This window comes from Lytechinus pictus, chromosome 19 (assembly GCF_037042905.1).
Source record: "Lytechinus pictus isolate F3 Inbred chromosome 19, Lp3.0, whole genome shotgun sequence".
In the NCBI taxonomy this organism is placed as follows: domain Eukaryota; kingdom Metazoa; phylum Echinodermata; class Echinoidea; order Temnopleuroida; family Toxopneustidae; genus Lytechinus; species Lytechinus pictus.
The window spans coordinates 4,511,019-4,583,107 of NC_087263.1; the positions used below are offsets into that span (position 1 = coordinate 4,511,019).

At 37.3% G+C, this 72,089-nt stretch overlaps 4 protein-coding genes across 4 annotated transcripts; all 4 read left to right on the forward strand.

Moving 5' to 3' along the window:
* Positions 1-5,020: 5,020 nt before the first annotated feature.
* LOC129282613 (uncharacterized) lies at positions 5,021-19,317 on the forward strand. The gene is made up of 14 exons (XM_064114008.1): positions 5,021-5,121; positions 6,637-6,824; positions 8,042-8,154; positions 8,398-8,663; positions 8,849-9,010; positions 9,295-9,335; positions 9,949-10,049; positions 10,653-10,911; positions 11,881-12,092; positions 12,903-13,153; positions 13,912-14,085; positions 15,163-15,265; positions 15,652-15,841; positions 16,312-19,317. Exons 1-14 carry the CDS (start codon positions 5,063-5,065, stop codon positions 16,506-16,508), a joined length of 2,316 nt encoding a protein of 771 aa, XP_063970078.1. The 5' UTR covers positions 5,021-5,062; the 3' UTR covers positions 16,509-19,317.
* A 3,534-nt stretch (positions 19,318-22,851) lies between these two features.
* LOC135157642 (uncharacterized) lies at positions 22,852-37,556 on the forward strand. Its single transcript, XM_064114010.1, has 2 exons — positions 22,852-26,527; positions 29,512-37,556. Exons 1-2 carry the CDS (start codon positions 26,271-26,273, stop codon positions 30,245-30,247), a joined length of 993 nt encoding a protein of 330 aa, XP_063970080.1. The 5' UTR covers positions 22,852-26,270; the 3' UTR covers positions 30,248-37,556.
* Positions 37,557-43,441: 5,885 nt separating this feature from the next.
* LOC129280409 (uncharacterized) lies at positions 43,442-51,519 on the forward strand. Its single transcript, XM_064114011.1, has 4 exons — positions 43,442-45,801; positions 46,418-46,577; positions 47,488-47,619; positions 49,708-51,519. Exons 1-4 carry the CDS (start codon positions 45,607-45,609, stop codon positions 49,755-49,757), a joined length of 537 nt encoding a protein of 178 aa, XP_063970081.1. The 5' UTR covers positions 43,442-45,606; the 3' UTR covers positions 49,758-51,519.
* On the forward strand, positions 49,779-55,805 carry LOC129283176 (uncharacterized). Its single transcript, XM_064114046.1, has 6 exons — positions 49,779-49,811; positions 52,277-52,351; positions 52,811-52,927; positions 54,214-54,264; positions 54,722-55,022; positions 55,629-55,805. The coding sequence occupies exons 1-6, from the start codon at positions 49,779-49,781 to the stop codon at positions 55,754-55,756; spliced, it is 705 nt and encodes a 234-aa protein (XP_063970116.1). The 3' UTR covers positions 55,757-55,805.
* Positions 55,806-72,089: the final 16,284 nt, after the last annotated feature.

Sequence of the window (72,089 nt, forward strand, 5' to 3'; positions counted from 1 at the left end):
TCCAATTACTAACTCGTCTACATTTGGTCTATCATCAGTTCTAAATACATGAAAACAAAAGCAAGCGCGAAGCGCGAGCTTAAAATATTTGATATTCCGATCTGAAAAAGGGGATCAATTTCGGCTTCATATTTCAAACACTTTATAGGAAAATTGTAAGGTGGATACAAATTGCACTTGATAAAGATCTGATATTTTTCATTATTACATCCTTAGGACATGTTATCATATGAATATGATGACTATATATATTCCTATTTATCTTGCTAAGCGCGAGATTTAACAAAATGGACAATTTAATTATTGAATTGATATCTTATTCATTATTGCCTAATGAAGGCGCGGAATCTGATGATATTATGGCCTGAACACTGTACATTTGAAGCACTTTTTTATTATAATAGGATGCATCAGTAATCAGTTGATATATTTTTAACCATTAATGCGAGCGCAAATCGCGAGCCGAAATTTTTGATAAACTGTCATGAAAGGGGATTTTAAGTAGTTTGTTATATAATCAATATTGAGACACACATAACCCGCCAATCAAAATGCAAGCATGGCAGCGCTAGCTGATATGTTTTGACAATCAGGCCTGAAAAGGGATATTTTGAAAACTTTATAAAATACATGAAAATAGTAGGTACCTGATAAATAAAAAATTCGCGAGCGCGCAGCGCGAGCGGAAAATGTTAATGTTCAGACCATAAAACTGACATTTTTACAGTGCACTTTTCAAAAATCAATTTGTAAATCACACAAATTAATAAAAGTTCGATTTCCGAGCAGAAATATGTTTTGTATATTGACTTCCAAACTTGATATTTAAGCTCCATGTTGAACAAGATATGTGAATTACTTAACAGACAATGCGAGCGCGAAGCGCGGGCGAAAATTTTATTTAGTGACATGAAATATTTTTTTCCAAGTCTTCCTCTCATCTTATTTTATTCATACGTCTTCCTCCTCTTCCTTTTCTCTTTTCTTTTCCTTCATTTTTTCTTTTTTTCCCTTTTTTTTTTTTTTTTTTTGCTCTGCCAATAAGGGGGGGGGGGGGCGGGCACCTCGGCCCCCCACCTGGATCCGCCTATGCATCATAATCACCACCTTCATCATCACCACCATCATCAGCGCCCCGATCAGCGCATACCATACCACAGCATGTTGCTATGCTGCACGTGTTATACACGGTTGGTGCGGCACGGCGGATCGGAGAGAGGGGAAATAATATTTCGTGGGAACGAAATAATATTGCGTGGCCACGAAATAATATTTCGTGGGAACGAAATAATATTGCGAGCAGAAAAAGGTCATCGGAGACAGCCATGAAGGTGGCTTTCAAATTCACTGACATAGGCATTTGTGAATTGATGATTATTCATGTATTCCTTTCAAAATATTTATCACATCCAAGCTGAAGAGTAATAAATAGAGCCTTCATAATCACTGGTATTTGACAGTAGCCTAAACAATAGTCAAATGTGCCAAAGGCAGACAATAAAACAGATTTCCAAACTTTATCCCTGATGTACTATTCTAGTCACCTGGTCTATACGATGCCTTTTGTTCTTAGAATTTGAATACTCTACCGGTAAAGCTTACGCAACATCTGCATTTGAAAATGATAGTGCTTATCCTAATGAAAAATCACAAAGGTCATTTGAGAAAATTTGATCATGAGCTAAACGTGAACTGGCTTATTAACACTATGAAGGTATTGGAGGATTTCTACTTTGAGCGTACTGGCCAACTGTGAAATACCTGTCGCCTGTGGATGCATTGTTGTTTTTTGTGGAGCTAATGAAAAACACAATTCAAAAGAATATATATGAATAGTCAAGACATCAAAGTCGGTGCTAATCTCATTGAATATTAAACCACCATTTCACTTTTAGTAAATAATATAACCTTCTTCTGATCATGCGCAGAATGGAACTCCGAGGCCGAGCTGACTTACTGTGAAATTAGGCTTTCCAAGGGACTACACTTTTTCAGCGCAATGGTCCCGGTCAAATATTCCCGCGTCAATCCAACCGGGGGTCTCCCCTCCAGATTGAAAATTAGCGGAGTTAGCAGACGGCGTCACGACCACGCGACGTATTAAGTAAATCGCGGATATTTGATAATTCTGAAAATACCTTCAATTACAAAACGTTAATGGTTTCGTTTCATTTTCTTATTAATGTGCCAATTATCAACACGATTTGTATTTTATCATGATAAAAAAAATATTTAAATACATTATCTAAATATATTCAAGCATTAAAATGTATAAATATAACTATAGAAAATGGAAAATGACAGTGAAATTTTAAAAAAAAAATGATTTTGGAATCGATTACAAAATATGGAACCTGGGATCGGAGTTGTGTATTTACAATAGCAGGAAGTTAGGAGTACACTCCCCGCATACACTACTAGTAAATAATCCATTAGTCTCTTGTTCACACACACAAACACCCCACACACACACACGCACAACTCCCCCACACACAAGCAACACAAACATGCATTCTCAATTTCTTCCACGTGTTAACCATGAGTGAGATATTATCATAATTTCTTGGATCCTTTGCCTTTCACAAACTTATAGTTAGACCCATTGATCATGGACCTACTAGAGATAGATTTATGGCATTTATAGAATCTCCAGACATACCTATAACTAATTACTAATATTTCATTTTAAAAAAAAATAGGTGTTCCTATTAAAAAAAGGAAATATATCCGTTATATATAAAATAACCCCTTTGTAATCGATTAAGTATTTCTGTTCAACCGCGACATTTCTTTTCATGTGTTTATACGAAATCGCCATACGTCAATGAACGAACACATTGATAATATACATTTTTACACTATTTTTTAATGATAATTTTAAATTCTTATTTAAAAAAGTGTGTGTAACTGAACCAGAAAGAAAGTGTCATATCCATTATAAACGAAAAGTTTGATAGAAGAGTGTGATTATTGTTGATAATTTATAACATATATATATATATATATCTTAGAGAGATAAATACTTTTATGAAAATTAAAATATATAATATATATATATATATATATATTTATATATAGGTATATATATAATATATATGTATATATATATATATAGATATATATGTATGTGTATATATATATATATATATATATATATTTATATATATATAATCACAAAAGGTTTAGTAAATGCCGTAGAAATAAAATCGTAGATTTTAAAAGGAGCATATATATATATATATATATATATAATAATCACAAAAGGTTTAGTAAATGCCGTAAAAATAAAATCGTAGATTTTAAAAGGAGCATAGCTCTCAAAAATGAAAGGTAAAGTCACACTCTTCGTCAGTGCCCATGATGTGACAAAAAAAAGAGAATTCAAAATCCGTTTCTGAAACAGTCGTGAAAAACACGTCTATTCATGAGCATACGGATTGTGAAACTCACCTTTCAAAGAAATCAATATATATATATATATATATATAAATATTGAGAGTTAGTTTGTAATCGATTATGTATTTTATACCGTGGAGGTGCCGTGGCCGAGTGGTCTAAGGCGCCTGGCTATACATGGAAAGTCCGGGGTTCGATCCCCGGCCGCGGCACCTATGCCCGTGAGCAAGGCATTTAATCTACAATGCTCTTTTATCCTGCTTTCAAATAAATGGAAATGCTATATGCATTATATTTGTCCATATGAAAAAAAAAAAACCGTAAAAGGCCAACATTATTTTGATGTTGATTTGTCTACTTTATGATTATTCGATTAATTTTTCATACAGCGAATTCACTTTCAATTATGTATTTAATGAATAGTAACACTTATTCGCGGTATCTAATAAACATGATTGACTTTTATCACACAACCCAGTAATTTTGTTGTTTGGGTTTTAACGACACTCTTGCCGAAATGAGAATAAGAATATATATGTATGTACAACTCTTCTATCATTCAATTCAATTCAATATCATATCATCGTCCTCGTGGAAATTCCTTTTGCTCACATTATAAACATTTGTAATAACACATTACATATAGCACATGTAGAGATACAATTACACAAAATTTCATTAGAAAGCGACAAATACAAGGGAAATTCTTCATGGTAATTTCAATGCGTTTCCAATAAAGTTTTTTTTTGCAAAAGTAAAGATATAAAAGTATATAAAAGTAAAGACGATGATGAATGAAGATCGTCCGGTAGAATACAGTAGATCAGAAAAGAAAAAATCAGGTGGTGAGATTATTGGTATGTGCGGATGGAGAGGGGAACGAGGGAATTAAGGAAACGTTGAGTGCGACAGCTCAATGACCAAAGTCGTTTACCTGAATGCATGACAACATAATTGGAAAAGGGTGGGTGATTTGCGTTTTTCAGTGTTTATGATAGATTTATCACGTTATTAATCCGAGCACATAACTCAATTCTGCGTTCTCTTCATTGGCTCCCCATACATCACCGTAATATCTCTTTCAAAGTTCTCCTTCTCACCTACAAAATTCTCAAAGGCCAAGCCCCAAAATATCTCACAGATCTCATTTCCTTACGCTCTAGTACCTCCTCAAGAACTCTTCGTTCATCGCTACAATGCAGTTAACTCCTGGACCTCGAACCTCTACAAAGTATGGTGACCGCGCTTTTTCTTCAATTGCCCTCCCCTTTGGAATAAGCTACCATCTTACATTCATAATGCCAAGTCTGTGAATCAGTTCAAAACCCTACTCAAAACCTACCTGTTGAATAGATGATTCACAGTTGTGGGTCGGTCAATTGGAGGTGCACACCAGTTTTGATTTTAGATTATTAGTATAGTTGTATTAGCTGTTTCATTTTCCCCTACCACTTTTTTTTAACCTAACTACAAACCATAAATAGAACACAGTGGTCTTAGAAACACCAGAAGCACCTTATAAATGTTATTATTATTATTATTATTATTATTATTAGAAATAATACTATTCTGCAGGTTCTGCTTTGCGTTATTTTTTTCTCTTCAATTTTGTTGTTTCAGGCATGAGGCTGCGGACTATCCGAGTAGCCTGGACAGGAGCTGGGTTATGGGAGAAAATACCAAGATCATCTCACCTCCAAATGGACGTCTAGACTTCGATCTACTGTGAGTGAGAGGATTTATACGGTTTTGTATCCGTTTTGGATGGATGGATGGATGGGTGGATTAGGTTTATCTCCAATTGGTCTAATGCCAATTCGTCTGATTACCAACTCGTCCACTCACCATTTCGTCTAATGGTCCGATAGCCATTTAGTCCATAAATCATTTAGTCTAATGGGAAAGTGTTAATTAGGCGAAAATGCGAAATGAATGAAAAGAAAATGGATATTAGATCAACTGGTTAATACACGAAATGGTCATAAACAGAATGGCATTAGACTAAATGGAGGTAGATTGTGTGGTGAGTGGACGAATTGGCAATTTACCGTTAGATTAATGGGTGGATGATCACGGAAATATGGATGGATGAATGAATAAATGGTTGGTTGGATGGACTAATGGAAGGATGGTTGGATGACTGAATAAATGGGTGGAAAGATGGATGGAAGGAAGGGTCGCTGGATGGACAGATGGATGGATGGATTGGTGGGTGGATGACTGAATAAATGGGTGCAAAGATGGATGAATAAATGAATGGAAGGATGAATGGAAAGAGGGTGGATGGATGAATGAATAAATGGGTGGAAAGATGGATGAATAAATGGATGGATGGATAGATGGATTGGTGGATGGATGGAAGAGTGGTTGAATGGATGGATGGATGAATAAATGGGTGAAAAGATGGATGAATAAATGGATGGATGGATTGATGAATGGATGGAAAGGTGATTGGTTGGATGGATGCATAAATGGGTGGAAAGATGGCTGAATAAATGGATGGATGGGTGGATAGATGGAATGATGGATGGATAGATGGATGGATGGGTGGGTGGATGGATAGATGGATGGGTGGGTGGATGGGTGGAAAGATGGATGGATTGATGAATGGATGGAAGGGTGGTTGGATGGATGAATAAGGTGGAAAGATGGATGAATAAATGGATGGAGGATGGATGGATTGATGAATGGATGGAAGGGTGATTGGATGGATAGATGAATGGATGGATGGGTTGATGGATGGATGGGTGAGTGGATGGTTGGGTGGATTGATGAATGGATGGATAGATGGGTGGATGGATAGTAGGATGGGTGGATGGATGGATGAATGAATAAATGTGTGGATGCATGAATGGACATAAGAATGAATGGGTGGATGGATAAAATGAATGAAAGGATAGATGGATGGATGAATGGTTGAATGAGAAAATGAATGAATGAATAAATTAATGAATGGATGGATGAATGAATGAATGAATGAAAGGAGGAATGGATGCCTATATTCAATAACGAAATGAATATATAAGTAATAAATTTATTGATATATCAAATCAATGAATGAAAAAGTAATACCCTAAATGAATAAATGAATAAATGAATGGATGAATGAATGAATAAGTAAATGAATAAATAAGTAAGTAAGTAAGTAAGTAAGTAAGTAAGCAAGTAAGTAAGTAGATAGATAGATAGACAGATAGATTGATAAATAAATGAATAAATCATCAATATTTGTTATTTCAGATGGGACTCGTGTTGCTGGGTACATAGTCTGCAGAACTACGCCCCACCAAAGAGCTGGGACTTCGTCATGTCTGTAAACCTCACGGTACGGAACGACACTGGAGCCATAAACCACGCCCCTATCACCACTGGTCTACCTGTACAGAGGATCAATAAGGGGTGCACAAGGGCAGTTCTTAATATACCAAGTAAGTTAAAAACACGAAGCTACTCCTCAGGTGCTTTGTGATAATTTTATTTATATTGAAGACGTATCCTTTCGAACAACAAGGAGTACAAATAAGATAATAGGGTGCCATATGCTCGTTAAACCATCTACCAGAAATCATTTTTGTCACATGCCCATTTCATTGGAATGAATTACCCCAACACCTCCGATTCATAGAAGACATTAAACAGTTTAAACGCGAAATGGCAAAATGGGGAAAAAACATTTGATATGTAATTTGGACTAATGGTGGAATCTATTCTATTCTTTCTCCTCATTTTGTACATACTTTTTCATGTGTATATAATATTTTCGTTTACTTTTAGGTAACATTTGTACAGTATCATATTTTATTCATTTTGTTATTTTCCATAGTTCATTATGATTATTTCATTATTTGATTTTTTAATATTAGTATTTATGCTCTATTCTTTGTTTATATTTGAACATGTCACCATGTTTTATATTTGTGTTTGTTTACGGAGGGCTCCAACGAAAACTAGCTTGTTGCTGATTGGGCTACCCTTCTTTTAAATACATTTGAAATAAATAAATAAATAAAAACAAAATCAAATATATGTTTTGCAAGTAAAATCTAGTTATTTTGCTCCGGTGACAATTGCTCCGATGGAAAATCTGCATGTTCAGCCAAACATAAGACCTAATTTCCAAAACTAAATAAACCCTAATCCTTATCTTTACATTATTCTGAACCCATAACCCGAGCACAACTCAACCCTATGCCCTCTAAGATATTAAGACCAGAGCAAATGTATGTTGTGTCACCATACACTGTTGAAAAAAAACCTGATTTTACAGAAAAAACAAGATTTTGCAGAAAGAAATAACAGAATTATTCTGTAAATTCATAAAACAGGAATTTTCTACAATTTATTTAACAGAACAGGTCTGTTTAAAAATTTGAAAACGCTGTTTTATTTAAGAAATTTTGTAAGGTTCCATACACCAAATACCAATTTCGTGTAAGATTACGCAATCTGGTAAGATCACAGGTGTTCTTGAGACTCTGCTGCAGGAACTTCTTTTATTTTAAGGATAAATTTTCGAACAGTGTATTATGCATGATATAACGTAAAAAAAGTGTTTTGCACTTCTATACAAGATCGATTTTGTATTTAAACTGTAAAGCCTATACATTACTGGATTCCTCCCCTCAATATCCCTTTTACCCGGCAGCTTATGATGCAGATGGTGATGATGTAGAATGTCGCTGGGTCGACGGCACCAGAGACGTGTCCGAGTGCAGGAGTAATTGTGATGCCTGGCCACGTTCACAGTGGGTTCTTCAGGTAGCTAGGCCAATACACTCTAACAACTTTTTTTTTAAAACAAGTTGATTCAATCTTATATCATTACAATCATAAGTCCAATTTCCACATTACAGGACTTTTTAAATCATAAAAATTTTGTTCGTTGTTCGGCCCATCTTCCAATTTCTATATTCCTTTTTCGAACAGCATTGATTCGGGTTCATTTCCCCATTTCAATCCATTATTCTTATATGCTCCCAATTTCCACGTCGTCCTTTTCAGAATCGGCCACAAGGATGTCGCCTCATCCTCCCACGACTTCGCACCATGGATGCAGGATGGTATGCAGTGGCCATCATGATCGAGGACTCCTCGAACGGCGTCGTCCACAGCAAGGTCCCTTTCCAGTTCATGCTGGAGGTCACCGGTGATATGACCTGTTCGAAGCCCATCATCATCGGGCCGTTGGCGGATTCCTGCTGGATCCTTAGGGTGGGACAGACGTTTCGATTCAACGTAACCGCACAGACCCCGACGAACGAAACGAGGTAATGATGGATTAGTTTTTGATCTCACAACACAAGAACATCACAAGGGATGTCGTGATTAACGTGATCCACAAGTCGCTAAACATTCCCTTGCTTAAAATTGTCCTTTAGTGAAGCACGATTTTGCAGAACTGTTTACCAAGTTGTAAGTTCGAAATATGTTTCATTGTCTTACCTTGTCACAGCATCCGACAGATTGCCACGACCAGTGTGCGAGGAATGCAGAAGAGCCCTCTACGACGGATTCCAACAAACCCTCTAATGGCTTATGTAACAATGTCTTGGACACCCACTGATGAAGACAGAGGCGTGGCTCTATTCTGCTTCCAACCAGAGGATAATAATGGGTAATACTGTCTTAGTCACACAGACGAAATGAAATTACCCAATCAAGACCATTGTTGCATGCCCATTTTGTTCAAACGTCTGACAATAACCTATCAGAACTGACCTTTCAAATAATTTACAATCGACCATTATTGTTCGTGTAAAAAAAGCAGTGACACTTTGAGCTGGAGTAGGTTTTCGTTTGTGTAACTCACTGTAGAATAGTGAATTACAGACAATATGTCGTAGCTACGTTGAAGAAAACTATGCCTTATGATTTGTTTTTCCTTTCGTCCTTTTGTAGATTGCAAGGAAATCAAAGGTGTATTGACATTTCTGTAGGAGGTAAGAACTAGCGAATTCAACAACGGAATAAAACCATTACAGTGCTTTTGATAACCAGATGCTCATGATACGTTGATAAATGGGGCTGCAAGCTCCTGAAGTTTTCCATTAGACATTTAATAAATTTGTTCAGAACTTTATGATAACTTATTTTAAAAAGAATTAAAGGCTCCTTAGCTATTCATACGTAAAATAACTGCAAACGACTATACTTATCTGAAAAATAAAGGGGAGATGATGAACCCTTGACTGCCTCGAGATGGAGGTGGTTTCTTGTTCATGTCGAAAATGTTGCATAATATTTTTCAGTACAAGAAATTGACTTTGGAAACCAATCTATCATTGTTAAGCGATGACAACATATGACGTCGATCTGATTTCTACTGATAATTAAGCTAAAGAATTGACTTGGTATGCAGCACTTTAATTTTACTTCAATACGCCTTACTCGAATTTTAGTGCTATTCTTTATTATAGGCCTATTTGCATTAATTGTGAAAATCACAGATTAAAAAAAGGTACAAAATACTGGGGAAAGATGGAATACTCGGAAACTTTGGTCATGCTGGTTGTTCTTAGGCCTATTCAAATTCACGTTGATTTTTCCTCTCAGATGAGCGTGCTCCGGTGCCTAGTCCTTTGTTCTCCTTCCCTGCCGCCGGTTTTCCTGTTCGTCCAGAAGGGACAGCTTTTGAGATAGTCTTTGACGATCTGGTAAGACCCTGTCAAAGATAGAGGTTACTTTACATCAGAAAAAAAAATCCGTATATGCCTTTAGTGGGAGCTTCTTCATTCGAGTTCTTTCTCGAAGAGTTATTCTGTGCCGAAGATCAGAGGGTGTCGGGCTCAAGGTCAAGGATGAGCTCAAGCTCAATGATAAATATGCCAGGATGAAATACGTACTCGACACGCAAGAACTAATCCACCAAAATGACACAACAGTACCATGGGTACATACATTTTTGTTTTGCACGACTCTGCTCCAAGATAAGTCAATGAATAATGTTTCTAACATGACTAGAATGACGAACACGAACATTTTGACTTCTTTAGCAATGTACCTATTTCTATCGCAACCGAAACTTTACCTTTCAGGAAACGATGGATTGAGATATTTCATAAAATATATCTTTGACCAATCAGTGAATAAAATGTCACCACTTAGTCATTTTTAGTGTTAATCCGTTAATGGTGTTGTGGATATATGCTAACTCTAGGAACGCAATATATCATAATTAAGTATGTGCTGATATATTTTTGATCTACATAACTTCTTGAGACAACAATAAATTCATGATCTTATTTCCTTGACTGCAGATAACCCGCCCTCAACATACAACCGAGATTCAAATCCTTCGAGCCGACGACAAATCCTTGGTCCATGAGGTCAAGGTCGAACCCCAACCGGGCGACAATCTCATCTATGACTACGACGCCATCTTGTTTAGCATTCCTTATGGTCTTCTGGTCGAAGGCACCAACTACACTCTTAGCCTGCCGGAAGGTCTGGCGAGGGGGTACAGCAGCTGCGAGCCCTGGTCCAAGGCGGCCTCGTGGGATTTCTACGTAGGATCAGGTAGATTTAAAGATGGCTACCGTGAGTGTTACCGGGGATCAAACGAGAAGAAAAGTAATTCATAGACGATCGATCGGACAAGATCACTTGATTTGCTTCTTAGTTATAGTCTGGCAGATGACAAAGACCAGCATATAGAATAGCAAAATATGCTTTTAATTGTAGGTACCGTTCTGCTTGGGCAGCAAAGATGGCTCGATCCTAGATGATTGGTTCTTCGCTTTCTAGCTTTAGTCTGACAAGGAAGTATAGATCATACAGAGTAGCAGAAGGCGCTTTCAATGTAGATAGTTGTTTTGCTGTGGTGGCTGAGGGTAATTGTACAGGAAGGTCATGGTGATGTGAGGGTGACTTTTAGTAGCTTTCTCGATGAGGGAAGCGAGGGTATTCTAGCTTTCACACAACTAAATAGCCAATTCTCGTCAATACTATTTTCTCTGTTCTTCCCCATCATTTCAAGTTTCATAAATAGAAAAAAGATAGTGTGAATTGTAGACAGATATACATGTAGATAATTATATAGATAGTGATATTCAGAGAAATAGAGAGAGAAAGAGAGAGGTGATGGAGTGGGAAGAAATCGGTTGATCTATATAGATATAAAATTTATATCTAGGTAGATATTTTTGTATACAAAATAATTGATTGGCGAGTAAAGACTTTAATAATGTATCGTATATGCATTAATGTACGGACATGGCCACCATGGAAAAATGTCCTTTCAACTTTTATTTCCGGAATTCAGGGGTGAGCAAGCACAAGATTGCTTTAACAAAAAAATATTTGAAAGGGATATTGGGGAAAGGGGGGGGGGGAGCTATAGTTGTGGGTGGCATTCCCAAATCCACGCATCTATCTTTTTTTTTTTTTTTTTTGGGGGGGGGAATCTTCGATTACAGGCAACTATTGTATATTTCTTGATCATGAATAAAGTCAAGCAAGCAAACAATTTTTGTAATTTCTTTGTAGATTTGAGAGGAACTACCCGACCTCCAAGCGAGCGTTTCCTTCCACGTCCGCAGTGCTTTGGGACCTTCATGCAAATATTCATCCCGAAGACAATCGTTCCGTTTGAGGACCCGAACAACATGCACTTCAACGAGCCAACGTGTGTTGGGCGGGATCATAACGGCACGCATTTCGTAATGGGGACACACTACCAATATTGCGGAACGCACATCGTAAGACGTCCTGCATTATCTTGACAATCCTTGGGATGGCACCAGTAGCGTACCGTGAACCGCAGGAGACAAAGCACTGGGGGGGCACTGCATTGTCTGTGAACAATGCTTTGCCCCCCCCCCCCCCCAATGCTTTGTCTCCTCCGAGTCACGGTACGCTACTGGATGGCACTGGTTTAGCAAACAATACACCCCCCCAAAAAAAAAAAGACGAGTGGACCAAAATTGGGTCCACTCGTCTTTCTTTTTTTTTGGAGGGGGGGGGGGCGTATGGTTTATATTTCCATGCTAAACCAGTGCCATCTTCAGCTTTTTATCAAGGGGGGGGGGTGATTAAGAAAAAAAAGACCAAACTTACCAACGCCAATGTCAGGCTGTGGTGCAGATATGTACTACATGATCATCTATAGTAGATATGAATATAGCAACATTGATACTATGAACATGTTACCCTTTCCAATGCCACCCCGGCGACGCCCCTGTAAACAATAACTCTGCACTACTGACGTACAGACTTATTATGTGTATGTGTGTGTGGGGAGGGGGGTCAAACTTGAAGTTACGCCTAAATACGACGTGTATATTTCTTTTTCCTGATAAGACTTCTTTATCCGTATTGAATCAATGTCTTTCTATGTCAATATTAGGCCCAAGTATATATAGGTCGTGGAATGATGCTTTTTATTCAAGTTAACCCAAACGCATATACTTTCCCCCTGATATATACCAATTTCGTGAAAACTGCACCAAAAACAAATCCTTGTAAATTACATTTTGCAATTGATATAATTATTTCTTCTTTCTCAATAGGATTCAGGACGTGGCAAGTCAATAATATCAAACACCATTCGGATACCCACTATGACAATACCCGGACACCCGGCGGTTACCCGACATAACGCCACGGCGATCAACGTCATCTGCGAAATGGAGAAGGATAAGGTTACGTTTGTCGAGTTCGATGCGGATCTACCCGCAGTGGTTTATAACCGAACCGGTCATGGCGCGTTCAATTTCTCATTGAAGATGTATGAGGATGCATCTTATGACAGAAAATACGGGTTAGTGTTGGAATGTAATGTCGCGGGCATACCAACGAAACCGACTCCAAACCGATCAAAGTTATAACGTTATTTCGAATCGGATATCATCGGTCGGTTTCGTTGGTGTAACTGTAGCAATGCATATATATATAAACTAGTTTTCCTATCAAAAATCTAATGTCACGAATAATATTGAATGGCTTCATGGATATTGGGGAACGAATGCATTTTTAAGTGTGAGTGGATGTCCGTTTTAAATTACTGAAGGTGTTCCTTTTTTTAATCAATAATTATTGACTATATTTATGAATAAATTATTCAACGTCTTTAGACTCTACTTTAAAGAATTCTAATGCTTAGAATGTCTTTCGGAATAAAAGCTAGAATATTGGGATGATTTTTCTTTTTTTTGTGTGAGTGAACTATGTACAATGAACAAAGTAATGGATTTTTTTTTGTTGGTTAATTGAATTATTATCATTATGTATTCCGCAAGATGGCCCAAAGCAGTTACAAGAAAATAATTACACCAATATTGGATGCTGGATACCTAAATGAATGATTGTTTGTCTTCAAGAATTAAAAGTTGTAGATGAACGTTATATGTTTCAATGGATGATTTTTCTTTATGTTTTCATATTGTTTCTCATTAATTTAATCATAATTAATTTTCATACATCTATTTTCGGTTCTATTTCCATGACTAGCGTAATTACTAATTCCTTAATATGTTTACACGTTGAATGATAAGTATAATTTCTGTCATTCCTATTCAGATATTCCGACTATCCTCTTGAAGTCGATCTTGATGATCGGCTATTCTTCGAGGCAAAGGTCCTCCTACCGGATGACAATACGTTACCAGGGCAACGCATTTTCTTGAGGTCTTGTGAAGCCACGCCCACTCCTAATCCGGCTGACCGGTTGTATTACCGCTTTATAGAAAACGAGTAAGAAAATAACGTCGCTATGTTTGTAATTTTAAAGTCTATTCGAAAATTACAGAATTATGATCAGCCCAAAACTTCATCTGGCATTATTACATTAATGAAATGATGCCTATGGTATTACAGATCGAAGAAATTTCCAAACAATTATGTAATGCATGGAATAAAACTTAATGGCCCATATTCTGAAGTCTGGTTTAACTTAAACTCGAGATTAAAGTTGAGGTTTAAGTATGGATAGCCAAGTGTTACATAAAAATCACTAACAGTAGAGATATCATATTTAAGCTCACTTGACTTTCAAATCATTTATAATTTTCTAGGAAGTATAAATAGATAATTGTCTTCACCATCGATGAATCAGGAAAGAGCACAGTAAACATACGAAACATTCAACTTAATAAACATTTTGACACTCATGGCTTCCCATAATATTAGCAGAGTTAGACCATGGTCTAAATTAACCTGACTTCAGAATATGGACCTACAAGACAAAATTATTTAAGTGTCATAATGAGAGGAAGCCTGTGCGCGTGGGTGTCTATGTGTGAGGGAGAGAGAAAGAGAGGGATGCGTACATTTGTGGAGTATGCATTCATATATAGACCAAATGTTTTATAGTCATTGGATGGATGTAATAATTCTTCTTTTACACTCCCTTTTACAGTAAGTCAATATAGAATGGAGAAACTTTTGCATGAAAAAAAAAATTCTCTTACTCTCCAAGGGCATTGGCCGGGGGGGGGGGGGGGGGGGTGCACATGCACACTCCCACTAAGGCAGAGGAGTTCCAACACTGGCAAGCAAAACGAAATTTGTACCCTTTCTTCTGCTTTCAACAGCTGATTTTCAAAATTTTAGTTCCACCTCCCCAAGATGTGCACCCCTATACCACTTTAATTCCACCTCCCCTGATGGGCACCTCCCCTTGCTTAAACTAACGCCCTTGCTCTTTTTCTAGATCACTGAATAATAGTTGTAAATGGTTTAGATGCATTGTTTTTTCTTTGCATTCAAGGATTTTGGCATGTAAATTATGAGTGCAAATAATGTTATTTCTTGTTTTTATTTTGTTTAAAGTTGTGCTCTGGACCATACAATCCAATTCGGACTACAAGGACGCCTGAAGACACGGTTCTCCATTCAATCTATAGCCTTCATGGGACACTTCATGAGCGAGTCGGTACGTAACGCCAATGAAATGTATTACACTACACCGCAGGTGGCATCTGGACAAATTGACAAGAGAAAAATATGCAAAGTATAGGGAACATGGTTGCTGCATTGTAATCTGTAAGAAAGTAACTTAAAGGGGAATGAAACCTTTGGAACAAGTTAGCTTGTGTGGAAAGAGAAAAATCAAAGAATAAAATAAATGAAAGTTTGAGTTATCATAGAACTTATTAAGGTATATCAGTGCAGTACCCGTTTGCTATATTATCAAACGCTTCTCATTAGTTCTTTGATTATCCTTGATTTAAATTAATCTCAACTGAAGAAATTCATAACTGTAATTTCATGCTTTAACTAGTCTTTTGAAACGATGTTTTCACTTTGCTTTCTTGGTAGATCTTTGTACATTGTGAAATACAACTTCAGGACAACGCGAGCGAACGTTACTGTCCACTTTACAGTATGCCGACCAATAGAAAGCGTCGTTTTGCGGATACATACAGCCTATCGCACGCTCTCTTTGGTACAGATGGACCAATCAGAGTAGTTGCTGAGAAGGGGCGTGGCAAGTCTTTCTCTGATCCAGGTAGGTTGTGTGTAGAAAACTTTCTGGAAGAGTTAGTGCAGCACACAACAGGGATGGTACTGCACTACGAGCGTGACACGGGGAAGGGGCTGGGTCTGCTTATAATTTTTGTGCAATTCACTTTTGTGGGAGGGGGGGGGGGTGGGTAATAAAATATGGGGGAAAGGGATAGTTTAACACCATAATTGTGATAAAATATAAAAATGAATTCAGATGAAAATGTAATGCACTTTTAAGAAGAATTTTCATTTAAAATTCAATTAAATATTTTAGCTTTGCTCAGATTTCAATGGAAAAAAGGAAATCTGCATTCATTTCATTGGCATTTATGTATGACTTTTATTATCCGTCTCCTCTCTGTATACGTCCCTTCGTCTCTCACTTTCTCCCTCTTTTTCTGTTACCCTCTTTCCATCTCCACCCCCTGCCTCTGTCCAATTCTCTCTTCCTTTCTCCTCTTTGTTTTACAGACAACAAGAAGCCTCTCTCCCAGAGCCCTCTTGGTTCTGTTTACTTGTCAGTGAGCGCCCTCATCGTTTGCCTCATCCTCGTAGCCATTCTCGTTTCCATGGTGACAGTGATGCGGAGGCTCCAGATTCAGAACCGGAGGTTGGGGAAGTTCGTGGGCCGCCCCGGGATCCCGCTGGACTCCATCACCGATCGTTAGGAATACTGAAGGAAAATAATGAACTCAGAGGTCGTTCAATATTGATGTGGCTGTTTTTCAGTTTTTTTTAGTTTTTGATTTTATATAATTTCATATTCATAAAATAAGGGGGCCGTATCATAAAGCTGTTCGTAAGTTAAGAGCAACTTTAAGAACGACTGGTGATTCCTTCTTACGCGCTTAACTATCGCCAATGAATATATCATTTACCACAAGAAAGGATCACCAGTCGTTCTTAAAGTCGCTCTTAACTTACGAACAGCTTTATGAAACACCCACCAGAGCTTGTGGCAGTGGATGCTTTATATAGATGGTGACACAACATTTGTGACCTACCACCCCAAAACCACCAATAAGTCGCCAGGTAAGGTTCTCTGTAAATTGCCAAATGAGTACTTTAGTCTCCAAAATCCAAAAATTAGAAAAATAGCTTATCTGAAAGAGCAATTTTTCTTCGTCATACTGTAAAATTTTGAGGTCGTGAAATTGAATAACAAAGAAAAGATACAAAAGTTTCTTGGACACTACTTTTTCAGGCTGCTTGGAAGTTTCACTGAGATTACACAGTATGCACATCTCATGCTTGATTGAACGTCAAACTTCAAACCTTGTTTTCTCCTTATTTTTTAAGCTCTTGCAGAATTTCCTCTGCATTCAATCAAGTACTTGTAATGATTATTGTTGGTCAATTTTAACATATCATATATCATTTTAAAGCTTAGGAAATGAATTTTCAAGCCCAATAAAATTCGCAATATGCATTTGGGTCGACTTATTGTTGGTTTTGGGGTGACACAACATTTGCTCCTGTGACCTGTGAGAGCAAAAGGTCAGAGTAAGGACTCTGGTGGAGTTTTTGGTTCAGAATAATGTAAAGATAAAGATTTGGGTTATCTAGATTTGGCAGTTACATTTTTATGTTTGCTTAAATGTACAGATTTTCCATCGGAGCAATTGTTGCTGGAGAAAATGTCAAGGTTTTTATGTGCCCCATCCATGCCTTAACCCTAAGAAGACTGAATCAGCCCCCCCTCAACATTTTTCGCGATAAATCCGCCGCTCGAATTTTTTTGACCGCGTCGCTAGCTGACTTTTTAATTTCAAGTCTCGCGCAACTTTTGAGACCAAAATTGTGACCCACGGGTACGCGGTTCCGAAATTACACAACATTTCGTAAGTGCATGCAGACCCAAAATTACTAAAAAACGTGAATTTGTGTACAAATCTAATGCAAATAGTGTTTTTAGCCAAAATTCATAAAATGTATCATTATTTTTCCTTTTACTGCTTAAAATCAATTAATTTTATCGTGTTTATGGTCAAAATAAAGTCCCTAACAATTTCCATTGAAAAAAATAAAAAACAAAAAGTCGAAAAACAAAGAAATACATAAGAAATTTAGAAAACAATAGAATACATAAGAAAATGAATGTGATATTCAAATTTTTGAAAAATAAATTTGATCAGATGCCTATATTGAGTATGTGAAACAAAAATTAGCATTTTAGGGGCATTATTTTATTAATTAGAGCAAACTTAAGATTTTATGCATAAATTAGCATTTTAATGAGCAATGAGATTTTTCGCAGAATTTGATATTATAGTTTTGTAGTTAATGCCATGGGTAACGCGCGTGCCAATTTTCATCGCGATCGCGCGATCAACAGCCGAGATCATAAGGGGGGGGGGGCTGAATCAGCCCCCCAGTCTTCTTAGGCGTCGAAATAGCCCAGTCTATTTAGGGTTAATATATATGGATATATGCCCTGGAGAATGTTAATGAAAATGGTCTTGCCCTGAAAATAATCAAAAATAGAAATAGCCAACACTAAAGTAATTCTGCTCATAACTTGAATAATGAAACGATGTTCTTTCTATTCATCTTGATAGTATTTATTGGTAGCAAACAAATGACAAACAAGTGTTACATAATATTGATTGACAATGAATTAAACAAAAACATGAATAATCATTACACCTCTTGTGTTATACACAACAAAACAGTACTGTTTCAGGGTACCCCAGCCCAGCCGACAAGGCGATTAATAAAATGAAATGAATGTATATTAAAGTGGAAAGAAGAAAAGAGGGGCTGACTAAAAAGATTTATTGAAATTGGGCAAATTCATTCAAGATAGTGATTTCATGTACACTGCAAAAACACCAGTGTTAATTTAACACCAGCCTGGTATCTATATAAGTCCACACCAGAGAAGCGTTGAATCAACACAGGTTTGGCATTAGGCTAACACCAATTAGGCATTTAAGCAACACCGATTAGTGTTTAACCAATATCTGTTTGATTCTTAACTGGTGTTGTTTCAACGCTTCTCTGGTGTAGACCACTATAGATACCAGGCTGGTGTTAAATTAACATCGTCGTTTTAGCAGTGTTTTAAAAATTTCTTCAGAAATTAAAACCTTGAATAATCTACACTGAATCTGGGTTTCCATAACATTCAAATCACACATAACTTTTTTTACATCATAATTAGCCCCTCTCCCCCATACCTCCAGATTTTTAGAGGAAACGTTTTGAAGTATTTTGGCAATTCGATGATCAGTGGTAAAAAAGGTCGAACTGTTTTCAATCCAATTTCACTGCATAGTTTGTATACCATAAGGAGGCAATGAGTTTGATTGGAGGATTGGTGGAGGGGGGGGGGGGTGACATGACTTTTAATAAGCGATTGTCTGTTGATTAAATATCCTTTTTTTATCTTAACATATTTTGCTATCATTTCATGTTTTAATAAATTAAGTATAATTTGGTTGTAATTTTCTAATTGAAGTTGTGTAATCTGGGCACACAAGGGCATATTATTGGGGGGGGGGGGCAAGATGAACTAAAGGTCACAAAATATATACATATCTATCTATCTATCTATCTATATATATATATATATATATATATCTATATATATATATATATATATATATATATATATATATATATATATATATATAATATTTTTTTTTTTTGGGGGGGGGGGCGAGGGGATTGTATAATTCTTCTATCATATGTGCATTTAACATAAACAGATCTCTGAACAAAACAAATCCAACACCCATATTTTGTACAGTGTGACAAACATTCTCTGTAAGGAATTAACAATGTTAACAATATAATAAAACATGAGAAATTCTTATATAATCAAATACGACAATAAATGTAAATGTTTACTTTATAAAGGATTTGAGTTGACGGTCGTTGCTTATTCTTTCAGTTTCAGTCACAGAAGGAGAAAGAGATGGGGGGGGGGGAGTAGAAAAAAAATGTAAGAAAGTGGGAACAGATCATGAAAGAAGAAAATAGGACAGAAATAAATTGAGAATCGGAGAGGGCAAGGGAAAGGAGCGAACAAGACTGATAAAATGAGACCAAGAGTAACTCACCTAAGAATGAGAGAGGAATGCACACTGCCAAAACTCCGGGTGTTGATTTAACACCAGCCCGGAATCTATGTATATGTCCACACCAGAGAAGTGTTAAACAACACCAGTTTCATTTTGGTCTAACACCAGAAAGGCGTTTATAGTTTATACAACACCAATTAGTATTAAAACAACATCGGTTTGATTCCAAACTGATGTTGTTTCTCTGGTGTGGAGATAATATATAGATTCCAGGCTGGTGTTAAAGCAACACCAGAGTTTTTGCAGTGCAATTATTAATACTAATAGTCAACAAATTAAATGCAATATAATTCATATACATATCACACACAACATTTTCTTGTCCTACAAATAACATTTCAATTCAGCATTAACCAATTGACCACTCATCATTATTGTTGAAATCCCTACAATGAAAAAGTAAATAAATACAAGCAATTTTTGCTAGGACAGTACACAAACATGACAAATACAATATACTAATAATGAAAAACAACAAAGTATCCCATGCATTGTCATCGGTTTCACAAAGTACACCTTTTGACCAAATTTAATTTCGAGTTTTATCCGGTTGATTAAATCTTCATTTTGATCAGTTTGAATTCATTCTCAGAATGACTATTTCAGCATGAGTTCATCCACAGAGATAAAAAAAAAAGAGCAACATTTGAAAGCAAATAAAAAAATTAAAAAAATCCCAAATGTGCGGAGCAAAATTCAAATAAGACACAAAAATGCAGCTTTGGGGCGAGCTTAATAGAGGGAAAGGCTGTTAATACGCAGGATTATTTCAGCAAGAATTCACCTACAGAGATTAAAAAAAATATCTTTAAAGAGTAACATTTGCATTTCATATCATCATTGTTCTCCATTTTTGCAGATGCCTACAGAAGCAAAAAGGGATATCCCAATTGAGGGGGGGGGGGGGTAAATCCAAATTGAAGCTGTGGGGCTAGCTTGAAGGGATGGGATAGGGAGGGAGGGAATAGGTATAAAACATGGAAGGCCATGCATGAGTGTTATAGGGTCATAGACACGGTTCTCACTCCCTTCCTAACTAGTTTACTGGAAACTAGTTTAACGTGTAGTGAGAACGGTCGAAGCGATCTTCCAAACCGGTTCAGAAAACCACCACGCGATGTAGTTTTATAGATCGCTTCGCCTCGGTAAACTGGTTTTAGTGCACATGAGGACACAACCATTCTCCGGGAAGCGATCTTCGAACCTTTTGAGCGCGGTACTTCACACGACAGGTGTAGAATATGGAAAGCTATGGAAAGCCATCGCTGCCACAATTCGTATTGCTATACGTATAGTCAATTTCTTATACGTACAGGCATTTTTACTGTACGTACAGAAATTGTCCAATCAGAAGGCCCCTTTTTAGTATACGTACAGCGAGTTAACGCTGTACGTATACTAGTAAACTCTATACGTATACAAGTTAACTCTTGTACGTATACGAGTGAACTCTTGTACGTATACGAGTTAACTCTGTACGTATACGAGTTAACGCTGTACGTATACGAGTTTACTCTGTACGTATACTAGTGAACTCTTGTACGTACAGAGAATTGGCCAATCAGCTGCCGTCTTGCATAGTGATCATGCATGGAGCTCGGAAAATAGCTCGGAGAACAATAACACGTGTTTCAATTGGAGTTGTGATTGTAATTGTGAGCATACTGAATCTGCTGCGCCGCTAACTTGATTCTAGCGCGCGCGTGATATGTAGTCGTAAATCCCTGTAAAGTCGTAGCGGAGGTGGGACTTAACTGTTAAAAACTTGATATTTGTAGTTGTACGACCAGGAGAAATGGCTGAGCGATATCTTCGGCGATGTCGGTCGGTAATTCGTGACTGCTGTAGGCTGATGGCGACAGACAATATCAACAATGACACCGTCCAGTTTGTCAGGAACAAGTAACTATACCCTAACGGTAGCATACTTACGGTACTTATTACCACTCATTCAAACCTAACTCGGTCAGAGAGCTCCCGCCCGCAAAGCGGGCGGGAGCCTAGTCTTGAGGACGCAATGATGATGATTTTTAAAATAATTATGATGAAGAAGTATATTTCATTATTTTAAAAATCATCATCATTGCGTCCTCAAGACTAGCGGGAGCCCAGGACTAGGTCTAGGAGCTCACCGTGTATTCACCCATACTCACGGGATTAGGGTAGTCTTGAGGACGCAATGATGATGTTTTTTTTATATACTGTCATATAGCCTTATAGGCCTACTTCTTCAATGATGAAGAAGTATATGACAGTATATAAAAAAAAACATCATCATTGCGTCCTCAAGACTAGGATTAGGGTAGATTATGGTAAAAATATCTATAATCTAGCAAAATAAATTGTGAGAACAGAAATTATGCACTTACCACGATTATATTCATATACCGAGGTTTTTTACCTGACTGCTAAATAAGCACGAATGCCTGTGAACAAGCAACCAGGGGACCAACGGCTTAAGGTCCTCTCCGAGGGACCTGGTAATGAGGATAAATGCCTTACCAAAGGGCACTAGCGCACCACTTGGGAATCGAACCCGGGTCACCGGAATCCGAAACCCCCGCTCTACCGACTGAGCTATTCATGGATGAAGGTCTATCGTGGGGCAGTATCCTGACATCGAGGCACAGACTGGAGTGGAACCTAAAAACCCCCGAAAAGTTCTTTCGTGATACCTCTCCTAACTTAGTCCTAATTCTTTCAAAATTCATAACAAAATGGCCGATCGAGACTGCTAGATATTTTGACCATAATCTACTCTAGTCCCGTGAGTTTCCCTTTGAATTTGTCATTAACAAATTTTTTGTGAATATTTTGAACGAGCCAAGGTTTGATCTAGTTTCTCACTCTCACCTGACGGTGGACTGTAGTCGGTACTGTCTACTCATAAGAAGCAGCAGCTTCAGTTATTTTTTTTTTTGTAATTAATGTTTTATTTATCATTTTCATCAAAATATACATAACAAAACATTCATGATATAATGGATCACAGAAGTTCAGATGACGTTGTCATTTTGCATTTAGAATAACATGTCTAACATGCAAAATAGTATAAGAAAACAAATGTTTGTTTACAACAAAAGAATTCAGGTACTTGGCCTATAAAAAATAAACATAACAAAAACAGCCTTCTGCTTCATCACCTCTTTAAAGTATTCAGAATGATAGCCCACTTGCATTTCTTTTGTGGTATGGTATGTTCAACAGTTTCATATCATAAAAGAAAGTTACAAAAATGGGGGAGAGTAGGTTTAATTTGTCACATCGACATCTAACAATATATTGTTTACCTGACAGGAGCAGAAAGTTTAATACAAATATATTTCTGGCCTTTTGGGAATTCGGGGCTTATAGATAACAAAAAGAATATAGCTTCAGTTAGTATATCATGCCTCGGGATTTAGTCATACTGGCTGTAGGCCTACTTTGGTACTTATACCTACCCTTACCTGAACATTACCCTAATTGATTATGGTTGCCATGACAATAGGAAGTGTACCCTACATAGAAATCAGTTTTGAAATTAGAGGAATCAAAGCTAGTACTCTAGTGGGGGATTGCAAGAAACTTGCAATCAATTGCAAGTCTATTTTTGTTCCTAAATTAAACATATGCCTTGCAATTAATTGCTGCTCTGCTCCATGAAACAAGGAGAGTATATGAAGTGCTTAAGTTAAAAGTGATCAAACGACTGTAAAATTGCATCAGAATATTTGCGATTGATTGCAAATATTTTCTTGCAACACCCCCTAGGTAACATTAATTGCAATTCATATTTTACTTTACAAATCTGTTGAAAATATTGTCAGGGCATGATTGAAAATCAGATATATCAAGGAAAAGCTGTCAGCCATGTATCTGCTTCTGCAATTTACTTTTTCCTTTTTTTTTTCCTTTTTTTTTAAATTTCAGACTTGAAGCTGTGAAGAGAGCTGTCCAGCGTTCTGCAGGAAATCTCCTAAATGCCGAAATAGTAGCAGACCTTGTCAACGGTTTAGACCTTACGCTGGGGGAACTACAAGCTCCAGTGGATGGGGATGATGCAAGTCAGTTTATTTTTTTTATTATTATTATGAGGTTTGTGATCAATATGAAATGGAGTGTGATTTTTTTCTATTTCTATTTTTATGTGAATACTCATTAAACACCTGTTTATCATTTTAAACTATGGGTACTTTAGTACTCCCTGGGTATTTTCAAATCTTTCACTCACCAGGGGGGGGGGGTGCCCCCTGCAATTTACTTAACTACTTATTATGATATCTGCTTGTTTTAAAAGTTTGTTTCTGAACTCTTGAACAATATGCTAATCTCTGTCTGTGAATACTTGTATTTAGATATATTGGTAAATGTAACCTGAAATAGTTTTCAAATAGGTGAAGAAGTTCAATTTTTTTAGACAAATGTGTTTGTTATAGATCAATTTTATAATAGATTTTTTTTTATCCAATAAAATTTTGCTCTTCTTTTTTAAGCTAGGACAGAGAAAAATATAACATAATTTATATCTGCTGCTGTGAATTTAGGGGGAACATCGTACACTGCCCCTCTTGTCCAAGGGAATCGTGGTGCACCTAAATTTTGCATTTCTAGAGAGCAACTTCGGTTTTTAGTCGAGTGCCATTTCACCACCCCACAGATGGCGGAGATTTTTGGTGTTTCTGCAAAAACCGTTCACCGTCGATTGAAGTACGTACTACAGTAGCTAAGTTTTGAGGCTTAATTTTTTTTTATCCTGATAAATAGCATAAATTTTGATAATTGATGAATTCAATATTCATATCCCAATTTTCGCTGCTTTTTTAGGCAATCAAATACATCAAATTGAAAATCTTTGTGTACAGGAAAAGGTCATTGACTTTTCTTTTTTTTAAATTGCTATTGTAAAAGAGAAAATATCTTTCTACGATCTTTCTATGCTTATCAAGCTTCTGTGTACTTGTTTTTGCTGGATCAGTTATTTTCACACCCATATGACAGTAGCATATTTTTTTAGCACCAAAACATGCATTTAAAGTATAAAAAATTAATTATTTATATCTTTCTAAATTGTTTAACTTTGCCATTTGAAACATTTATTTTACTAAAATCATTATTCAGACAGATTTAGGGGTAAATGATAAGGGAGGACAAAATGACCGCTGTAAGAACAAATGTGGAACTGGGACCTGTCCCCCCCCCCTCCCACCTTTCATGTTTTTCAACAGCAACAGCTACAAAACAAATCAAACAATTAATTATTTTGGAATATACATTGTAATATATAACACACATAATATGCATATTCATAAGTAGTAAAGGTAGAATAATAAGAAACCATATTTACCTTTGTTTTTGTAATCTATGGGTCTCGTTTGCTCTGTTGCAACTTATATTATATGTCCCGAGTGACCCGTTTCTGTAACTTTCTCCGAGCTCAGCTCTATTTTTTCCTAAACTATTTTTAGCTATCGATGATTACACATTAATTATTTGTTAAGGGCCTATCCACAACAAGCATTTGCTTTACTTTAGGTCCATCCACTTTGAATCTGCATTTATATTGTAATCAATGCTTACTATTTAGGAATGAGTTATATGTTTTTTGTATTTTGATTGATTTGTGGAAAATATAATTAAATGAAAATGAAAAATGAAATATTCAAGCCATTGTCAATATTATACAAGAACATTTGATATTTTCTTACAATTTACAAGAAAAAAAATGCATATTGCATAATAAAATATTCAGCAAATTGAAAAGTGCATTTCAGTTTGTTCTACATAAGTTATTCTGATAAAGTACAGTTTCATGCACTTAGATTATGGCATATTTTTCGAATCAAAACTTTTTTATTGCGTACTCTCTGAATGATTAAGTTTCAGAATATGAACCTCTGATATAGCCAGGCACGTATGCAGGATTGAATTTGAATGGGAGGCCTAAGTTTGGTTTAAAAATTCTAAAGTTCCAGAATATTGCTTGACAAGCCAAAAAGAGAGAGAGAGAGAAAGTCTTTCCTTTCCCTACAGTGGCTTGACAATCTTACAAGCAAGCAAGCCAAAAACAAAACAAAAAAAGTCCTCACTATTTATTATCATGTTCTTATTTCATATCCACTTTTGGTGAAATTTTCAGCATTAGGCTTGTTTGAGTTTTCTATGTTTATTTGAATAAACTTTTTGTTGGGGTGGACTTACCCTTTAAATCTTGACAATATGTAGGCCTATAGTGCCCATCATCAATGAATTTCATCAAACAGGACTGAGTGGCTCATTAATATTGGTTATATATAAAAGGCTTTTCCATATCTTTTTCATTTCTGCAGGGAATTTGACATAGGAAGGGTGAGATCTTACTCGGCCATGTCTGACAATGAGTTGGATGAGGTCATCATCGAAATTTTGCGTGGAAACACCCGACTTGGGCCCAACGCAGTCATGGCACGTCTGCGTGGAAGAGGAATTATGGTTCAACGACAGCGTGTGAGGGACAGCATGTTGAGGACTGACCCTGAGGGAGCTGCTGAGAGGGCGATGAGGCCACAACTGTATCGAAGGAGGTATCGAGTTGCAGGTCCTAACTCCCTGTGGCACTTGGATGGCAACCACAAATTAATCAGGTATTGTTGAAGGATTGAAATGTCCATCAGAAAAAATACATTTTGAAGCTTTACAAAATCATACTAGTGGCATATCTTAATGGGGGAGCACTTGGGACTGGCATCTCTTAAAGGGAAAAATTGGTCATAACATGTTCGTGTAAATATGTAGAACTAGCTGGAAAACTTCCCCCCTCCCTTTCCTTCTCTGTGATAGGAATTCTGGGATCAATTGATCCCTTAAGAGTTTTTTTTTCCCATTTCTTTGTCAGAGAACTTTTGTTGAATGAATTGGTCCCCCCAAAAGCGGGATAACTGCCTCTGCCCATCAAAGGTGGGTGCCGAATGCATTATATATATATATGTTTTTCATCCGACCTTTCCACTTCTCATTACCGCAATATCTGAAGAATCATTTGAAGGAGGAACTTCAAACTAGGAGTTGGGATGTATCCCAATAGAAAGATGAAGTGATCGAATTCGGGGGTGATAAGTCAAGAGGTCAGATGTCAAAGGTCAATTTACATGGACTATAGGTTTTTGACTTTGTTGTCATGATATCTCAAGAACTTCGTAAACTGAGTATTTAAAAGTCATTACTAGTAGATTTATTTTTCACCATAGAAATATGCATTGAGATTTTATGAAAATAGAGAGGTATTTAGGGATGGTAGGTAAGATAAAATGGTATTTATTATAACAAAACGTCTCAATGGCAGGCAAAAGACTAAATTGTAGAGATGTACAATTATAAAGTGAAATGCAAGTAAAGATAATATAAACATACTAAACATACTAGGTTAAGCAGACTAATAATATTGAAAAAAAATATTCATCAGGTTCCACTTCCCGTAGTAAAAGCCAAATTCAACACGAGGACACTTACATTTACAACTTCAATAAACTCATGTATGCAGCCAGGAGTTATAACCACTCATGCATTTCAAAGCATCCCCCTAACATAGCTGAGCATGCAGAACAACACACAAACATCCTCACTCATGCTAACACTAACAAAACCTGACACGTCCCCCACCCCAATAAAGCAGACACCCACTGAACAGTCTTACAGCCACAGAAAACCATTACATACACACAACCACTGGCACTCTCTACCAATCCCCCCCCCCCAAAAAAAATAATAAAGCAGGGGCCCTGCATAGCCCCCCCCCCCCCCCATTCATGGGTCTAGTTCATAAAACCTGGACATAAGAGTAATCCAGTATCACTGAACATCCTGTGCATATTTCAGGTCACATGACCAAGGTCAAAGGTCATTTAGATCAATGAACTTGGCCATGTTGGAGGTACTTGTTGAATTACTATCATATCTCTATAAGTGTATTGGTCTAGTTCATTAAACATGGACATAAGAGTAACCAAGTAGCCCTGAACAACTTGTGCGAGTTTCAGGTCACATGACCAAGGTCAAAGGTCGATGAATGTGTTGTTTATGTAACTCTGTAAGTGCATTGGTCTAGTCCATAAAACTTTAACATAAGAGTCATCAATTGTCACTGAACATCTAATGCGAGTTTCAGGTCACATGACCAAAAGTCATTTGTAGTCATTGAACTTTGGCCATTTTAGAGGTAATTATTAGATTTTGTTCATAACTTTCAAAGTTTATAGATATAGTGGATATGCCAAAGTGGACATTTTCCAAAAATTTATATTGGCTCTATTTCATATCTGGATCAAATTTTTCTATCAAAACTCATATGGAATTTCATAAATACAAAAGGGGAACATGATTAGCTACAATTTTTTTTTCTTATGCATCCCCTTATAGGAGAATCTAAACCATACAATAACTTCTATACATTGGACTAGATGTATTGTCTTTCACTTAATTCAATTTAACAGAAAACTATTGCTTGTTTTTTAAAATTTTCTTTTGGATAATCTAAAGTTAATCATTTTACTTCATATCAAACAAAAATTTTTAAATATAAGTTCATTTTACGTTGCCCGTTAGTGGATATTTTTGATATCACTCCGTAACCGTCACTCCGTAACCAGGTATGGGTTTACATTTTAATTAATTATCAATGAAATGATACACCAATTTTTTAATGTAATGCAGTACATTAAAGCTAGAACATAGAATCCAATTGATAAATCAAGATTATGATAGCAATTCAAAATTCACAGAGTTTGAGCAATATGTTTTTCCTCAAATATGCTTGTCCATGTCCGTAATATCCGTAACCATGTTTATGAATATAATGTGTCTCATCAGTTCAGTGGATCACAATAACAAATGTTATTATTCTGAAAAGTGGGTTTCAGCAACTACTGTCAGGTACCATTTCTTTGCAAGTAACAATTCAAATATGGCCGATATCTTTGACTGAATGCAAAAAAGTTCCGTAACCGTGGAACTGCCCATATAGGGGTAATCAAGTATCACTAAGAAGTTTTAGGTCACATGATCAAGGTCAAATGTAAATGAAATTAGTATTATATCATTATATGAATGGTGTTTTTGTGAATAATTATTTTATAGTAGTTTTCAAAGTCATTACTGCTGCTATATTGAATCGTGTGATGCAGGTGAGACCGCCAGAGGCGTTCCACTTATTTGTGGTAGAGAGGGGTGGATTCGGGATGGTTATTTGAATTGTATTTCAGACTTTTGGTTTCTGGGTTTTTGGAATTAATATTTCTTTGCATTCTGCATTGCTTATGTTAAGTGGCTATGTTGATAAAACATTTCAGGACATTTTGTTTATGAAAAGTTTCACTTGGACTTCGGAATTGCATGTTTTTTTTTCAGGGGGGGGGGGTTAAATTAATCGTTGTAAATAAATCAAGGATTTGCTTTTAACGGAAAGAAATTGTTTTAAGTATATTGATATACTTATATATCTAATTAAATATGCTGGTAAGCAAGTCTTTTTTTCTTTTAATAATTTGCATTTTCATGATTCAACTTGAGATTAAAAAATATGTAAAAGAAAACTTTGTAAAGTAGTGTTTACTTCATTTATTGTACCCTTCAGGTGGAGAGTAGTTATTCATGGAGCTATCGATGGCTTCAGCCGACTTCTCATCTTTCTTGCTGCATCAGACAATAACAGGGCTGAGACTGTTTTGAATGCATATGTAGAAGCTGTGTCAACATATGGGCTCCCTTCAAGAGTTCGTTGTGACTTTGGAGGGGAAAACAACGATGTGTGCTCCTTGATGGAAGTTATCCGTGGAGGAGGTCGGGGGAGTGCACTAAGGGGTACAAGTACCCACAATCAGCGAATTGAGAGATCCTGGGTTGACATGTGGTGTGGAGTCACAAATCTGTACTATGACTTATTTTCCTTTCTGGAAGCAGAAGGACTGTTGAATGTAGATGATGCTGTACAGATTTGGGCATTACATTATATTTACCTACCCAGGATCAACCAAGACCTGAAACTATTCATAGGCCAGTGGAACAATCACGGTTTGCGTACCGAAGGGAGCAAAACACCACTGCAATTGTTTGTAGGCCATGTTCTGCGGTTGCAAGGCAGCAACCATACTGCGATCCAGGATATGTTTGGTGTTCCATTAGAGCATGCTGAACGGCCTCCACCTGAAGGGATGGACTTTGCAGATCTTGTTGAGGTGCCTGCAACGGCCCTTCCTCTTAGTATAGAGCGCCACGAACAACTGATGCAGCTGGTTGATCCCCTGGACACTAGTGACCCATTTGGTATATCCTTGTACACAAGGACTTTAGCTTTTGTACAAAATCTATAAGTAGAGGTAGGCTATAGAGGGGTGAAAAAGCATCGATGTTTAGGAATCAGATTTTATCTCATTTGTAGTAGACTTTTGCCTAATTGATATGATGCCATTTTACGTAATTAGGTGCAAATTGAGACAATACGGGCCAAAAAAAATTGAGGGGGACATGGCCTAAAAAGTGGTGAGTCATTCCCTGTTTAAAACAGAAAAAGTTCAACTTGTACTTGCATGCTATAAAAATTGATAACTTTAGATTTGCATGACAGTCAAATTAAATAAACTATAAAGTTGTTTAATGATGATCTCATAGATAAATTAAAGTCCTTCCAAATTGAATTATTACGTGTTTGAAACGGATGAAATTTCTACCAAATTGGTTGGGAAAACATATACTTTATTTAGAGAAATACATTCACTAGCTTTTTTATTAATGATATGTTGCATATTTCAATAAAGGCAGAATAAGAGCTATGAAAAAAGGAAGGGTTGTCCTTTTATGTGTAAACTATTTAAAGTCATTTAAAACTATTCGAAATGGCTCTTAGTTTATGTAAAATTATTAATAAACAGACCATTGTAACTGCATTATGCATCTCCATTGAAACATACAATTTTGTATATTTATCTCTCCTATGACTTTGGGCCAATGACATTTTTACCAAGTTTCTAATTGAATTGTCTTTAAATGACATATCAACTATCACAAATTTTGAAACTCTATTTCTCGAGTGTTTCTTGAAATACTAGTATTGCAATCGCATGAGTTCCTCCTGAATCCTACTCCTGATATTCTAGAAATTGAAATCTGTGATCTTGACCAGGGATGCCAATCTCCCAGAATATGTACGAAGACAGAAATCAGAATGTGAATAAGCAAACAACTGTCCCAAATGTTATTTGCATGATAGAATGCGTGTTGATAACAAATATATACGCTTGGCCATTCATTGTGGACATGAGCATTGAATTTACAAAAAAATACACATCTATATTTCAGGTTGTAGGCATTTTGTTACCCAGATCATCAAAGCATGCTCATGTCCAGTGGATTAATTGTATTTTTCACGCTGTGCCTTTAGTATTCCAGAATTTGATTGTTTTTGCGAATTCATGCATTTAAAAAAACATTTGCAGGATTTTTACAGAAACATTACATATTTCTGGATCAGCATTCTATAAGATGTAGTATGTACATATCTTTTTGATTGTGATAATAAAAATAGTAATTCTTATAAAGTGCTTTTACAGATATCTGATCAGATGGTTGTTGCATTTCTGTAATAAGTGAATGATTTGAGACATGTCCACCAACCTTGTGCTACTTTTGTTAAGGAAACGGCTAATCTAATTTTATCTAGTTTTGACTGAGGTACAAGTATGTTTAAGCACAGAAAAGTGGTGAAGTTACAGAGATTCAAGCTACAACCACCCAAGGCCAGATTTTGAACAGATCCATAAGGAATAAAAACTATCAACATTTATCATTCCATATTAATTCATTATTAGCCTGGTTTGACCCTTACAATTTTGATGTTGGTTAATGCGGGTCTCAATGGGTCAAACAGCAACAACTCAACAATTGCTTTGGAATGACAGAGTGAGTAGATACTAGGGATGTATTTGAGGCCGGCAGTTCCGAGTCACAAGGCTGCTAGATAAAAAAAATATTTCCCGTAGCCTTTGCACACGGGACTTGGACCATGGCCGAGACCAGTAAATTTTGGCCTCGAGGCCGCCCTCGAATGCATCTCTGGGAGATACCATGATAAGAAGCTTTTTTGTTTGACTTAACATGCTTGAATGGTCTTCTTTGAAGTGAGGTATCAACCATAGCAATAGAGCAAAATGTTAAATTAGTCTGTTATAATTGAGCAAGGTGCCACTTGGAGAAGGAGAAATTTTCATATAGTGCCTCTAGACCAGTTTTCTACGCTGAATATGAATATATGAGGTAAACAGGCTGTATCCTAAAAATTAACCTGTGAGGGCGCTTTTTTGAAAGTAGCCGCCGAATTTTCATAAAATTTGAATATTCGTACATAGATTTTGACACAAGCATCCAATTGCCATGAAATTAGTGTCATATGAAAGCCAATTAAATTTCCTACAATTTGATACTATTTTGGGGGGGATAGGTAGGTCATTTGGCTGAGATTTCAAGTAGAAAACTGCATTTTTTGTAATTTTTCCCCAAAATTGAAAATTTTGCAAATACATGAATTTACATATTTAAAGTATTACTCTCTACTCAGGGACATGAGATATTTCAATTTTACTGAACACCCTGAAACTGCATGTCCTTTTGCATAATGTCAGTTATCGACACATTTTTGCTTGCTGATGCGTAAAAAAATGTGGTAACATGTGGAAAAGTTAGTATCAGAGTATACAGCAAGGTTCACTTCATGAACTCTATCAAAAACAAAGTCCCATCATTTGTTGTTTTAGAGATACACACAATGAAAGGTGTGAAAATATTGTGCTGTGTAATGTCAGTTACCGCGAAAATGCCCATTTGTAAGCTCACACATAAATGGTATCATTGTGCTCTCCATCAGAATGGAAAGCCCATAAACTGCTCTTTGTAGGTTTTATATGGAAAATATGGCACAAAAAGTGTTTACGTATTTTTCTTTCTGAGTGTATTGCTTCCCCTCCCCCCCCCAAAAAAAAAAAAACCTATTTTTATTATAACTTTGTATGAAGTTTTGTATGAAACTTGTAATGGGCAATCCACTGTTATTTTTCACAATATTGGCTACTATTTTTTTTTTTTTTTTTTTTTTTGGTGTTTATAACTAATGCATACTTTTGGCAAATGTTCAAAATATGCTATTTTCAATAATATTTTAAGAATAATGCTATTTTTTATTCTGCGGTGATGTATATACACCTTTTCAGTGAAACCTGCCATAAATCTAATAACATGTCATATGGTGAACATATTTACCTATGTAAATTGTTAATAACTGCAATTTATTGCTCTATTGATATACATGTATCTTATCAGACAAAAGTGAAATTATGCATTTCTCCACTGATTTGTATGTCCACATAAGGTACATGTAGTTGAAAATGGAGCTACAACAGTACAATATATCAAAATAAACAGTGCATTTTAGGTCACCAGAGGAAGAGCAAGTTATTTAATTATTATTTTGTTCTTGTCATCATTTATCCTTGTGCAAGGTGGGCCTCAATATATGAGGATGGGAAGTCCATGTGAATTGAAGTGTTAAATGTTATACTGGAAAGAAAGACATTACAATTTTGTACACATGGTCACTGTGTAAGATGATGTTTAAGTCAATTAAAATCTCATATATATGATCTCTGCAAACATGAGGCTAAAAATAAAAATAAAAAACAATGTGTAAAAAGTAACACAGAATTTACGTTATTTTTATGATTGATGAAAGATTGAATGTCAAAGTAGTATTGTATGATTAAAAAAAAAAATAATGTTTGCTTTTGTGGGAGTTTGTGAGTTGGCTCATGTGATTGGTGAAAAGAATGACTGATGATATGTGGAATGGTTGCTTTTTAATAATTATAGCTATTCAATATACAGTGGTGCTCAAAAGTTCATGAACCCTACCAGAAAATGTATTTCAAGTCATCAATTTATTTTCAATTTTTGTAATTTTTTATTTAATAGTAAATACAGGTAATAAGCATAAAACTTGTGTACTCAACACACATTACCAATACATGCATCTTTTGTTAGGGTTTATTAACTTTCAAGCACAACTGTTTCATAGATACAATTAGATATTGCCCTTTGTCAGGAGGGGAGTGGGAAAAATCTGCTTTTGGGTATCAACAGCCAAAATTTATTTTTGTACGGCTAGAGAGTATGAAATCAACTTGAAACAACTGTATGCGGGATTAGTGGTCAATAGTTACAATGTCATTGGGGGGGATGTCAAGGGGTTCAACCACCCCCCCCCCCAATCTGAGGCCAGAAAAAAGATGGACAGACAAGTAATTTCTCACCTCGTTGTGGCTGCATGGGGGTTATTACAAATCTCTCGCCTAGCCTAACAGGGCTGGGGGGTGCTCGAGCCCCCTCCCCCATAATTTTATCAAATAGAATGAAAAAAAAAGATAGACAGGAAAAGAGAAGAAAAAAGGGTAAAGTATTAAGCTACTTTTTAGACTTTGAGCGCTGGGAACCTATTCCCTTTTCAAAATTCTTTTATTAAGCAAAAATTTTCTAGCTCGCATATCTTAAAGAGAATGGTGTCTCATTTGCGTAATTTTCTGCCCACTATTTTTTTTCTTCTTTCTATGCAACAAAGGGTACGTCCATTCATCCTTAATCACACATCATTTAACTCATCTATAATATTCTACATAAAATAATATAGGCCTAATTCAGGCAGATTATTATTGATAAAATTTAAACGATATATTTCAGGAATGATAATTGAGCTCTGTAGAAAAGAGTCGGTGGATACTATTCACCGATTTGTCACCCCTAACGATCAGGGGAGGAGAAAAGGAAATCAGGGTCATCCCGATAGCTAGAAGGCCCGATAGGCCGCGGTTCCAATACAGCGAAGGCCAATATAGACTGCAGGTTCGATAGACCGAATCATGGACGTAAATCACTGGGGGGACAGGGGGACGTGTCCCCCCTACCAAAAATAGTAGGGGGACACTATATCAAATATCCCCCTACTTTTTCGGTCTTTTATGATGGAGAAAAATGCATCATTTACATTCGAAATACATGTATTTTGGACTAAATGACCTTACATTTTGGGTGAAAACCTTTTTTTTTTTTTTGCTTGTCAAATTTTTCAGAGTGAATAAAATCAGATGAGGGGAAGACTTGGAAAATAAAAAGATTCTTTCATGTCACTATATAAAATTTTCGCTTGCGCTTCGCGCTCACATTGCCTGTTAGGTCATTTTTCAATATGGTGCTTGAATATCAAGTTTGGAAGTCAATACAATTATACATTTCACCTCGGAAATCGAACTTTCATTATTTTGTGTGATTTACAAACTGATTTTTAAAAGCGTTCTGTAAAAGAGACAGCTTTATGGTCTGAATATTGACATTTAGTCGCACTGAGCGCTCGCAAAATTAGATTTATTCAGTACCTATTATTTTTGTGTATTTCATTTAGTTTGAGAAATATCCCTTTTCAAGTCTGATTGTCAAAACGTAGCGAATAGCGCTACTTGCATTTTGATTGGCGATTTATGTATTTCTCAATATTGATTTTCATGACAGTTTATCAAAGAATTTGGCTCGCGATTTGCGCTCGCATTAATGGTTAAAAATATTTTAACTGATGCATCATATTCATAATTCCAAAAATGCTTGAAATGTCCAGTTTTCAAGCCATAATATCATCCAATTTCTCGCCCTCATTATGCATTGATAAATAAGATATTAATCTAATGATTAAATTGTCCATTTTGTTTCATCTCGCGCTTAGCAAGAGAAATAGGAAGATAGTCATCATTTTCATATATGACTTGTCCTAAGGATGTCCAAAAACTCAAATAATAGTAAAAAAAATTTCCTACAAAGTGCTTGAAATACATAGCTGAAATAGATAGATCGGAATTTCAAATAGTTTAAGCTCGCGCTTCGCGCTCGCTGATAGATTTCAATTCTGAATCTGAAACACGCGCATGTTTATTCAGATATTTAACTTGTTCTCTATTTAAACCATTATCCAGTTTCATATCACAATATCAAAAGTTTTCTGCTCGCGCTTTGTGCTCGCATTATTAATGTAGAAATATCCCCTCATCCTTTTCATGATTTACAAAAACATGAGTAGAGTGTCCCGTATTTAGGTCTAAATCTCGATTTTTTTTTTCTGCTCATGCTTCCCTTGCATAAATTGTTTAGTACCAGGGGGGGGGGGCGGTGGGGGCAGTCGCCCCCCCCCCAAAAAAAAAAACGTCCCCAAAAAGAAGGGAAAAAGAGAGGAGAAAAGGAAAAGCGAAGGGAGGAAAGGGAAGAAAGGTAGCTTTGTGTGTTTTTCTTTTTATTCTTCCTTTTTTTCTCAAAAACGAAACTCCTTCATTCTTGCTCTAAATTTAGTTGTATGAATTTTGCTTCCGCGCTGTGCGCGGTTAAATGACAATATTGCAGTTCTCCTTTGTTTCCCTCACCCTTTCTCTAACCCTGTTTTTCCACCTCGGCTATATGTGTTTCTTGCCAGTTAAAGTTCAAATGTATACATTAGGGCATGGAATTTAATAGAGAAAGGTTAGGCCGAAGTATATCTTTTTGAAGTTGTCTTTTTTTTTATAAATTGATCGCGCAACTTCTGGTCGGGTCGGCTCCGGGAGGGTAAAATCTTTATATCAATATCTGCCGTCACCTCCATATAGGCAATACTTTTCAGCTCATTACTAAACAACCATAATTTGGGGGGAAACAGGTTCCTAATTTAAAAAGGGGAAGGTATAAAATTCGTCGTAATAAATAAAATAAAAAATTACAATATTTGTTATCAAATTCTATTAAACTTCATGTCATTTCCCTGCACATTTATTTCCTGTCCTGTTTTGCGCCCTCAGTTTGAAATTGTGAATGACACTTAAGTTTCTTTATCATTTCAAATGGAGCGCATCAGGATAAGTCAAAGAAATTATACATCATCCTGTTTTATATAATTTCATTAAATCAAAGAAGTTTCAACTTCGTTGAAAGCTACTCGGGGGGGGGGGGGGGGGGGGGGGCTGAGTTGAGTCGGGGGTACATACCCCATCCTCCTGGCTTTTAAGCAGGGCGGCCTTGATGGTATATATCTATAGCACCCCATCCCACCCACCCCCCCCCCCTCCTCCTCCACCAACACATATGTGAGTTATAATGAGGAAGAGAGGCGATACGAGCCAAAGAAATTCTATACACCTTTTGTTTGTGAAAAACAATTTTTGTTGATTTACTTTGTTTAGTTTTATGCGAATACAAGGGTAATAAATCACTTCAAACAAAATTAAACATGCTAAGAACTTAGTTGTAACTCCACACAATTCATATTTTAGCCCATTGTTGGACATCAAACAAGTATAACTTGTAGCTGCATTACCATAGCATAATAGGAAGTGCACAAAATATGTGAATTATGGACCATGACTTTGTGTGAATTGAACGCTGTAATTTTACATTAAAATGAGGGGCGTCTTATGAGACGTTTTCTTTTTTTAAACGTGTTTAGTTATATTAGATATTGAATGCAAGGTATCAATCTATTCCGGAGAACCCACTTTTTCTTTTGAGCCCAAAATATTCAACTTTTCTTTATTTATTTGACCCTTACTATAGGGCACATACGGTTAATTCATCCGCGCGCAAAGCATGCCGGACAGGCGTAAGTAAAGATCACATGACAAAAATAATTCATTTAAGATAGAAAAAAATGTTTGTATATCAAATATAAATGATAGAAACAATGTCATGTTCATACTCATTCATAATTAAGGCCTGTGGAGAGGCTAGACTGCATTTTTTTATTTCATTCTAATTATTATCACCTACAATACAATAATAATAAATATCCAAGTTCTTTGGAAGCGCATAGAGACATTATTCATAATGTGATATGCGCTATATATTATTATTATTATTATTATTATTATTATTATTATCATTATTACAATGTAGTTCTGGTTTTCTGGCGATGAACTGCCAGAAATTATGGTTAGTCTTATATCAGGCCATTTAACTTTTAAATTGAGCTGGGCAAGTATTTAACATATCAAGTCTTAACGTACTGTTAATTGTTACTAATGTCAGTGAATTAAAGCAAAATCTATCGTGGGATTGATTTTTGATGAGCTATGATTTAATACGTGAGTCAATGTGGGTCTGTAATACTCAGGTGAGCCCCAGAGTACTGCGAACAGAGTTATTTATTTACTACTCTGACTGCGAAGTGTTGCTGCCCTCTACGTCCCTTCTTGGCGTATACCATTCTTTTCGTGAATGCATGGTAGGGCACATGAGAGTAATTCATCTGTACTGCACGCAAATTGTGCAACGAGTCTGTTTTTGCAGACTGTATTCGCTTCATTTACAGGAGAAGAATGTAATTGCGAGCCAAAAGCTGGATTTTCCAATTCCCTTTAAAATCATAAACAATGGATTATTATTCTTCAGAGCAAGAACGTATAATAGTGAGATAGACTGCTTAACTTTAAGGACGATCACATACTCTAAGGGAGTCTAAGAAGTGAGGATTTTAAAGAAAATCCATGGTAATTTCTTCAATTTTTCATACATTTTGGTCTCGGTCCGGGGAAATCATGTAATACATAAAAAACCCTGTTTGAAAAATAATAATTGAGTCAAATAACCGGCCATTTGATTTTTCCAGAAAATCATGACAGAGATCGACCAAAAGTTTGGGTATGTTTTTATTAGTTAGCATGAACAAACTCTAAAAACCTTCCATTTTTATAGAGAAATCGTTTTTACCCCCTATTAAAGTTATGACGATTTTTAAATGGTGCAATTGGCACTTTACACGATCAAGCACTTGGTCGGAAATGGTCGGGGTAAAATTGGTGTTTCGGCTTGGTCAGGCTTGATCGAGTTGCTCAGATCGCCATGGGAACCTAGCATTAGTGATATCGGGCCCTTGGTAAAGGGATTACAGAAGTCTTGGTCCCCTTCCTCATCGAAGACCTTTCCTACTTTCCCATCCTTTCAGATGGAAATCCCATTTCAGATGCTCTAGATTAATTTTTTCCATAGGATGATTTATGTCGAGTTTGAATTTAAATTTCATTCACTGAACTTCATTGATACAAGTATAAATATTTGGTTGGAGAAAAAAATACTGTTATACATACCACTTTTTCAAAGTCGATATTACGAAAAAATGACAATTTAAACATAAACAAATAAATTATTAATGTAGTATGCATAGAGTAAATGTCAAACTATATACTTTTATCTAAAAATTATGATTTTTAAGCTATGGAAAGCCATCGCTGCCACAATTCGTATTGCTATACGTATACTCAATTTCCTATACGTAGAGGCATTTTTACTATACGTACAGAAATTGTCCAATCAGAAGGCCCCTTTTTAGTATACGTACACTCTGTACGTATACTAGCTAACGCTGTACGTAAACGAGTTAACGCTGTACGTATACGAGTTAACGCTGTACGTATACTACACACAAAAAACTGAGGTGCTAAATGTTCGGTGCTGAGTGAGATTCTACACTTGAAGTGCCAAAATCAGCACTTGAAGGGTTAACTTTGACAAGGAAACCGAAACGTGCTGAATATTCGAGTGCTGAAAACGAGTGCTAGACGAGAAAAAATAAAAATGTAGCACTTCACATTGAGCGCTGACTGCAAAACGTGATCTGATTGGTTGCTTCGCAAAGCTGGGATCCGGATTTGCATACTCATGTCCTGACTTGTTCGCTCGCCGCTCGCTAGTGAGTTTGCTACACACGTTTCTTCGGGACCACCGTATACCCCTGGGGCAGGTCCGGCCGCGCCTGGCCTGGGCCTGGCCTGATGAGGCATGGAATGCCCGCACCGTCTACGATCTATAGTGTGCACAAGACGTTGGTTCCGTCACGGTGTAGTCAGAGGCAAAGCAAGGTAAGCATGCACTAAATATTTAAGTTCAGGTTTAAGTTAGAAGTATAATACAGACTACTTTCATAGTTTAGACTCTAGTCTAGAGTCTTGTCAAACTTAGAAAATGGGGTATCTTTGCTATAAATGTCATTTGATTATTCCAGGGCCTGTTGCAAAGTTGATCAGCCATCTACACATGGCTCATGCGTTATTTGACATGCCCCATCTTCATTTGGTTTGTGGTCAAGGTGCATGTCCTTCATCATTTACCACTTTCAACTCGTACAGGAAACATTTATTAAACCAACATCCACAAGATGAACCTGAACCTGAAGTTGTACAAGGTATGGATGGTCTAGTTGATGCTGATTTGGGTGTTGGTGTTGGTGAAATGCATAATCCTGCAGCAGATGCATTTGATGATGATGTTGATGATGATATTGATGATAGAATAGGGGTGCGTTTATCCGCCACTTTTTCACCCTAGAATCATGATCTGAATCATGATTCAAATCATGATTCTGCAGAATCACGATTGCGTTTAGTCGAAATTGAATATAATCATGATTAGAATCACAAACATGAAACACGAAAAAAGGGGCGTTTGGAAAGACGTTTCTGCAGAATCACGTACGAAAATGTTCGAATAAACGATATCGTGATTTGAATCATGATTATATGACCTCACTGTTGTGTCGGGCTACTTTCGGTTTGACTCTTGCCAAGCTCAAGGCGCTCTATATGCTCATTGTATGTACATGATTATGTACTATGAATTCATTTCTTGTCATGTTCAAGTTCTGTGTTGGTCATCGCATCGTCCACTACTTTTCATTTTTTGGTCATGTCTTCAACTTCAAGTTCTAGTAAATTAATTTAGCTGGACAGACAATGATCTCAGTTGTTGTTGAGTATAGAGTGTCAATATTAAATTGGATCTACGCTGAAATTCACTTCCGAACACCATTTTGGATAAACTAACAAGATGAATAGAAGCATATGGACCCTATATGATAGAATTAAACAAAATTAGGTAGAGACTGAATTCTGGAAGCAAAAGATTTTTCGACAGCCGAAACACGTGCGAAAAACTTCCTCTGTCAAACTGCGCACTAGTGATGCGCACTGGATTGGCCCGAATCTGAGGAGAAACAGCATTGGAATGAAGGTCGTCTAAACGCTGATTCTGTGATATCGTGATTCATGTTTGTGTTTTGAATCATGATTCAAATCATGATTCTGGATTGAGGTCGCATAAACGCAGCCTAGGCCTACAAGAACAAGGTGGAGCAATACCAGATAATGACAGTACAAGACCAGCTGCATTTTTCATTGGTTCTCTTTTATCAAACACCAACATGACTCATGTTATGACAAACAGAGTGTTATCTGCTGCAGCAACTTTGAATACTGGTGTTGTTGAAAGTCTAAGGAGCAAAGTTATTCAGACTTTTGAGGTCTTGGGAATTGACCTGGAGAATGGAGAATGTAAGAATCTCTTAGCTGAATTTGATTTAAAAAAATCTATCTTTCATGGGCTAGAAACAAGATACAAACAAGAGCAATTTTTTGAGAACATTCTAGGGCTAGTGAAACCCCAAACAATATTTTTAGGCTTTCGGAATGATTCTCGAACTGATGGTGAAAGTGGTAAATCCAAAACAGTAACGGTACCAGAAACGTTCCAGTACATTTCAATATTATCAACTCTAGGATTGATACTTGGGAGATGAACATGTAAGACATGAAACAGAGATGGGGCATTCAAGTACTACTAAATGCACGACATATGTGATGGCCGACAGTACAAAAATCATCCTCTTTTTTCAACCAATCGTCAGGCTATTCAAATTTGCCTTTATTTTGATGAGTTCGAAGTTGTAAACCCGCTAGGATCAAAAAGAGGCATTCACAAGGTAGGAGCCTTCTACATCACTTTCAAGAATCTTCCCCCAAAATGGAACTCTTCACTTGACAACATCCATTTACTTGCTCTCTGCAATTGTTTGGATATCAAAAAGTATGGATTTGATTTTATATTGGCACCATTTGTAGCAGATCTCAGAAAATTAGAGAGTGAAGAGGGTGCAGAAATTGTTCTTCCTGACAATTCAGTGAGAGTGGTTCGTGGCACATTGTCTCAAATTTGTGGAGACAACCTTGGACTCAATGGCCTTTTAGGTTTTGTTGAAAGTTTTGCAGCAAACATGCCATGTAGGATTTGTGTCGAAGAAGAGATGAATTTCAGACCAAATTCACAGGCGAAGAGTTTGATCTAAGAGACAGACATACACACAGTTTGCATGTAAGAAGAGGTTAGATGCAGGATGAGTTAAAAAAGAAGTATCCTGACATCAAAAGAGTTGCAACAGGCATGGATATGACATTAAGTGCTCGGAGAAACACTATTGTAAAAGAGAATGCAACAATTCAAGACATAAAGGATACTTATCCATGGCTATTCCAAGAATCGCAGATGGGCACAAGTTTATGCTATTGTTTGAAGTGAGGGCTGATTTCTTTTTGGTGCAGAATATCTCAATCAAAATACCAAGGGCCAAAATTAGCATAGACAATTTTACATAATGACCCAAAAATGGATTGTTCTATTTTTTTGTTTCATTACTGCATTAAAATTTTTTAAGCAGCTATATGGATGGTTCCTTGGTTACTGCAAGTTCTCATTTATACGGTAGAGAACCATCAGGCCTCACCAGAGTGCTTTCACATAGGCCTATATCAAAGACATACTAATATCCCATCAGGGTTCAAGTGTTTTCAAACATTTATCCACAGATCAGCAGGCTACTAAGTGAGATGCCAATTAATACATCCAAGATTCCAAAGAATACTGAAGTCATGTAATATTGCTGAACAAACACAATTGTCCACTTACAGAATGTATGAATATCTATGTGGCATGATATGTCTATTTTTGGTAAATGCCAAATTGATGCATTAATATCCATCACTCAGTACACAACATCAGTGATTCTTGTGCATTAAATCCTTGAATACTAAATAGGTTCATTATTGCGGATTGAAATAATCCGCACGGCGTATTTGCATATACCCCCGGCTTATTTGCATATACGGATTACCGGCCGCACCGCATACCGACGCAACGGATCAATGCCCACCTATTGTTCTCGCGTTCGTGCGTACGGTCCTGGAGATTAGTATAAATAGAGTACGTTTTCAGATAATTTTCGTCACTTGATAAAGAGTTGCAGCGGCACTCGAAAGCTCGTGAACTTGTAAGCTAGTGAACACTTTTTGCGAGAGTGATCACGAATTTCCTAGAAAGCCAGTGAACACTTTTTGCGAGAGTGATCACGAATTTCCTTGTTGACCATAGTAGATTGCGAGACAAATGAATACCCTCTAGCGATTAAATCCTTGAATGTTCAAAGATGTGGCAGGTAAAATATACAAATTGAGTTTTATTCTGGAGTCTTCTACAGTAACTTCTCAAAAATATGTGGACCCTGTAGTGTGCCGATTTATGATCTTGCACAACACAGGCGATAACATTAGATATTCCACAGAAAATTAAACAGCCATAAATGAGTGAAGTTTTCTTTTTTTTAATTGATTGTTTTCTTATATGTTTTTCTTAGCTGATGGCTGAAATGGACCGGCTGATTGGCAGCTTGGAGGACGAGGGGTTCAAGGGCAAAATGACCCTTGGGTTAAAAAAATTCGGGATGGCCATTGTTAAGTACTGGAAACGATTGAAAGCAAAATCCACGCCACAGTGTTTCAAGATACTAGCTGAGAGGATTCCTATTACTAGGAATGACAAGGAATGTCGAGGTATGTAAATAATAATGTAACTCATTCATTAGAGTGTTTTCGCTGTAGGTTCTTAATGATGTGTACGTGTGGAAGTTGTGTTGACACCATCAGTCGTTGCATTCTTTTGTCAGCCTCCATTGTTACACATTTGCTACTTGTAGACCCAATTCCAGACGTTCTCTTTATCTTTCTTTATTGCATTATCAATCATCTGTCAAGTCGGGTGCTGTACAAATTTGACCTATGGCCTAATGTGATGCGGCTATCTATTGTTTAGTTTAAATTGATCTACATCCTGCATTGTTTTTGTTTGATTCAGCCTACGACGCCATGTGATGTAGCACCCGACTTTACAAATGATTGATAATTTTTGTCATGCATGCCAACCAGTGTGAATTTCACATATTTTGTAAATGCTCTTGTAAGTATCTGTTCAATTTTGTGACATTGTCATGTTTAATGCAGAAATTGATAAAATTCAACTATGATATTCAAAGTATCTTTGTACAATGGATATAAAGTGGAAAATGGGAAAATGTATACTATGTATAATGGATAAATTGGAGTGCTTTGCCATAAACATGAAGTTTCCCTTCTTTTGCAGATGCTGTAACAAGAGCGGCCATACTGTAATCATGATACCAACAATGTTCAGGGAGAAGATTGGCAACATCTTCAAGGAGCCTAATAGTCCAGGATAGAAAAGGCATAACCTTGTTTTTTTATATATACAATATTTTTTTATGATTTCTTGTCAATTCGAGGGTGCTGATTACGAATCTGAATGATGCCACTCGTGGAATCTTTCCGCAAATTGGCAAAATCCAATATGGCTGCCAAAATATGCAAATTACCCATGAAAATTCTAAAATTGTCTGCACATTGGATATGAAATGCATAAAATCATGTGGCAGGAGTGAAATACTCTCTGAAAATATTATTTTTGACAAAATATTTATTTTCCTGATATTCAAAATGGCCACCACCCAGATAACAATATCTCTTTTCATTGACAAATATTTTTGTTTGTGTGCATCTCACTGAATGTACTGAAAACTTTATTTATATTTATTTATTCATTTAATGGCGTAGAGTTCTGTTCACAGATGAGAGCAGATTTTCCCTTGACCACAATGATGGACGTTCGAGAGTCTGGAGGCGACCAGGAGAGAGATTTGCAGACCCCTGTATTGCAGAACATGACCGTTATGGGGGAGGCAGCGTCATGGTGTGGGGAGGCATCACCTACGCCAACCGTACTCGTCTCTACGTGGTCCCAGGGGGAGCAATGACAGGAGTGAGGTACAGGGATGAGGTCCTTGAACCTATAGTGGTGCCATTTGCAGAAAATGTGGGACAAAACATCATTTTCATGGATGACAATGCCCGTGCCCACCGAGCTAGGGTGGTGACCGAGTTCCTTGAGGGCCAGGGGATTGAGCGTATGGAGTGGCCAGCGAGGTCCCCGGACTTAAACCCAATTTTCAGGATGTGCAGTGATGCGAGAGACATTGTGCAACAACTGAAACCACCCATGCGTGAAATTGATTACAGCGTGTTTAAGGACATTTAGGACAGTTGTACTGAGGTATTTCCAGAAATAAAACACCTTGTATAAAATCTTTATGTACGTTTTAAAAAGTGGTCCTTAACTTTTTTTGAGTAGTGTATATAAATACATGTTAATTACCAAACTTTTACAAGTTCACAGAGACTTTGCTGTCTCACATACATGTAGAAATTCATATTTGAGGAGTCAGATACAAGAATACTTTTTTTTAGTATTATTGCACAAAGATCTCATTTTTGGATTGCGTACATGTTCAATGGAATGTATAAAACCTTAGGTGAAATATGTACTGTAGCTACACAAAGTTTTGCTGTTCCCAATTCTTTGATACATTTTTTATTTTGTTTTTGTCTTTATTTTGTCACTGCGTTGACCTCATATACTTTTATTTGTTTTCCAATTTTATATTCCAGATCAAACTATGTATGCCAATATTCTTAAGTTCCTTGTTGAAATAAAACAACAAGTTCAGCAGATTAAACTCTTGCTACAGAGGGTTGGTAATTCAGGTGTGAGCTCTGAGGTGGAGGAGGAGGATTTCTCTCTTCCTCTCACCTCACAGGAGCTCCTGGACCTAGAAGAAAAATTAAGGGATCAGACACAGAGAAGGAAGTTGGTAAGTTGAATTTTATTTACTTGATACTTTTTTAATGAAAACCAAAATATCCAATAATATATAAGAATGAAAGCCTGTCTACCCAGTGAGTAGTAATGTAATCATTAAAATAGTACTCAGTCTTAATTAGTGAAAATTTGCTTACCAAAAATCTTTGTTGGAGTTGGCTTCTCAGATATATGCTTTCCAAGGTCAAATATGTACCCTCAAGTGTTTCTATTCTTACCTATACCCATTTTTTTGTTGTGGTAATTATGCAGGCAATGTATATAGAGCCTTCTCTCAAGTGATATTACTTTGGATTAAGACAAAGTTTCCACCCTAAAAAAGAACAATTTTGTTTCAGTATTGGGTGAAGAAACATCAGAAATGCATGTGAGACTTTCATGGTCACAGGTCGAATTTTATTGTCAGAGGAACTGTTATATATTTGGAGTCTCAATAATTTTGTATATTAAATTTTTTGAAACAAGCATTTTAGAGGCTAAATTTTCTAGTGCTTTTAATTTATCATCAGGGGCATTGAATATATTAAAATTATAAATGTTAAGCCTATTTCATGAATTTCTCAATACTTTACAATGCCTTTATAAATGAAATGTTATTTCATCTACAGACAGTGTTCCTTGGTACCTTGGTCGGGGCGACCCACAGAGATATGGTCATGAGGATCTTAAAGACCACCTTTACCGATCAGTTTGCTGCCCAGCTCAATTGGAAAGGGAAAGGGAACAAACTTGGTATTGGATCCCTTATGCTTGCCAAGGTCATAAGTAGTAAGTTTATTATTTTTTTTATGCCTCCGCCACATTGTGATGCCAGAGACATGTTTTTAGGTTGTCCGTACATCCATCCATAAGTTTTTTCTTTAGCGTGATAGCTTGAGAACCGATTGGGATTTCTTAATGGAACTTGGTATGTGAATATATTTCACCATGTAAAGATTACCTGATCATATTTTAGGGTAAAAGATTCAAGGTCACAGGTCAATTTAAATTACCAAGACATCTTGCTACCATGATAACTTAAAAAATAATCAAGGTATTTCATTTAAAGGTACTATGTCCCATTTGCAGACCAAAAAAATGAAAACGTTGAATTCCAACAGCATTTGAAAGACAATACTAATTTAGAACTTCCCTCAAAACGAAAGGGCTTAAAAATGGCTTTTTGTGGGAAAATGACGGCCATTAGTTGTTGAATCGACTTAAAGGCTAAGTCCACTCCAAAAATAATTTGCTTTTAATAGATGCAGAAAAACAAGAGAAACAGGGCCAAAAAAAATTGAGTAAAATCGGATAACTAATAAGGAAGTTATGAATTTCCTTGCATAATTTGAATACTAGGACACTGCTAATGTTTAAATTTCAGATAGGACATACATGACATATTCATAATTCCTGTAAAGTTCTACAGAATTTGATGTTGGCTGTAAAAGGGACAGTGTATCTTTAAAGCTTGCATGTATGATTACCTGATAGAAGACTTCATTGCAATTGGTTTGACTTCTTTTATCACAAATTAATGGATGTGAATAATTCTTAGATTTTATAAAAGAATGGGTATGTGTAAATGTATGTCTTCAATATCTGAAATTGTAGGAAAACTACATATTGGTTAAATATCTGCTATTTCAGAACACAATATCAAGATTTCTACATCATATATGTCATCTAAATATTTCAGAAGCGGCAAGGAGATGCTGGAGAGAATCAACAGATTCCTGTACCGAAGCCATAATTAAGAACTGGCTGAAATATGCAGGCGACCGCTCTGGGGGGAGGAAGAAAAGAGCTCAAGAAGCTGCTCGCAGAAATGGTATAAAACTGTCCGATTTTATGTCCATGTCCAGATTGTATTGTTTATTCTATGTAATATATCAGATTGTCTTATATAATGTTTTTTTAAATTGAATGAAATAAAAATTGAAATAAAATTAGTGAAAACAAGCATTTAAAATGCACCATTCTTGCAGGTATTTTGATAGGTGGATCATAAGATTGGTAATTTTACACGTACATTACATATTATTTGAACAAAAATGAAATACAGAATTATAGAACCACTCATTTTTTTTAACTGAAAGCCCCTCCAAAGTGTTAAAATTTCTCTTAAATTGTATAATATGAAAGAGGATATCATTTAACACACACTTCTGCAACGATTTTCAAAACAAGTGTGTTTGAAGACAAATATTTTCTGTGCACAACACAAAATCTAACTTTTGCATCACTTCATCAATATTCGTCTTCAAACACGAGTTGTTTTGAAAATCCTTGCAGAAGTGTGTGTTAAATGACATTCTCTTTCAATCTGTTAAAGGAGAATGAAACCCTTGAAACCAGCTGAATCCATATCAAAGAGAAAAATCAAAGAAACATATTGTTGAAAGTTTGAGGAAGATTGAATGAATAATAAGAAAGTTATGAGCATTTGAATATTGAGATCACTAATGCCATGTAGATCCTCCAATTGGCAATGCGACCAAGATCTGTGATGTCACACACGTACAACTCCTTCATTACTTTAGTACTTATTTCACTTATATTCTCACTTTTATAGAGTCTATCACAAGATAAGGTGTTCTATTTATGAGAGGACAAGTACAGAGGTTTCACAACATTATATCATTGATGAATCGTTTGTCATATGATTAGAATGAGCAAAAAGAGATGTTTTGGGGTATATTTTCAGTGTCCAAAAGGGGAGAGTTGTTCATCTGTGACATCATAGATCTGGGTCGCATTGCCAATGTGAGGATCTCCATAGCATTAGTGATCACGACATTCAAATGCTCATAACTCTTCTATTGCTAGTCCTATTTTACTCAAACTTTTGTTGATCTTATTCTTTGATTTTTCTGCTTTCACAAAAGCTAACTTGCTCCAAGAGTTTCATTCTCCTTTAATCATTATACAATTTAAGTGAAATTGTGCCATCATTTTTTTGGCAAATTTGTGGATCCCAACACTTTAAAGGGGCTTTAAACTGTTATCAGTCGAGCATCTCAACACTGAGCATATATATACTTTATATCGACTCTTTCCATTTAAGAATATCCCTGCCATTTTACCAAAAGTGTTTATTTTCTTTGTTATTAAGAGTGTTTGATGCCATATTCGGATTAAATAAAACAAAAATAAAAGAAATCCATTCACTTCTCATTTTCATACAACTGGTTCATTTGCTCTCAAATTTGAACTAGGTTATTTTCATAACAAAGAGTTTCTACTCATGGAATTGCATCAAACTTTGGGAGGATGTACAAATCAGGGCTACTTTCTTTAACCCTCTTAATGAATCGCACAGTAGCATCACCAAATGTCTTGCACATTTTTTGGTACCAAATTTGTGAAAATCACACTTACTGTTAACCCATTGCGCAAAATTTTCGCGCTAAAATGAGATTTTTCCAATAAGCTGTGTATTAATAACCGTGTGTAATTTGAAATGTCACATTTTTATGCCGGATGCATTATTCCTCATAACTCAAAAAGTGAATAAGATATTTAAAAGATATTTGGCAGGCTTATTCCTCTTGGTCTGCCACATTTTTTTATACCAAGTTTAGTCTTATTGGACCTTCCATTGCAGTTTTATATCTAAATTTCTGAATTTGCTATTATCCCATTCCTTTTGCGCTAAACGATGCATCACATTTGGCGCCATAAATCAAAATGCGATAATTCAATCAAATTGAAACTTCATGAGGGTATTCATAGATAGTAACCCTCTATGTGTACCAAATTTTGGTGATGATTTACTCATCCACGGCTGAGATCTGAAGTGGGACCCCCCCCCCCCCCTGGCTGTGAGTACAATTTTATTATATCTATAGTAGGGAATGTTTCCATGATCTGGTTTTTCAATCTTGATTGGTTTCTGTCTATTTATTTTTTGCCACAGATGCCGAAATTGTACCACCACCAGCTGTCCAAGATTCAGATTCCGACTAACCCATTCTTTAACTAAAATACATGCATTCCAATATAGCCAGCATAAGAGAACAGGTAACATTGTTGCAGGTTGATGACAAAAAACTGATTGATTTTTCATGTGAAATGTTAATTATATTCCTATTATTGTACAAACCCTCTAGAAAGCTTTAAAAAAATATCTTAGACCACAACTAAAGTTGTGGTTTTCTTTGAAGGTGTTATGTGCAACCCCATCTAACTGTAAATTCTCCCACCCAGTTTTTGAATTCTCCCAACCATTCTTCCTTAAATCCTTCTTCCCAAAATTCAACAAATATTTGTTGGCAAAATACCACTTTTATTATATAATGATGAGAAACAGCATATCATTTAACACACACTTCTGCAAGGATTTTCAGAACAGATGTGTTTGAAGAAGAATATTGATGAAAAAAATATAAAATTTGGGTTTTGTGGTGTATGCAGAAAACCAAAATTTTGTATTCTTTTGTTAGTATTTGCCTTCATACACATTTGTTCTGAAAATCCTTGCAGGAGGTTGTGTTAAATAACATCCTCTTTCAAATCATCATGCAAATTAAGTGAAGGTTTGCCTTAAAATTTTGGGGCTCCCACACTTAAGAAGACCTTTAACCCATCTTCTTTTTAAAATCCAATTTTGGGAAAAGGTTGGCTGCTTTCTACAAACCTATGAAATTTTATCATAATGCAGATGGGAGAATTTGAAAACCAATCAGTTTTTCCCAATTTGTATATTATGCTGTTTTTACTCAACCTTTCATATTTATCTTTTTAACAAGGTCATTGGCCCCACAAAATTGTGCTCGTAGTAATGATTTTTTGTTATAAACAGTTATTTTGTTGTGCTTCCTCTTTGTTTGCATTCCTCAAATATTGCTCGTTAAATTGGCAGTCTGTTATAGCCTTTTGCTTTTAATAGGGTTTGCCTGTAGTACATTCATGAATGGTCATCCCTTAAAGGGGAAGTTCACCCTGGCATTAAGATAGTTTTGATAAAAGCAGCAAAATAAGAGAAGCATATCGGTGAAAGTCTGACGAAAATCCATCAAAGGATATTAAAGTTATGAATTTTTAAAAATTTTATATCGTGACGTCACTTGCGAGCTGCTCTCCCATATGTTGTGTGGTGTAAATTCCATAAATTGCCATTTTTCGCGGTTCTTGATGAAGGAAAAGATCTTTTTCATAGAGGCGTGTGTAAAAGCATTTGTCTAATGATATTTTAAAGAAAATGGAGATTTATGGAATTTACAGTACACAGCATATGGGAGAGCAGCTCGCAAGTGACATCACAAAATTAAAACTTTAAAAATTCATAACTTTAATATCCTTTAATGGATTTTCGTCAGACCTTCATCGATACGTTTCTCTCATTTTTCTGCTTTTATCAAAACCATCTTAATGTCAGGGTAGACTTCCCCTTTAACAAGATTATGTGACGCAAATGTTCTACACATTCTTATTTACGAGTTTGTATGTTAATTAATTGCATTCATGTAGTTTTCCAAGGTACCTTGACATAAGAATATTTTAATGCATTTTCCGTGCATTTCAGTGATAGCACTCGTCTCCAAATTTGACAAAAAGAGAGCCATTCCATGAGCCATAGAAGGTCGTTATTGATTTGTATGCTTGTAACAATAATTCAACTATCTGAGTGACTGAATGTTTTCACATAACCTTTTGCCTAATTTTAAAGAAATACGTGTAGTGAAAGTGGTATATTCAGTAAAGAAACTTGTCTTTTTTCCCTTTTCAAGATCTTGAAGATCTTGAAAAGGGAAAAAAGAGTAAAGAAACTTGTCTTTTTTCCCTTTTCAAGATCTTGAAGATCTTGAAAAGGGAAAAAAGACAAGTTTCTTTACTGAATCTTCTCTTTCTAATAGAGAGAATGCGTATTAGTGCGTAAACTTGCATCGCATAATCAGTTTGATATACAAGACGATCTTGCCTAAAGTATAATTCGACTAAGAACCAATTTTATATTTTGGAACTTCCATTGCTATTTTTTTTGTCTCCCCCAAGGACTCCTCTCCTCTCATCCTCCGTACCTTCACCCCTGAACATACAAGCACATGTTTGAGGGTGGAGGTGGTGAGGATAAGATAAGGCGAGGACAGCCTTACAAGTGGGCTTTATGATGTCATTAATACATCCATGACACAATTCTCTGCACTGCTAACAAATGAGAAAGAGCAGGTGGCCAGAACAACTACTTACATTTCTTATGATATTCTTCATTCATGGGTCATCAGAAATGCATTATTGTAAGAGAACCTTGCTTTAAACAAGTCTGTTGTAAAATGATTAGTTTCCGAATCAAAAGCCCATGAATTGAATTGTTAGCCCATCTCAAAAATTAATGTAGTGTGTGTGCAAGGCTACTAGAAAGAAATGTTCATAGAAGGTTGTTTGGAAGCAAAGTGCCTTTGATTCGGTCACTATTTCTCATTGACTGATGCATCTTGCTTGCCATTTTGCTCATTGTTGGAAATACATGTGTTTTTCTTTCCTAGACAAGTCTACCAACACAGACCACAGAGCCTCCCAAGAGAGTACTCTTTAAAAAGAGTGTTGCCCCATCACGTGATGTAAGTCTTTTTTTAATGCTTCTGTCATTTTGTCTGAATGAATTTTCTTATTTATGCACTGAAGAACTGAAGAAGCAAATAACAGAATTTCATAAAACTTGTTACAGAGGTACATGACATGGGAAATACCTTGTTTAGGACTGCATGGGGTCAATTAAAAAATTGTGTATTATACCAAAATCAAATTGTCTTCCTGGAATAAGTTTTTGCCCAGCTATGATTAAGGTAAAATGACAATGAACTCAGCAGGCTGGCAGAAGCATATTTCTCCTGTTTTCAGTCAAATTGCTTACTTTTTCTTTTTATTAAAATTCTAATTGATCATTTCCTGATATTACAATGTACAAGCAACCTGATGTAAAAAAACAAAACGTTTGAGTCCTGCCCAGCCTCAGAATGGTTGTTCCTTGTACATCCTCACACTGATTCATTGTGGGTAATTTCCCCCTTTTTTCATAGGCTGTGACTCCTCATGAGACCCCTCAGCAGGCCCCGCGGCACACCCCTCAGCAGGCCCCTCTGCAGGCCCTTCGGGAGACCCCTCCAGATATTCAAGGGGTGGTGCCAATGGATGCTGTAAGTCATTAATTTGTCATAATTTCTAGTGGGTAAATATCATTCTATTAATTGACTTGAGGTCACTAGGTTTGCAGGCATATTTTCAAGTGTGTACAGTCAAAGTGCTCTAGTTTCTGTCAAAATTTTGATTGACTTTTTGAAGTTATTAAAGTTTGATGTTTTCTGATGCAAATTTGTCTTTTAATATTTCAGCTTGTTCTGTTTAGGTTGCTATCTAGAGAGTAACTTCAGATTGAAGATGACTCACTCAATTTCAATGATTTTTTCCCCTGGCCTTTATATTAAACAACTGTTGTCCAGTGGGTAAGAAAACTTGAATTATGATCTCCTTAAAATATATTTCTTAGGTAATATAAGTTGGTTGTAATGTTCTTGCTGAAATGTGAGTAAATGAGAGTGGCTTTGTCTCTATCACCAATTCATATATATATATATATATATATATATATTTTATCTTTGCTAGATTGATACACCAAAGGCGCCCCCGAAGCAGCTCTTTTTTTCAAGCTCAGCTGTAAGATATTTCTGTATTCTTAATTTCACTATTTTATTTAATGTTTTTTGTCAACTACTGTATATAATTTGTTTCAGAGTGGTTTTATTTATGGTAATGTCACTGACTCATTCCTGTCTGTAAAAAGCACAGCTTGCAAGCACTTGATTACAGTAATAAGGAAGCTTGAAAACTTAGCCAAGAAGATGAGATAATTAAATAGGTTCATGCAAGAAGAGATCTTGAATCTTGTTAAGATTACACAAAAACATACAAGATATCGAATGTCATGAAGTTGACTAGATTGGGATGGGATTGGAAGAGGAGGTACTGTATCTTAAGCAGTCAACTTGATTCCACGAGATGTAGTATCTCTATCATTGCAACTATTCATTGAAATCTAGTTAAGATATGAAGTACAATATCTTGTCTTCTGGTCAAAATGAAGTCAACTTGATGAGAGTAATGATTTTGCCTTCTCACGTTGCATTATTAAATTAAATATCCATACAAAATTTTTAAATATTTAAGTCACGGATTGGTTTGGGCAATTCGTTAAAGTTACTGATACAATTTTGAGGTGTGCATGAGCACTTTGTTTTGGTTATTGAAACATAATGCACGTCAAGTAACAAACACACATTGCCCTGTTGATAAAGTTGTAGTCAGAAGTAAAATCAAGTTTTAACTTCAATTCCACAATGCACACAAAAATTAGCATTTTCTGTTTTAGATGGTCAATTGCAGTGCCACATTGATACAAACTTGAATCTACTTATCACATGTACAGAGTCCATCTGTAGAGCAAGCAGCAGCCTTCCAGATGTCACCCCCGAGCATGGTCAGTGTACTTTGTTAATTTGTGTATTCTTTGTTGAGATTATCTAGAAATGTTTGAAAACCGTCGTACTGGCATTTTTAAAAAACAAAGGAAAACAAAGGAGATTTATCAATCTTTTTACATAAAAATAAATCTCAAAACCTTCACATTTCCAACATGTATTTTGGGGTAATTTACAAAAAAATTGGTGCCTCAATTCAGCACAAAATGCAACATTTTTGTTCTTGCCAACACTGCTCCCATATGCCTTTAAAACTGCCGGAATATTATATTTGCTCACTTGGTTGACTTTTATTTTTATGATTAAAAAAATAAAAAGAACATTTTTTTTCTTCAGTTGAACCCCCTACCCCAAGAACATGTATTAACTACCACATTTTAAGTATGGCTTTTTTTTTTTTTATCAACGAATTGCAGTGGATTTACATCTCTTTCTGTTCTCACTTAGTGAATGAAGCTTCTTGAATTTGTTATCAAAATTTTACACACTACTCTAAATACATGTATCCTTCCTAACTGCTCTTCTCAGGAACTGGTGCCATTATTTTCAGGAGGTATTCCACTCCTGACTGAAATGGCCAAGAGGACTGCCTTCAGTAAAGGAGGAACAAAGGAGGCCCTTCTGTGCTCCCTTCTAGAGGCAGTCTTTGGGGAAAGTCTGGCCCACGGGAATGCCTGTGGATCAAGGCCAGCTGTGAACAAAGGGGAAGGGGAGGAGAGCAAGCCCCTTGACAAGGGCAAGCTGGACCAAATTAAAGGTAGGTATTCTTTGTCTTATCCACCTCAGAACATACCAGAGGCAACCGTAGTTTTAAACGCTAGCAAGATTATGACATTAACTTTTCAATTCCCCTATTTTGGCCATTTTAGATTGGGTATTGAATGTTTTGCTCAGATTGCAACAATGATGCGTATCCACTCAAGTTTTTAATTTAATAAAAACATATTGTCATTCTGTTTGATGATAAAATGTGATGTTATGGCTATATATTCACAGTCGGGTAGTGTTCATTTGCTTTTTGTAATGTGTGCATTTGTGTATATATCATGTTTTTATTTCTATACATTACTAGAGTTAGACGGCAGAATAATCAGGAACTTGACCTTTGCTCCTAGTGAAGTGGAAAGCATCTATTGGATTACAACGTATGCCAGACATTTACTTATGATAAACAGTTGCCCAATAATGGAAGAAAAATGGATGATTGCTTCCACTCTTTCCCTGGGCAAGTGGGCTTTTGACTAGAAACTGTTGAAGTATTTAAATTTTAATTGTAAAAAAAAAAAAATTACTACTTTGCCTCTGTGTATTTATGTTAATGTGTTTAATGCAAATTTTCAACTTTTCTCATTTTCTGTTTCAGAGTGTGTCTTACGCCGTTTCAGAACTCCTGGGGGCCATAGCTGCTTCAGCGCTCAGGAGTTCAACAAGAAGATAAATCAAAAATGTGCAACGGTGCGAAGGGCATTAAAAAATAAGAAGAAGCTCTAAACAGAAACAGAAACAGACTTGTCCTTGGAAATTTGATATATATGTACATCTTTTATCGGAGAGATTTCTAAGAGCTGACTTTCGCTCTAACTTGCCAAATTTTACAGGAAGCAAATTTCATCTTGACCTCTTTTTAAGTGAGGCATGGTTCATAAGTTAAATTGTATTTACCACAGGTGCTAAAATGCTTCTGCTTCTACCTTCTGGATATTTTCTTCTTGTCAGCAGACAAGTGGGTGCAACTTATATACTGCCATGTGTACTGCCACTATCTGATTTCTTGTTACTACCTCGTAAGAAAGTTATAGTTTTACTGTCATATTTAAGAGTGTGATGTAGTTTCAGTGTACATTACCATTGTGGACCAAAGCATGTTCTAATTATTTTTTTAGTGGCCAGAGGCATTATGATTTCAAGTTGTCTTTCAGGACTTGTCCATGGAAATATATGTACATCTTTTATCAGAGAGATTTCTAAGAGCTGACTTATGCTCTAACTTGCCAAAGTTTTCAGTAAGCAAATTTCATCTTGACCTCTTTTAACTGAGGCATGCAAGTTAAATTGTATTAACCACGGGTGCTAAAATGCTTGTGCTTCTACCTTATGGATATTTTCTTGCCAGCAGACAAGTGGGTGCAACTTATATACTGCCACATATACTGGCACTATGTGATTTCTTGTTACAACCTTGTAATAAAGTTTTAGTTTTACCGTTATATTTAAGAGGAATTGTGTTTATTTATACTTGATTGTCAAAATTCATATATTAGCCATAATTATGTGAAGTATGTTTAGTAACATCACAGATTCTATATTCTATTGTTAAAATTCCATGCATGGACATTTATTAATGTCATTTTGATAATTGCATATTTCTTTTTATATGGTTCATTTTATGGTTCAAATAAGAGGATTACAAACGTACTACAAGCTCATGCACTAGCTTGCAGCAAGATTGCAGGTTACAAGCTCATTCACTAGCTTGCAGCAAGATTGCAGGTTACAAGCTCATTAGCTTGCAGCAAGGTTGCAGGTTAGGAGCTCAATAGGTTGCAGGTTTCAAGCTCATTAGCTTGCAGAGATGTTGCAGGTGCAAGCTCACTAGCTTGCAGCAAGGTCGCGGGCTACGAGCAATATCCTTTGCACTGATTGGCTAATAAATTATCTCATTTGCATTTTTGGAACCATGCAACCTGGTTACTAGCTTGCGGCAAGCTTGCGGCATGCTCACTAGCTTGCAGTGAGGTTGCAGGTGCAAGTTTACTAGCCTGCAGCAAGGTTGCAGGTTACAAGCTCACTTGCTTGCAGCAAGGTTGCAGGTTACAAACTCACTAGCTTGCAGCGAGATTGCAGGTTACAAGCTCACTAGCTTGCAGCAAGGTTGCAGGTTATAAGCTCATTAGCTTGCAGCAAGGTTGCAGCTGCAAACTCAGCTTGCAGCAAGTTCGCAGGCTACACGCTATATTCTTTGCCCTGATTGGCTAATAAATTATCTCATTTGCATTTTTGGAACCATGCAAGCTAGCAACCAGCTTGCGGCAAGCTTGCAACCAGCTTGTGGCAAGCTTGCTGCAAGCTCGCTCTGCAAGCTTGCAGACTTTTCCATAAGGGTTGATACCAATCGACATTGGGCTTTATCAAAAGGTCTACTGATCAGTATGGCACTAAAACTACAAGGGATTTTGCGGACGGCAGATGCAGTGACAAAAAGGATGAAGTATTTAAGAAAGCGTTACAAAGAAATAAAAGACCATAACATGAGTGGGGCAGAAAGGAAAACAGCCCCTTGGTTTGAGGAGCTTGATGCCATCCTTGGGCCCAGGCCATCTACTGAGCCAGTGTTTGTGGCTCAAGCCGGTGTTGATGGCGAGAGCGTCGACATGGGTGACAATAATAGTGAGGTTTTGTTCAATTTGCTTTCTTTTCTCTATTTTTCATCATTTTAGCTCAAACTAGGAACAAACATCCTTGATAAGATAAGAGATAATGGGGATGAGGTCAAAGGTCATCTAGGGGTAATGTTAAGAAATGGTGGGTCTTGTGGTTTGTGAAGCACCTTGTCTTCATATCATTATTTTTTCAAATGCATTATTACAGGTGGAATTGAGACAAAGAAATTGAAAGTTTCCCGCTGGACGACACCAGAGGAGTTTCGGGAAAAAATAACGAATGAATTCCCTTGCCTGATAGGGCGTCAATTCGACTATGCCAAGGCGGGGAGAAATAAACGAATAGTTGTGCTTCCCCCAGACATCACTTCCCCAGAGGCTATTAATAACTATCCTAGATTTCCTAGGTCCAATCTATATATAGTCCCAAAGGATGTGAGTATATTAGTTGTTCTCATCCCGTTTTCATCCTTGATATATATTGCATGCTGGTCATACCACATCCTTCATAAGTTTCATGTGTAAAATAATTGTCTTACATTTGTAACAAAAAACTTGATAACTAATTTCCTATATCCAGTGATCTGCAAAATTGTTACTAATCGACATTGGGCTTTATCAAAAGGTCTACTGATCAGTATGGCACTAAAACTACAAGGGATTCTGCGGACGGCAGATGCAGTGACAAAAAGGATGAAGTATTTAAGAAAGCGTTATAAAGAAATAAAAGACCATGACATGAGTGGGGCAGAAAGGAAAACAGCCCCTTGGTTTGAGGAGCTTGATGCCATCCTTGGGCCCAGGCCATCTACTGAGCCAGTTTTTGTGGCTCAAGCCGGTGTTCATGGTGAGAGCGTCGACATGGGTGACGATGATAGCGAGGTTTTGTTCAACTTGCTTTCTTTTCTCTATTTTTCATAATTTTAGCTCAAACTAGGAACAAACATCCTCTGATAAGACAAGAGATAATGAGGATGGGGTCAAAGGTCATCTAGGGGTAATGGTAAAAAATGGTGGGTCTTGTGGTTTCTGAACCGCCTTGTCTTCATATCATTATTTGTTTAATGTATTAATATAGGTGGAATTGAGACAAAGAAATTGAAAGTTTCCCGCCGCCGGACGACACCAGAGGAGTTTCGGGAAAAAACAAGGAATGAATTCCCTTGCCTGATAGGGCGTCAATTCGAATATGCCAAGGCGGGGAGAAATAAACGAATAGTTGTGCTTCCCCCAGTCATCACTTCCCCAGAGGCTATTAATAACTATCCTAGATTTCCTAGGTCCAATCTATATATAGTCCCAAAGGATGTGAGTATATTAGCTGTTTTCATCCCGTTTTCATCCTTGATATATATTGCATGCTGGTCATTGTTCCAAAGGATGTGAGTATATTAGTTGTTCTCATCCCATTTTCATCCTTGATATATATTGCATGCTGGTCATACCACATCCTTCATAAGTTTCATGTGTAAAATAATTGTTTTACATTTGTAACAAAAAACTTGATAAAAATACTAATTTCCTATATCCAGTGATCTGCAAAATTGTTACCAATCGACATAAGGCTTTATCAAAAGGTCTACTGATCAGTATGGCACTTAAACTACAAGGGATTCTGCGGACGGCAGATGCAGTGACAAAAAGGATGAAGTATTTAAGAAAGTGTTACAAAGAAATAAAAGACCATAACATGAGTGGGGCAGAAAGGAAAACAGCCCCTTGGTTTGAGGAGCTTGATGCCATCCTTGGACCCAGGCCATCTACTGAGCCAGTGTTTGTGGCTCAAGCCGGTGTTGATGGCGAGAGCGTCGACATGGGTGACGATGAAAGTGAGGTTTTGTTTAACTTGCTTTCTTTTCTCTATTTTTCATCATTTTAGCTCAAACTAGGAACAAACATCCTTTGATAAGATAAGAGATAATGGGGATGAGGTCAAAGGTCATCTAGGGGTAATGGTAAGAAATGGTGGATCTTGTGGTTTGTGAAGCACCTTGTCTTCGTATCATTATTTTTTCAAATGCATTAATATAGGTGGAATTGAGACAAAGAAATTGAAAGTTTCCCGCCGGACGACACCAGAGGAGTTTCGGGAAAAAATAAGGAATGAATTCCCTTGCCTGATAGGGCGTCAATTCGAATATGCCAAGGCGGGGAGAAATAAACGAATAGTTGTGCTTCCCCCAGACATCACTTCCCCAGAGGCTATTAATAACTATCCTAGATTTCCTAGGTCCAATCTATATATAGTCCCAAAGGATGTGAGTATATTAGCTGTTTTCATCCTTGATATATTGCATGCTGGTCATTGTTCCAAAGGATGTGAGTATATTAGTTGTTCTCATCCTGTTTTCATCCTTGAAAGAGAAGTTGAACGAGAATCACTTGGATCCCATGTTTCTCAAGCTTCTACTTCCAACATTCACGCGACTCAGTGATCCAGATCTCCTTAACTGCTGTTAAACAAAGTGCCATTGACCTTTTTAACAAACAAGCCAGAGCCAGAGAAGAACAGCTGCTTCTGGTGGATGAAATGAAACAATTCTTGTCAACACGAAAACAACAACATATTGCTCTCTCCCACTACCTCTCCACACTGGGAAATATTGTAGAAATGTCCCAAGGAGCAGAAAGGGTTGAAGCATCTGATTTCCATCAAGCTCATGCTCATTGAGGGTCAATATCAAAGAGCTGCTGCAGCATTTGGGGAGTACATTGGTGACTTGGAGCACCTATCTGGTATATATCATGACTACTGCACAAATTTTGACTTCTTTCCAAGTCACAGTGAAGAAGTAAATACAAGTGACATTGTGTATTCTGATAGTCATCAAGATGTGGATGAAGAAGATGTAGAAGATATAGAAGATGAAGAAGATTTTAACGACCAGCCTCTCATTTAATTTAAACTTAAGAGATACTTACTACGCATTCATTTATATCATATCTTTGTAGGATATTTGAAGCCTTGTCATTGTATGCCTTGTTCGGTCATGCATGTAACCAATTGTCAAAAATTCCATATTCTATATGGGTGAAAATATTTTTATGCCTCTGCTCCACTAATATGCTTTTCACACTGCACTTTTTGTCCTAAATTGGTGGGGCTAAGGGGGGTCTTAGCCCCACCAATTTCCCGGGGTTAAGCTTAGCCCACTTCGTTTTCACACTACGTTTTAGCAAAGTGGGCTAGCACGGTAAATAGTAAGGTACTATCTGGCCCTGCAAAAAAGCAGGGTTAGCCGGCATATTGCGGTGCTAAGAGATGCAGTGTGAATCGAAACCGGGCTAAGGAAAGTGGGCTAAGCAGTAACCAATCACAGACAACGTGGCGGAAAGTCATGAATATGTGGCGCGAAATTTCCTCGAGAAACGCGCGCTCGGGTTGTGTTTCTTATATACATGATCGGTACTTCTGCATGCCGGTACGGTGTACAGCTTCACCATGTTCACGTGTTTAGCAACTATTGCTTAACGAGAAAAAGGTGATCTTAAAAAAAATCAATATTAAAAAAAAATGAGTTGATGAATAATAAAAAATATAGAAATTACAATTTATATTTATAATAAATATTGTCCGCCATATCAATAGTTTTTTTTAATCATCACATTAAAACGGTGGTATTCAATTGTATCGGAGGAATAATTTACGAATCTGCCTTTTAAAAAGCTAACGAGACATCTATCTAGCTTGCTCGCTCGCACATGCACTGCTCATATGTGCACATCACATTTTCCGAGCGTTCTTCTCATTTCTGTACCTCCAATTTTCCGTTCACAATTCACATAAGTTTATTGACTGAAATGGCGAAACGATCCAACTGGGAAGATGAGGAAATACGTTTTTTCCTGGGACTGTGGGCCGAAGCTGAGGTCCAGCAACAACTTGACGGGACCGTCAGAAACAAAAAAGTGTTTGACGACATGGCAAGATGGCTTTCGTCGGATACCAACGGACCCCCAACCAGCTGCGGGACAAACTTAAAAAATTAAAGGACTACAAAGGTGCGAGGTCGAATAATGCTACGAGCGGGGCTGCAAGGCAGCAGTGCCCGTATTATGATATTCTACATCCAATTATTGGCAATCGTCCTGCCATAGAGCCCCAGGTAAGAAGATATTTTGGCAATATAATGAATATTAATAAATGTATTTTTGTCAGAATAATGGACTACAGGGGAGTACAGCTACAGCTCGATCTAGTGGAGGTACCATGATGACACTCGCCAAACAAAGTCAACAACTGACAAGTCAAAGACAAAATAGAACTGAACTTAGCCTAGCTAGGGCTCATGAGCCGGGCTCACATTCAATGTCATATCTCATTCGATGATTGATATAAGACCAGGGACAGGTTCAGAGTATTTTTCCTCAAATAATACCTCAAGTGATATTCGTGCAGGCTCCACTCCACTAGTACCTCTACACTACGTGTTAGTGTCATGATTGTAGCGGAAGTGGAGTGAAGCCTGCGCGAACATCACTTGAGTTACCCCAAAAAATAACCCATACCAATATCTAGGCAGATTCTACCTTGTCTTTACCTCGAGTTCGTGCAGGCTCCACTCCACTTCACTACTGCTACACTACACTCCACCTACACGAACTTCGGGACTGTGAACTCGATCGGATATTCCGAGTGACAAAGGTGGGCTGGAAATGTTATTTATTGTAAAAATTATAGAAAAAAAATATGAGAAAGCAAAATAGGACAATTTCTTACTCTTCACCGTATTTCACTCCGTGTCCATCCTCTGGTTGTCCTCAAAATTGGTGATTTTGGGCCAGTATCTATTTCCTCACACATATTCACGGCCAATTTCAAAACATCGCAGGACAAACAGCATAAATATTGACCTGCGACCGATCGCATGCAATGTTTTGAAATCGGCTGTGAATAATACGTGTGAGGAAATAGATACTGGCCCAAAATCACAAATTTTGAGGATAACCGGAGGATGGACACGGAGTGAAATACGGGTGAAGAGTAAGAAATTAAGCTATTTTGCTTTCTTGTTATATTTTTTTCCTACAATTTTTACAATAAATAAAATTTCCATCCCACCTTTTTCACTCGGAATACCCGATCGAGTTCACAGTTCACCGTTCCTAAGTTTGGGTAGGTGGAGTGTAGTGTAGCGGTAGTGAAGTGGAGCCTGCACGAACTTCGTTGAGGTACCTTGTCTACAGACCGCACTTCACAATTTAAAAAAGATAATAATTACATTTTTAATTGCCTCCCCCTCTCAGTCTCGAGATAACCTGGCTGTAATTACGTCTTATGTGCAGATAATTTCTGCCCCTAAAACCCAAGATAAAAATTAAGGGCAAGGTCTATAACTAAAATTTGGACCTAGACTTCTGACCCCTAGGCCCCTGCAACAGAATTATTATTTTTAACAGCATGTAGATCTGCATTTTAATTTTCATGGCTATAGAAAAATACGCATTTAACACATTTTTTTTGTTATGTTTTGTCATGGAATGTTATGTTACATGATCCTTTTTTAGGTGTTGGTAGACACAGCAGACAGAGTTGATGCAGGTGCTCAAGATGATGACGTTCCTGAGGCCGATGATGTCATGGCTGATTCTCTTTCGAGCGACATCGACAAGAGGATGATGTAGGTGCAGACGAGGATGCTGTCAGTGTTGACGAGGTCCTGGGTGGTGCCGGGTTGCAACATGACACTCCCCTAAATGACACACCGACTTCAACGACGAAGAGCAAAGTATGTTAACCTCCTTGATATTTTTTTGTATATCAGTTACATGTATTCCCAATGAAATAAAACAAAACATACCCATAATTCATCTAGAACTAGTGTGAAAATGAGTGTATTATTTTGAATGGGAGTGATTGTAATTTAATTGTTGGTTGCTGTAGTTAGGAATTTGTGATAATAATAGAGGGGAAAGATAGAGTTCCCATGCACCCCCATGATATATATTTTTAACCAACTTTTTTGTATTGCCTGAAGTGTATAGTTAATGAATCTTAATGTTCCCTTTGACAAATCTTGTCCCTTATAAAAAAGTACCCCTTTATAAAAAAGTACCATCAAAGTACCATGGTACTTAGTACCATAGGTACCATCCTACGGTAATTTTGTCACGGTACTACCATACTATCATAATCATTGACTATCCAGAGAGCATAAATCGATCTGGAAATGCTTGAAATTGAGGAAAGCGTACTTTCTCCTTTAAAATGAGCCTAACTTGCTGTGCGGGTAGGTGTTGTGATATTGCACGTGTGGAATGGCAGAGGTGTTCGGGGATGATTGACCATTTATATTGAGGCTATAATTCTCAATTAGTTTATGTACCCATACCTGGTAAACAGGACTGCACCATCACTCATTTATTGGATAAAAATCTGTACAGTCCCAAACTTTCTTTTTCAATTTGTATTTTTATTCCATGTTTGCTTTGTGTAACTTTCTACAGAAAAGCAACCATAAGGGAGATCTGCAACGTGAGAATATCCTAGCCACCCAGCAGCGGAAAAAGATGGGCATTCAGAAATCCAAGAAGGCATTACCTCTGGCAAGTCTGGTATGTGAATATCCTGGTATTCATTTACTCAAGAAATCTACCACAGGCGAAACTCAACATAACAAACTCAGCTATAACAAGGTATTGGCTGTAACATGGCTCTTGTCTTGGTCCCAATTTTACTGGCATGCAAGTCTATGAGCCTGTTCAGACCGGCAGAGATAGCGCGATCTAGCGCGCGCTAGATCGCGCTATCTCTGCGGTGTGGAAGGTACAACGTCGTTTCGGTCCGCCCAACAGCGAGCCACGGCGAGCCAAAACGGCGTGCCACTGGAGCACCTCTTGGGGGTGGTCCACGAGAGATAGCGCGGTCTAGCGCGATCTAGCGCGCGCTATCTCTGCCGGTGTGAACCCGAGCTACGATAGCACGCCGGAAGTCATCGTTCTACATGCGGGGAATTTTATACTCATTCTATTTTGGTGCGATCTGAATCTGAATCGGTACAACTCAACACTCCTAATTTTATGGAGTAAAACGCGTCGGAACATCGTGAAAATAGAAATATAGTAAGTAATGTTGGACCTGACTTTACTAAACATACTTTTTACGCTGTTTTTCGTGGGTTAGCAGATATGGTGTAGAATCTATAGGGGGAAATTATTACCAGAAAGAATAACGAAGGACTCGGTCCCATACATTGCAAAACATGTTTGCTACAACCCGAGGGCCTCGATTTTTAATTTGAACATTTATCTGTCTGATTTTGCAACTCTTCATAGCTTGGGGTACGGGTGTGGACTCTCTCCTTTGAAATTGTAATATTTGGTCTCACCATCGGATCGCCATCAGATGTGTATTTTTAGGATTGAATTTGAGATCAGACTATTCTATTTCTACTAACAAAAGTTAGGCCTAACTGTTAGATACGCCACCCACTGTATAGTCGCCACCAAATTTGTTTATCTTGATAAAACTGAAAAAGTAAATAGAAGTCAGTATTTCCGTAGTACACTACTTGTAAACTAACTATTTCTCTTTATCATTTTAGAAGAATGAAATAGAGAGGCTAAATTAACGGGTTTCGTTTTCACGACACAAGTTTAGTTTTTTTTTGTGGGGGGGGGGGGTGGCGTAATGTATGGCCTGCACCCATGTGAATTTTACCCTAGATTGATTTTTTAAAAATCCTTTAATTTTATTTTATTTATGAAATGATCATAGATTCTCTACCATTATTCATTAAGAATACCCCCCCCCCCCCAATACTAAACTACAATCATGAGATAATGAGGATTCTAAAAAAAACTAGATCGAGATCTATATCATGTAGATTTTCTAGATCTAGATCTAGACCTAATGATAAAGAGATTTGACACGTCTTCAAGGCTGAACATAAGGTTTTCCAAAATTAAGAAATTGAATGGTGACATTTCTAATTCTACTTTAGCTATATCATCACATGATCATATGATAAAAAATATGACGGTGCAGATTCCTTTTTAATCACCAAGGCATTTTCTTTTCTTTTTTTTTCAATGGAATAGTTCTGCATGTTCCTAGAAATTTGTAGGTGTGTAATTTTTGTTTTAGGTGCACAGACATGGGTCCAAGCCATGTAGATATATATATATATTTTGGTTGTTGTTAAAGGGGGAGGGTACCACCCCGAACTGCAAGTAAAAGGTTTAATTAAGCACTGTCAATCTGGCACGGTTTGGGTGGGTTAGGATGGTGAATATGTCAGTCCCCAGGACACTCACTTAACTTTTTATTTGGGTTGCCAGCCGGTCAACTTTGCTAAGGTTGCCAAATTAAACTTCTGGTGGTCAATTACAGTTGATTGGCAAAATTCACCTGTAACAATAATACATTTATTTTGGGTATTTTTTTAGTTCCCACCCGGGCCACAAAAGCAGGATTTTAGGTTTGTAGACTCGATTTTAGGTGGTCAATGGCACCCGCGCAACCATTAATTTCGAGCCCTGTCCCCCATCAATAAGTTTTGAAAGTATCTGAGGATTTTTTTTCGTCGCATAGGATCTGATGTATATTTTAAGAGAAGCAAAATTTCAGTGATGATTTATTAATATGAAATGATAATGTCCACATCCACTTCATATGATAGGCATACTTGAAAAACTTAAACTTTTTTTTTTATTGGTGAAACTAAAATTAAAAATAAATTTTGTTTAGAGTTAAATTTTTACTGACCAGGCAAGGTTGTGTACGGACCCAGGCATCAGCTGTCACCTTACTTTTGTTTCATTGGATTATTACCTTTATATGTACCAAACTCCCAGGGGTATGTTTGACCTAACTGTGTAGCCTCCTGAATTATGTATTTTACGAATATTTTGTGGAACTGTATGCCACATGTTGACAAAAACATGAGGAACATGATTCTTTTATTTATAAGTGTACCTCTTTACCTTACTTTAAACAGCGATGGCAAGAACCTATTGGACAGATGCAGAGACCCTTCAGCTCATAGCGATTTGGTCCGAGGCCAGAATCCAGGCCAAGCTGGATGGTCTGGGGAACCAGCGCAACATTCACGTTTATAGAGAAATGAGTGAGAGGCTTAGAGCTAATGAAATGGATAAGACACCGGAGGCCTGCAGGGCAAAAATTAAAAAACTTAAACAAAATTACAGGAAGGCACTTACAGCAATGGGAAAAAGTGGAGCTGGCCGGAAAAGTTAGTCAGGTCAACAAGAATGAGAAAATATACTGGCACAGTAAGCCAGATATTGAGCTTAAAGGACAACCATCTAGACTCGCTGGCAGACCATTGTGTCGAGCTATTTCCGGTTCTTGCCAAGGTGCGCGCCCCCACATCGTCACATGTCGACCTCCAAGTGTCCAACTTAATTGAAATAATTGAGCTTTCTTCGAAATCATATCATCATCATCCAGTACTGTCATTCTCCTCATCATCACCATGTCCTCAACTTCCAGTTCAGTCTCATGTAAAGGAACAAATTGGACGGACGAGGAACTGAGGGCTCTGCTTGTGCTTTGGGCTCAGCCCGAAGCACAAGCATCCCTACACGGGATGCATCGCAACAAGACAGTATATGAGAAATTGTCGGCGAAGCTAGCCGGGGAAGGTTTCCCCAGGAGATCGAGCACAAGTTGCAAGGACAAAGTTAACAGAATACGGAGCTAATACCGGAGTCTTATGGACAAGCGAAATCGATCGGAAACGGGAGGGAAGATGATGATCCCTTCTGGTACCCGATCGTCGACGGGGTTCTAGCGAAGAACCCTGCGACGAACCCCGTTGCAAGCCTGGACTGGATTGTAATTGTGCGAGAGCAGAGCGAACGTTACTTGTAAATATGACTGTGGCTGCACTAGCACTGTTGTTGGTAAAAACATAACCTAGCAGCCAATGCTACATTTAGAAAACGCGCGTATAAGTTGACCTATACTTCCTGGGTCAAACTGCGCACTGTGATGCCCAGTTGCACGTGTTTACTATCGTTATTGGACATTGACCTTTTGATTACTTTAGAATTATTGTTTATCTGTCATTTCTTTTGTAAGAAGATGAATAAGGGATCAAACTACACGGAAAACGAGGTACGGGAGCTTTTATTAGCTTGGGCTGATCCTGATATTCAGGAAGAATTGAACGGCATGACCAGGAATAAGCCCGTCTTCGAGAAACTTGCTGAGCGGCTGGTCACCCAGGGCTTCCCCAGGCCCAGGCGAGCTGGGCATGCCTGCCGCGATAAAATAAACAGAATTACGGTAGGATTCAGTAATATGTCTATATCCTTTTTACTCCCTGATTATATGATTTTTCTGATAATGTCAGATATTCGATGTGGACTGCCAGTGGTTGCTGCTTAATTGCGTGGTCTCGATCTCAGCCGACATTATTCTGATTTGGGCAGCTCGGGCAGTCGTGGCGAACTTGCTTGTTTGCTTGCGGCTGTTGATGCTGAGGCTGCACTGACGAGCTGCCCTTGATAGAATAAAAGTAATGTTTCACTATTGTATGTGCTTAGTTAAAAGTAATCTCATTAAGAGATTCTGCTCATTTTCTTCCTGATATGTGTAATTTTATATCTTGTAATTGAAGAACAGCAATAACTGTTTTATCAAATGATTTTCTCCCTTACAGTTGGCACCTTGCAGAATCTAATAATAGACTTATTACAACAATATTCTTTCTTTCAGAGACCCGCCTGAGTGACCAAGAGTTGAAGGAACTGGTGACAAAGTTGAGGCTCTTCTACAAAGAGGAACTTGATGGGATCTTTTTGAGTAACGAAAGCATTTCAATGGGCCAGGCCACTTCCATAAGGCGTTATTTTCTCCTCATTTACGTACAAGTGGAGAGGCAGCAGCACCAAGAGGAAAGTTTTACGATCTAATCGCAGAGATACTGGGAGGAACACCAAGTTTTGATCCTCATGGGGGATCTGTATTGGAGTCATCGGAGGTTCCACATGTTCCAGGAGGTGCAAGAGAGCAGTTTCGAGAAAAGATTGAGAGGGAATTCCCTGGCCTGAAAGGGCGGGAATTTGTATATGCAAAGGCGGGGAGAAACAAAAAGATAGTGGTGCTCCCCCCCCCCCCCCGGATGTCACCTCCCCAGAGGCAATAAACAGCTACCCTAGATTCCCTAGGTCAAATCTGTACATTGTTCCAAAGGATGTGAGTATAATAGTTGTTCTCATCCTGTTTTCATCCTTGATATATTGCATGCTGTTCATACCACATCCTTCATAAGTTTCAAGTGTAAAATAATTGTTTTACATTTGTAACAAAAAACTTGATAACTAATTTCCTATATCCAGTGATCTGAAAAATTGTTACCAATCGACATTGGGCTTTATCGACGCCACTTGATCAGAAAGTGGTTGTCAGAGCATCTTTATATTCCAAACAAAAGCTTAGCAAATGCTGAGAGTGATTGTTGTGTAAGTTCATAAGTACAAAATGTACTTACATCATTACCTGTATATGCGTTGGGGTTGGGAAAAACGAAATTTAACATGTAAATGAGCTAGATAGAAGCGGTCATTTTCGAATTATATTTGGTCATTACAAAGCCTATAAGAGGAAGATGAATGTGCCAAACAAAGTTTCATTTTTTTTCTAAAACAAGATATATAGTACAATTCATTACACTGATGGCATGCCACTATTTTCTTCCTTATCAGGTGAAGCTAGCATTATACTACCTTGATTTACATGAACCCCTGCATGAAGCTTAGTTTGAAATTTAATTTTTTTCTTCTGCAGAATAATGGCTATGCAAAGTCCAGACGTATATAAAGTCGCGTTTAGGGAAACACAAGTCACCAACCAACGCAAAACAGCATAGGGGGCAGGTGGAGTCAGTGATACGGGAGATGGGGCTGGTTGACCTCCAGCAGACTGAGAAATGGATAGATAGAAAGTTGGAGGTCCTGGCGCCTGGAACAATGGACTCGTATTGCCACAGTGTGGCTTTATTCTTCGATTTCCTGGCCGCTACCAAACAGAGGAAGGTATTCGACAAGTACATCAATGTGTTGTCCCTCCGGGAATGTAGCAAGGCATGGAGGCGTCTGGCTTCAAGCCTTCAGAGGGACAAGAAGATGGCGGCAGTGGAATCAAAAGAATTATGTTTGTTTCTACTGATAATTTTACCGATGTGTTCAAGTCACCCCCATTAATAAATGAACTTTCAAACTTTAATTAACAATGAAAACAAGACCCAGCTCGTCCAGCATTTCTCATCATGGATCTCCATCAGACAGCACCTATTTCTTCAATTTTTAATAAATTTCCAATCAAAGGAGCATTAATCACTAGTTCACTTTTTTATATTAGTCTAATCAGTTCTTATTCAAAAGTATACCACGTTAATTATCTGCATGATTCGTTTTTTGATGTTCATATTTTCGTTTTTTTAAATAATTTTGATCTAATTATTAATGAAATCAATAAGCAAAGACCAGGCTTTGAAGGTGTCATCGGCACGTGCGAAGTGTGGAAATTTTAGGTGAGTACTATAAATAGTTCAGTGGGAAGCAAGTTTCAGGACTTGTTGCTGATGAAATAAAAATAAGGTGTAATGAGGCTAATCAGTAAAATAAATATTATAAAAAAATAAAAGTAGACTAAATTTATTTATTTATTATGGCTGTTACGTTTAAAAAAAGGAAAAAAAATTATAATTACTACAAATAATATCTTGAAATTGGCAACGGCATGTCAAGACTGTGAAAATGGGAAGCTAGCCAAGGCTGGTCTAGTACCGTATACGCAGTGCATTAGTACCGGGTGCGCTGGGCATGGCATGACTGTGGATACGTTCGGAGTTCTGACGGAGAAGAAAAGATGGATTTGTCCCCAGTAGAATCTGGATTGCCAGGGGGAAGTGAACGCTCTACAGTTTAAAAAAAAATGACTACAGCTTTCTTAGTTCCATTCATTAAGAGATTCTGCTCATTTTCTTCCCTGATATGTGTAATTTTATATCTTGTAATTGAAGAACAGCAATATCTATTTTATCAAATGATTTTCTCCCTTACAGTTGGCACCTTGCAGAATCTTATAATAGACTTAGGGTGCGTTTATGCTTCCTTTTCGTAGACAGAATCAACGTTTTCAAACGCCGTTTCAGATCGCCGATCGTAAACGTGGTTCAGGGAGTGCTGTTTATGCTTCCCTTTTCCGAGGCGAAATTACGATCCTGCAGCTGGCTTGCATCGCAGGCTCCGTTGACCCGGAAGAAGAGGTCAAATCAGGCGCGCCTTTTTCGAAAGTTGTTTTGACGATCTATATCTATCCGCTAGCTAGCTATATATCTTCGCCGCGCTCGTTTCGTTCAAACCAATTCGTTCGTACTCACATATTAATATTAATTATCGCAAATATTTCCAACGCTACTCTGTCAGTCTGTGTTATACTCGCATCATCATGATTATAAATAGGAACCATTTACGGGTTCTCTTGGCGATCCTGGCGCAGAGAAGTGTGATATTATTGTTGATGCTCGGGAACGAACGTCGACGTAGCCGAAGCTACCGGCTGGACGGCAACGGGGTGATGCCTCCGACCGTGGCCCCGTCTTCCCCGACCCTACGTAGACATCGTTTGAGAGCCCATCGCCATCGGCTGTATCAGCGAAGCCTCCTCCAACTGGCCCAGACTTTTGATATTGCCATGCAGACATTGGAAGCAGGCTTGTTTTCAAACCAGCGACTCTACCAGAGATTGGAGAGGCCGGGTGTCTGGTGGGAGATGGCGTTGGCTTCTTTCTCAAGCAGCCAATGGAAAGAAAATTTCCGGCTCAGTCATCCGGTCTTCCAGCAGCTGGTGGAAGAATTGAGAGACTACATACAGAAAGACGATAGCAAAGGGTAGGTCATAACTGCAGAGAAAAGAGTGGCCATCACCCTGTGGCGCCTTGCCACACCAAATGCATTCCGCTGCATAAGCCAACTCTTTGGAATTGGCAGGTCAAGGGCATGGGAAATTACTCATGATGTTTGTCATGTCATTGGGAGAATCCTGCCAAGGCACCTGAAATTCCCAACTGCAAACCATGAATATTTGCAGGTCAAGACATGATTTGTGGCTTTGGAGATGCTCCAAGCTATTGGTGCCATCGATGGGACCCACATACAGATAAAGGCTCCAGTCAAAAACAAAAATGATTATTTCAACCGGAAAGGTTTTTTTCAATAATAATGCAGGCTGTTGTGCAAGAACTGAGCAAATTCCAGTGCAGATGCTTGTCTGAATGCAGGTATAGTTGACAAGTGGGTGCAGAAAAAGACCAACAGTATATCAACAGGTGGGAACACTGATGAGCCTCTCTCCGCACAGATAATCCAAGTTCACGTCACCATCAGTGGGAATGATAAGGAGATAACCACCAAGCCAGTGGCAAATGCAGCAAGTGCTCCATTGGTGCTGCCACCCGGACCTGACTCCGTAC

Coding starts and splice junctions, on each gene's coding strand:
- LOC129280409 (XM_064114011.1), top strand. CDS start 45,607: ATGTATGCCAATATTCTTAAGTTCCTTGTTGAAATAAAACAACAAGTT. Junction 45,802..46,417: donor AGACACAGAGAAGGAAGTTG/GTAAGTTGAATT, acceptor TTTCATCTACAG/ACAGTGTTCCTTGGTACCTT. Junction 46,578..47,487: donor GCTTGCCAAGGTCATAAGTA/GTAAGTTTATTA, acceptor TAAATATTTCAG/AAGCGGCAAGGAGATGCTGG.
- LOC129283176 (XM_064114046.1), top strand. CDS start 49,779: ATGCATTCCAATATAGCCAGCATAAGAGAACAG. Junction 52,352..52,810: donor GTGTTGCCCCATCACGTGAT/GTAAGTCTTTTT, acceptor CTTTTTTCATAG/GCTGTGACTCCTCATGAGAC. Junction 54,265..54,721: donor AGATGTCACCCCCGAGCATG/GTCAGTGTACTT, acceptor TAGTGAATGAAG/CTTCTTGAATTTGTTATCAA.
- LOC129282613 (XM_064114008.1), top strand. CDS start 5,063: ATGGGAGAAAATACCAAGATCATCTCACCTCCAAATGGACGTCTAGAC. Junction 9,336..9,948: donor TATTGACATTTCTGTAGGAG/GTAAGAACTAGC, acceptor TTTTCCTCTCAG/ATGAGCGTGCTCCGGTGCCT. Junction 14,086..15,162: donor TACCGCTTTATAGAAAACGA/GTAAGAAAATAA, acceptor TTTTGTTTAAAG/TTGTGCTCTGGACCATACAA.
- LOC135157642 (XM_064114010.1), top strand. CDS start 26,271: ATGTCTGACAATGAGTTGGATGAGGTCATCATCGAAATTTTGCGTGGA. Junction 26,528..29,511: donor GGCAACCACAAATTAATCAG/GTATTGTTGAAG, acceptor TGTACCCTTCAG/GTGGAGAGTAGTTATTCATG.